The sequence below is a fragment of the Nicotiana tomentosiformis genome, chromosome 4 (genome assembly GCF_000390325.3).
Source record: "Nicotiana tomentosiformis chromosome 4, ASM39032v3, whole genome shotgun sequence".
In the NCBI taxonomy this organism is placed as follows: Eukaryota; Viridiplantae; Streptophyta; class Magnoliopsida; order Solanales; family Solanaceae; genus Nicotiana; species Nicotiana tomentosiformis.
This window is the reverse complement of record NC_090815.1, coordinates 99164850-99236938: the sequence shown is the minus strand read 5'-3', so window position 1 is coordinate 99236938 and position 72089 is coordinate 99164850. Positions and strand designations below refer to the sequence as shown.

The 72089-nt window shown below is 36.4% G+C and overlaps 3 protein-coding genes across 6 annotated transcripts; 2 read left to right on the top strand and 1 right to left on the bottom strand.

The window, feature by feature from the left end:
* The first annotated feature begins 39736 nt into the window (after positions 1 to 39736).
* Positions 39737 to 40099, top strand: LOC138910214 (uncharacterized). The gene has a single exon (XM_070201438.1). The coding sequence runs from the start codon at positions 39737 to 39739 to the stop codon at positions 40097 to 40099; it is 363 nt and encodes a 120-aa protein (XP_070057539.1).
* Positions 40100 to 43028: 2929 nt separating this feature from the next.
* On the top strand, positions 43029 to 48305 carry LOC104109933 (membrane-anchored ubiquitin-fold protein 3-like). The gene is made up of 3 exons (XM_033659636.2): positions 43029 to 43799; positions 46488 to 46658; positions 47776 to 48305. The coding sequence occupies exons 1-3, from the start codon at positions 43670 to 43672 to the stop codon at positions 47829 to 47831; spliced, it is 357 nt and encodes a 118-aa protein (XP_033515527.1). The 5' UTR covers positions 43029 to 43669; the 3' UTR covers positions 47832 to 48305.
* Positions 48306 to 48592: 287 nt separating this feature from the next.
* Positions 48593 to 61038, bottom strand: LOC104109934 (uncharacterized). Of its 4 annotated transcripts, none has more exons than XM_009619327.4 (12): positions 60904 to 61030; positions 60372 to 60429; positions 59587 to 59740; positions 58805 to 59005; positions 58450 to 58572; positions 57920 to 57957; positions 57721 to 57847; positions 51782 to 57223; positions 50690 to 50812; positions 50479 to 50577; positions 50122 to 50261; positions 48593 to 49276 (listed from the first exon to the last, which is right to left on the bottom strand). In XM_009619327.4, the coding sequence occupies exons 3-12, from the start codon at positions 59662 to 59664 to the stop codon at positions 48994 to 48996; spliced, it is 6654 nt and encodes a 2217-aa protein (XP_009617622.1). In that variant the 5' UTR covers positions 59665 to 59740; positions 60372 to 60429; positions 60904 to 61030; the 3' UTR covers positions 48593 to 48993. The 4 variants fall into 4 exon arrangements, with proteins under 4 accessions (XP_009617622.1, XP_009617624.1, XP_009617623.1 ...); XM_009619329.4 differs by lacking the exon at positions 60904 to 61030 and adding an exon at positions 59838 to 59916 and having other exon boundaries at positions 60372 to 60861; XM_009619328.4 differs by lacking the exon at positions 60372 to 60429 and having other exon boundaries at positions 60904 to 61038.
* Positions 61039 to 72089: the final 11051 nt, after the last annotated feature.

Sequence of the window (72089 nt, the reverse complement as noted above, 5' to 3'; positions counted from 1 at the left end):
CTACAACCGGCAGAAGGAAAGGTGCAGATCTCTCCGAGACAAGCTCTTATGTCCCGTCTAGGGAAGCATCAGAGGGTAACTCAGCCTCTGTTCAAGAGCAGTCGGTTGTACAGTCAAGGCCGCCAGGGTGATATCAACTCAGGGACGGGCCGTCCTCATCTCATAGCACTTTCGAGGGTTCGAAAAGTACTAGTCAGGATTCTGAGCCATCCACTGCGCCTATCCCTGAGGCACAAGATACATCAATTCAGGATATCCCCAATGATGGCAGAGGGGGAGTTACCACAGCTGCCGACCTTGAAAGGTCAAAGAAGAATGAGGACTGGGAGGATCGATTTGTCAGCTTGGCTGCCTTCACTAGCTTTCGTACATGATCGCCAGTGAGGTCACTTACTCTTGAGCGACAATTTCAGTTGAAAGATCTAGAAAAGTACAACTCAGCAGTGTTAAGATAGTTCAAGGAACGAAAGGGGTGGATATGGTTCACCTAGAGTGTGGTGGATGCCAAGGAGTACCTTGTCCATGAATTCTATGCCAATGTGGTGCATATCAAAAAGGGGATAAAGGTCAGCACACATTCAACACATACTTGGATTTTGAAGACATTTAGCTAAAGGAATATTTGGAGAAGTTGGAGATGGGAGATGCAATCCGGCATTGGTTAGCAGAGATTCTAGCAGCACCAGGGCCACCACCACCATGGATTGCCGCTGGGGTTCCTATCCATAGGAGCACGCTGAGTTTTGAGGCAAACGGGTGGCAAACCTTTGTCTGTAGCAGACTAGACCTATGCCAGAAAGAGACTTACATTCCAATTCCTCGGGCAGTCTTGGTTGCTTCTATTATGGCCGGGTACCCTATCAATGTGGGGGCTGTGATGTCGGTCAACATCTCAGTGATTGTTCAGCAGGATGACTCATCCTATCCATATCCCTAACACTATCACATAATACTTCATAGATGCAAGGGTAGAGCCGACAGATTATGACACAAAGGTGAGGCCGAAGAAGCCTTTCACTTAGTATTCACTGATGGATGCAAAGAATCCGAAGAAGAAAGTTCATCCTCCTACCACTGCCGGCCAGTCTGATGAGCCAACTATGGTATCTGCCGAGGCAGTTGTTATTCCATCCACTTCGGCTGATCCTTTATCTAGTGCCGCAGCCATACCTCCGCCATCATCCACAACCCCTTTTGCAGCTCCTGCCACAGCTTCCACTTAGGCTTTGAAGCTTGTGCCCATGCCTACTGCTCCACTTTTTGCGCTGTGAGTCTCCCAGATATTGGCGAGCCTCAACAACTGGATGCAGACATCAACTGCAAAGTTGTCTGACTTATCCAGTACTGTTGCAGCACAGTCTACTGTTCAGGCACCTCAGTTTCCCACGACAGTTGAGGAGACATTGAAGATCCTGAGAACCAGAACACCATCATGGCTACCTTGGTACAGCATATGTCATTGATCGAAGAGATGGGAAAAGAAGTAAAGAAGATGAGAAAGTCCCAGGCCAGCAAGAAGTCAATGGACAAGCTCCGGAGACAGGTGACCAAGCTTGTTGCATCAGGAGATATCCCATTTGACATGTTGATCGACCCATTCCCTTCAGGCCCAGATCCTGCAGCACCATCAGCACCAGTGGCACCATCTTGTTAGTCTAAGGAGCCAGACTTTGCTGCCGACACTACGTTAGATATTCACCAACCCAGTCACACCCAGATTTGAGAATGATGAGATTCAATTGGATGAGACTGAGGGCGGTGACATTGCTGGGAACACAGAGATGTCCAAGGAGCCATAGGGAGTTTTTTTCACTCTTTCCCCTCTTTTACTCTTATTTTGTTAAGCATTGGAGACAATGCTTATGTTTATTCGGGGGGTGGGGGGAGTTTATTGATCATATTTGGTACATTCTGAGATATTTGGCTTGTAATAACTTGATAATATTTTCTTTTTCTTTCTTATTCTGTATATATTTTCTCTTTTTCTCTCATTATGTGTATTCAGTAGTTTTTGTTTATTAGCCTCTTTATTTTTGTTCCTTTGTTAGTTCTTAATTTGAGTTAGTAGCTTCTTTGTTTGCTTTAGTAGCTTCTTTTTATATTTTAGTAGATAATAAGCCTTTGGTTTTCTTAATACCACGGTACTTTCCAAAGGTAGTTGTTGTGTGAACCGGGTGACTCGTCCCCACGATGGATAGTGTGACAACCTTCTTAAGGGAATGAGTCCGTTTTTTTTGTGTTTAGGTAATAATAGTAGTAGTAATAAATAAAATGACCTAATTAAGTCATGCTCGAAGAGTCAAACATGCTTCAATTGGTACCAACACGCTTAACTATGTGTTTATGGTTAGAAACAAGGTTTTTGAAAGAAATAGCTCTAGTTAGTGACTTTGTTACTCTTGTGTTGACTTTGGCAACCATCGAGTGGTTTAATTGAACCATAGTGATTTTTAAACTTGTATATGGTTGTTGTGAGCCCTTGACTCTGTCCTCTTTAACAATCTGGTTGCGTGAGGGGTGAGATGACTTGTTGCTAGTCCAAGTATCCATGCGAAGGGTTTAGAACTTGACCCGAATATGTTTCAAGATAAAATCCTAAGTTTTGCTTGGTTTGAAAAGTGATGGTAGTATTTCCTTGGCCCGTTTGAGTTTTCTATTGCCAACCAATGTCATTATCCCTAGTCAACCCCTTTGAGCCTCGAGCCTTTATCATTTGATGACCATGTTACAAGCTTTTACCCATTTTGTCGTGACCCTCTCTTGGCACCCGAGCTTTCCTTAACACTCTTGAGAAACAAACGGCCAAAAACGTAAGTTTGGGGGAGAGGCGGGAACTTGAGAAAGGTATCGAGGCACAAAAGGAGAAAAAAGATGATGAGAAGGAAGGGAAAGAAAAGAAAAGAAAAGAACAAAAAGAAAAAATGCAAAACAGTGAATAAGTGGAAGAGTTGAAGGGATTCAAAAGGGAGGTAATGATCCCAAACATGGAGAAATCAAAGAGGTAGAAAATGAATGTAATGATCAAGAAAGAGTGATGTTAAGTCTCTCTACTCCCCCAAGAAAAATAAAGTGCCTCAAAGAATTGGCAAAGTGTGAGCCGAGAGATGAAGAATGGAGTGCTTAGGGAAAGGTGTAACCACTCACCCATATTGTATCCAACCCTAATCCAAAAGCCTTCATTACATCCCAAAAGAAGTCCTACTTAATTTCAAGCCGAGTGAGATTACATTAATGGCGATCTACATGAGGGGCAAGCCTATGGTACTTGAAGTCGTACTTGCGACATTCTCTTGAGAGAGATGAGTGAACCTTTCATAAATCTTTGGATTGAGTGTTAAATTTCTTAAGTGATCCAGGCAAATGGAAAGTAGAGGAGAAAGAGTTTGGAGCCCCCTATGACTGCATGATAGAGCAAGAATCCTTGATAAGTAAAGTCAATTCTTGAAGCTCAAATGTCACATTAGATGGCTTACCTTTGAGTCGCTTGAATGATCCTTAACTTTTGGAGGTGAACTAATTTACTTGCTTGAGGACACGCAAAGATTTAAGTTTGATGGAGTTGATAAATGGGGTTTTTGACGGCTTATTAGCGCCTTTTAGCTTTTGTTTTAGTCTAAAAGCATTGAATTGTGGTCCCAAAACTAATAAAATTGTACAAAATTATAGGAATACTTGAAGTTGGACTCCCGAGATGAAATTCGACTCAAAAAAGGAGTAATCCAAAGCACAAGGCAATAAAGGGCATAGAAGCACAAATGTGCGGTCGGAGAAGGAATTCTGCGGCCCCATAAGAAATTGCAGACCGCAGAATTCCATCTGCGGCCACAAACCAGGAGGAAGAATTTAGCAGACATTTGCACAAAGTGCGGACCGCACATGAATTGTGCGGCCGCAAAGCTGGGCTAAGAGTTGAAGATCAGAGAGTATGCAAAAAGACCAAGTCCAGGAGCCTCCGTGAATTGCGGACCGCACAAGAATTGTGCGGACCACATAAGAGTTACCTTGCGGCCGCAGTCCAGAAAGGTACGGCTGCAGAAGAATGCCTCGCGGCCGCTGCTCAGAAAAGTGCAGCTGTAGAACTCCAGTTCCTGCCAGATGATGAAATTTGCGGACCGCACATGGAATTGTGCAATCGCAGAACCTCCCGAGGGATATTTTTGTCCGAGATTTTTAGCCTTGTATAAATAGATGAGTTTCACAAAATTAGGTCAAGTTTGAACCTCTGAAGTTGCTGTAGCCATTTTTCATTACTACTTTAGGAAGTTTTACATTGCTTTGGTGTATTTACAATAGATTTAATTATTTTAAACTTCCATTATGAGTTTAATTAGTTTTTCTTCCTTATTTTCTTTAAACCCCATTATGAGTAGCTAGACTTTTACTAGGGTTGTGACCCAACCTTAGTGTGTAAACCTTATGGGTATCTAATTTAATGCTTGTTTATGATTGGGTATTGATTATTTGGCTTAGTTCATGCTTTAATTGTAGAATTAATGGTTGCAAACATTAATTCTGCCTATTTGACTTAGTCTCTACTTGAGAAAGAGGGACCTAGTCTAGGATAACTAGGCTAACAAGGAATTGGGTCAATTGAGAGATTGATCAACCCAATTGAAGGGTTCAACTTAGAGATAGTAATAACCCGACCTGAGCTCTTATCAACTGTTTTGGGTGATATCCATTTGGTCTTGAGAAAGCCAAATTGGGCGAAACCACTCTCTGACCGAGAGGTATTGAGTGGGTAATTTAGTGTTGAGAGCTATAACACACCCTAATCGACAAAATAAGCATTAAAGTCTTTAGCCCATTAGGCAAATACCTAGGTTATGGTCACATCCCTAGGCTTTTTATCCATTTAAAAAAAAACTTAAAAATAATTATCACTAGTCTTCTTTCTTTATTTTGCAATCATTAGAGTAACATTAGAAATAGAAAACAAATCCTTATTGTGGAGGTACAATCTAGATAATCCAATTGCTCAAATTGAAATATATACCCCTAACTCCCATCTTAGCTCCATGTGGATTCGACCCCGACTCTTAGTTGGATTTCTATTATTACATACGACCGTTTCATATCTCTTTTGAGGTATGCATTGGACGTGGTCAGCAGACACTTCCAGGCCTAAGCATGCTATGCCTTATGGCTTCATGTTAACTGAGCTATTTGACAAGCTTATTATTGCCTTGCTTGAGCTTAAGTTTGGAAATCACAATTATATTTTGGATGTTGTTACCCTCAAGCAGTGTGGCTATGAGGAGATCAAGGTAGGGGACCAACAAGTTCTGCTATTCTACCTGGTAGCAGCAGAGCTCGCTAAGAGGTTGGAGTTGGTTGTTGAGGAGAATACCAAGCTTCGAGAAGACAATAATGAGTTAAGAAAAGAAACCAGGTAGCTTAGGGAAGAGCTCTGAAGGGACAGAGAATCTCACGCCCAACAAATTGCCACCCTTGTGAAAGCATTGACCCCCTCTGCCTCTCACCCATGAACCTGGTCCTTCCCTAGTGTCTTTAGATTATTTAGTTATCTTAGTGATGCTTTAGTTCTTGTTTCTTCTGTTCTAGTATGAGTAGGTTGCAGGATATTTAGTTTAATTTGCTCTAATGGTTTAGGACAAAGCCATGGGATTATTTTGGCACTACTAAATGATTTCCCTTACAATGTTTTAATACTCCGCACATGGTTAGATCATCAACTTAGTATATTTGTTTTGATAATTCTTGAGCTTGTGTTGTAGCCTAAATGACCATGAAACTTTCATTAACTGTGCTTAATATGTCTAACATCTTTTTATTATTTTTCGATGATGCCAAAAGGGGGAAGATAGAGTTAGGGGTGTTGTGTTGGTGTTGATATGTTTGTCTGTGTGATGTGCTAGTTGTACAAATATTGATCATGATATGGTGATATGAGGTGATTACCAAGTTCTAATATGCACAAAGTTTGTCATCATAAAAAGGGGAGAATTTGTTGAGTATTGAGATTTTGATGATTAACAAGGTTTGTTCAGATGAAATGTTCTAAGAACCAGGTCCTCAACGTAGCTGCTTAACTACTCTAAGAACCAACTCCTCGGGTTAAGGACCAGCTCCTCAGGGTTGATGATTGTACGTCTTTGCAAGACAGTAACTTTATCTCAAAGTTACCCAGACCCGAGTTTGTTAGAAGTAGACTGTTAAACATGATAAGGGTTGTTGCCCAAGAAGATATGCATGCATAAGTGAGAGACATGAGTCCCAAGACTTGTGGAGTCCTTTGAGCAGTAGGATTCCTATCAAACGAGAAGCTGACTATGCATAAGGGTCCTAGAAGATCTGGGAGTCCAGAGAATTTAAATACTACACTTCTGAACTGATGGGATTATCCTTTGGCACATCAATTGAAGAACTACATTTTTCTACACTCAAGTAGAGTACTAGTGTTGTGTTCTTCTTGAGTCAGTCTAGTAAATGTATTTTAGGAAATCGAGTTGTAATCAAAGTGTCATAAATAATTAGTGAGTTGGAGTGAGTGTTTGTTTTACAAGTTAGAGTAATTTGTAAATCAAATAGCTGCAGTAGGAGTACTGGAGAGTATTGAGTTACAGATTTATAATCGATATATTTGGCTCATTGTTCTAGTGAATTTAAAGTTGAAAATTCTACGTAGTAGGTTATAATTTTTGCATCTTTTGAGCCGGGTGATTTTCCACGTAAAAATTACTGTGTTTACTTTGCTGCTTTTTTTTACTTTACTCTTAAGGAATAAGGTAAAGAACCAAATTTTTTAGTAATCTATAAAGACACTCAAATTAACAAAATAAATTAATAGAAAAATCCACATTTATTTTTTTATAAATGAATTTTTATACTATCAAGTCAGCTAACTACATTAGCCAAAAGAAAAGTTGGATAGCTACAAAATAACCACCTATTATAAATACGTGGAACTAGTTATCTCAAAGACAAGGCAAATACAACCTATTACAACACATTATAAATTATTTATACACCATCAGTGTCTCTAAATTAATGAGAAATGGAAAAGGCTGAAGTCTCGATTTGAAAAACCTAAAAGCTTTTTTTGCATTCTTCTGCATGCTTTTTATCAAGTAATATCTCTTTGTAACGGGTAAAAAAGAACCATTTCATGATTTTCACTTGCGCTTTTTTGGTTTTTTTCCCTTAAGAGTACAAACGTAGCAGAATTATATAAGAAAAGAGGGGGATGGGATGAAGAAAATATCAGCATAAACAATAAAAACCGTTACAAACCAGGGCATGACGAAGCTGAATTACAAAATTTCCCCTTTGATCCCCATCCATCCCTCCGGAGTCAGAATTTTCACTAAAGAAATTTAAAATATAGAGAAAAAAACACAAAAAGGAGCCAAAGTATTCATGTAATTAACATAAAATATTTGCATATAAATATAATTTTAACCTTATATATACAATATAATTTTCCAGCAACTAGGATGAACCCCTTGCGCCCCTAGCTCTGCGGCTGCTCTTACACATTTTGTTGATTAATGAAGTTGATAACTTCAACAACTAATAAGACACAGTCTTACAGTTGACGTAGGAGGGAAAGAATCAGTTTGTTTTCGTTACATTCTTAGAAACGGATCAAAGGCAAAGATTTTACTTATCCACTTTTCATCAAATTGTTGTTTTTTCATGATCATCGCTTACATAAGATTGCAGATATATGAGATATATTCATCTTATCCAAACTAATTATCCTAAAGTTTTTCATTTTTCCTTTCTTTTACTTTTTTGGTCGAGAAAATAATTAAACGAGGAAGAAAACAAGAAACAAGTTGCTCTGTCTAATTTCGGAAGCATTCACATAAATATATGTCCAACACTCAATATGGTTGTGTATCCAACATGACTTGCACGTAATTTTTCAACAACAAAAAAAAAAAGAGTAAATGTAGTTTGAAATATTACAGTTATTCGCCACCTTAGCCTGAAAAATGCTTGACAGCTCAATCTATGGTAAATGCAAGTCCATTTATTCACGAAGTTTTAAGTGAGAAATTAAATCAGACTATTTGTCATAGTATACCGAATGCTGCTACATCCAATTAGGGCTTCTTGCTATTTACAGGTTGATGATATTAAATGTAGTTTAAAATATTTGCAGGTTCGCCAACTTACGTTTTTCCTTGTTGCTTGACAGCTCAATGATTTTAAAGAAAATAAAGATATTGTTTATCAGACTTTGGCTCTCAGTAGTTCAATAATTAAGTTAATGCAAATCCAAAATGAAAAATTTATATAACTAATTCATACTATCAATCTATGAAATGAAGTAATACGTGATCTTCTATCATTTGTTTGATGAGATTGTCACAAGTATCTAGGGCCATAAAAATATGAACTCAAACTCAATATACATTCGGTGATCCCTCTAGGATTAGCTAAAATAACATGAATCAAAGACTAATTAATAGTACTGGTGATTTAAGATGCAGGTCCAAGGTAGAGTTGGATTTTCATTAGTGTCAGATCTCGACAATTTTTTTTATTTTTTTTTGAATAGTTTCCTTATTCGACATAGACGACTTATATCGGATAAAATTGGAAAACGAAATTAGCAATGCACAAAAACTAATCAAAGGATAACTTCGATTGCTAAAAAGAAACCACTAGTAAATTATATATGATTGCCCAGTGTGTTCCTGCCGATAACAGTCGATGAAATAGATAAAAACTACTGTATATATTAACAATCGGGAATTAAATTTTAGTAAAAACAAAAAAATATTACGCATTTCTTCTTCAAAATTTTCGTCTCTAGTAGTGTTACTAGTCAAAAATATTTGGTGATTTTTATCATATGTCAAAAACTTCCGTGGACAATATTATCCAAAATTTATGCTAGCGGAAAATATAATAGTTACTTATAAAATTAGTAGAGGTACTGTCAAATTAGTCTAAAAGATTATTAAAAAAAGTAATTTAATCGGTAAATGGAAAAGAAATAGCGGGTCGGTAATTAGTGTGAATTGTAAGAAAAGGAGAATCAAAATAAGGAAGTTCCAATTACATCATATGTAATCTGGTTGACATTAATCAAAACATAGTTAAGTTGCCTAGTTCTTGGAACAGATCATTGAATATCTGAAAACAAGTCCCGAGAAAGCTGGTGTGGTGGTGCAGAATTAGTTGTACTAGTTGGTGTTGTTTGAATTCTCTTCTAAGGTAATTATTGTACTTTTTAAGGAGATGCTGTACAGCTACTCTTTACAGAGATTTGGCTATTCTCATAACTTGTCAGAACCCATGATTGGGCTCTGGTTTTTGGCATCCCAAATACTCTCTGCCTATATAGCCCTTGTCAGTTGTCAATCTATCTATATTCTGCCTCTTTCGGCACAAACTCCTATGCCCAAGCTAGGCTAGTGTTTGAACATATATTTACTTGAAAATTTTAATTGAAATATGAAATGAAAAATAGTTTTTGAAAGTTAAAATTATATTTGGACATATATTTTATTTGAAAAAAATTTAAAATTTTGTGAGTATAAAACTTCAAAAACTACTCTAGAACTGTTTTAGGGATTGGAAAATTTTGTTTTCAAAATCTGTCAAAAAATAGTTAAAATCAAATATACAGATATTTGAAAATAAAATTTAAAAACAAAATCCCAAATTTTATGCCAAATGAGAGCTAAGACTTTTTCGTCGTTGGGATAGACCCAAATGTAAACTAGCGGTTGGACAAAAAATTGGTTGAAACTTTAAAAAAAAATAAAAAAAATTTGAAGATGAGATGAAAAATAATTTTTAAAGTTAGAACATGTGTTTGAGCATGTATTATACTTGGACAAAATTTGAAGTTTTGTGAATAGATGATGTTTGGCTATAATTATATATTATTAGAGCAGTACTTACCTTACATTTATCTGTTTTAATGCTAAACTATATTATATTTGTGTTTAAGTGAGTTTATTTTATGTGCAGGTACATTGAAAATGAAATTGGAGCAAAGTAAATATTTAAAGTATATTTAATGGGCTTATAATTATCTAATGATAGAAATAATTATTGATGACAAAGAAAGAAACAAAGAAAAAGACAAAAGAAGAATTGATAAAAGAATAGAAGCTATTGCAAAGAATGGAAAAGTTAGGCAGAATGAAAAACGAAGCAAAGAAGCTGGCGACGCGAGCCAATTTCCTAGCGTTAAAGGCAGCGACGCCAGGTCTGCAGTGAGAGAGCTTCTGCGCGTTTTGCCTCGCGAGGCAGGACCCGTGGCGAGCGTGTTCCGAATTTTTAAAGGTCTATTTTGTCTCCTATTTGATTTTGGACTTGATCATTTCGTTTGAATCTTTTCCTTACACATATAAATAGTCATTAAACAACAATTTTGAGGGAGACCGGGATTGGACAGAAGATACCGACATTAGACCTAATATGGCAAGAACACACTAGGAGCAAGGCAGGGAATTCTTCTACGAGTCTTTCACTTCCTTCTTCCTATTTTCATTATTGGTTATGAATTCTAGTATTGTAATTTTGCATACTATTATGAATAGCTAATTTGTTATCTAGAGTTTTGATAGAACCTTTTGTAGAATAAATTCTTGTTATGTTTTTATATAATTGAGCCGTTGGATTTCTGTACTTGTTCAACTACGTTATTATTGTGGTTGGTTGAAGAGCTCTCAATCGATTGTGCCTATTTAGTGTGTATTACTCGGAAGAGAGTACATATTTAGGTAGTTATTGAACAACATTACTCCTAACGTATATGAGGGATCAATACAGAGGGTTTAAAGATGGGATTAGGAATAACGAAACTTTGGTGTGATCCGAGTGAGCCGTACTTAGTGCCAACTAGTGTAATTCGGAAGAATATGTCTAGTAAATTGTGATATTTACTCGGGAGAGAATTAAGACACTTAGAGCGCTCATGATCGGTAGAGAAAACTTAGGCGAAATTATAGAAGGCATAGCGGGAAGGATTCCGACAATTGGGAAAATCATAACTCTAGACCTCCTTAGTTTTGTCTCAAATTTCATCCTTGTTAGTTGATAATTTTACTGCTTTATAATAGTTGTTAGTTAATTAGTTAGAAATAAATATTACAATCTCTATAATTAGAAAATTATTTGGACTTGTGTTTCTTAGCAATATTGAACAGTTGTAGCTAAGCCTTAGTTCTCTGTGGGATTCGACTCCAGACTTGTAAACCGGATTATATTTGCAACGACCGCTTAGTCCTTTTTATAAGGCATAGTTGGGCGTGATCAAATTTTGGCGTCGTTGCCGGGGAACTAACGGTGTGTAGTTGTAGCTGTACATATTGCTAGGTTTCAAGTTTGAACTTTTCTTTTGTTTTATTTTATTTTATTTTTATTTTACTTATTGATTTGAGAAACATGATATTTTGGAATTATGAAAGTTTAGGTGTTGGTAATTTTACTTTTGATCTGTATACATATTGTGAAGAAAACTACCCATGGCAAAATTTTCAAAATATTTCTGAGAGCGAGTTATGTGCACCAACTCAATCTTATTTGTGGAATGTGTGTGATGTGTGTGGTGGTCAAAATGGTCACTTTCATGGTTGTGCTTTTATTTCCTGTCCTCCTCCAACCCCTTACTATGATGGTTTTACTTTTTCTTGTGAAGTTAATAGGAACAAAGAACCTGGGGATGCAGACCTGACGGAGATCAATGATATGTTAAAGTGCCTTCTGGAATAAAATAATGAGAAACAACTGCAGATAGAAAGGCAAGAGGCAACTATTCACAATTTGGAGGCTCAAGTGAGTCAAGTGGTTGAAGCTTTTAATGCTCAGCAAGCCAATTTTTGGGATAGTAGCCAAGAAGAGCGTGAATTTGAGGTGTTAATTTAGGAGGTTAGAGTAGAACATCAACAACCTAGCCAACTACAATTTGAGAATGTCGATGTTGAAGAAGTGAGACTAGAGTCAGCCAAGGACATTGAAGATACAAATTTAGTTGACTCTAGTATGATTGGTGTTGAGGAGGTTAAAAATCTTGAATTTCATGTATTTAAGTGCGTTGGACCTCATTCCAAATACTTCTCTACATTATGTTTAGATGGTGAAATGGATATTGATATGTATGAGCCAATGCAAGAGTCAAAGGAAGAGGTAGATGATCTCTATATTCTGAAATTATCAAGGTTGTCTAGGCAAAGTGACACTCCTTGGTTGAAAGCCAAAAAGTGCATAAAGAATTATTTAATTTTTGGATCGCAACAATTAGTATCGCCCCAAGAGCATGATCATAGAGTAAAATCAAAACTTGGGGTCCAATTCATAAGTTCAAGGTGGAGGCAAAAAGTAGTTCAAGTCGTGCCGCGACGTTAAATCAGGCGCTTGTTGGGAGGCAACCCATCTTTACTTCTTTCTTTATTTTTATTTTTATTTTTTTATCTTATTATTGTTGTAGTATTTGTTTTTATTTTGTAGGATTATAAGCATAGGAGACAAAGCCATTGGAAGAGTGCAAAAGCGAGTTAGATGGTGAGAATTAAGTGTGGGGTGCCCACATAAAGGACCATGCTTGGGGGAAGTCTGAGTATCCGTGAGCCGCTATTGCATCGGCCTTTAGCCTTTTAGGGAGTTTCTTGTCCACCCTCGTTATTGTTTTGCTTTATTTGTGCATTGAGGGACACTACACTCTTTTAAGTGTAAGGTTGCAGAATTCTCTAGATAATTATTAGTAGTATGTTAGAAAAATGTTAACTTCTTATTTTTGTTTTCGTAGTTGTGTAGTATGTTAGTAGCTCCTAAAAAAAGTAGAAAAATTGGACTTTTCCCGACGATGGATCGCCTAGACAGTTTTCTTGAAGGATTTAAGTCTAAAAAAAATAAATTCGTTGTAGGTAGTGTAATAATCCCCCGTAATTTTTCTTTGTGCCTCGATTCTTTTCCATGGGATGTAGTTTGAACCAGGTAGTAGTTTTTCCTATTATTTAATTTTATTTTTAGAGTAGAATAGGATTTAGGAAATAAAAGAAGGAAGATAAAATTGCTAGGCGCTTTTTGACTTGTTTGATAGTAACATATTTAGGTTTTGGCATGCGTAGTATTTTCCCTATGTGCTAAAAGTGCTTATGATGCCTTGGTTATTTGGATAGTATGTTTTGTGACGCCTATGTCTCACTTTCTTGACTTATGTTCACTTTGTGCTTAATGCTTAATATTTTGTGACTCCGTGAATACTTGCAATTATTTGAGAATCGAAATGGAACTGTCCTTAGTGAGTCATGTCCCATGTGAGGTGAGAAATTGTGTAGTCCATGTTTTTGTGATTGAGTCTAGAACTTGCCTGGTATGTGAGTTGAAGCGAAATTTTAGGTGATGCTCGGTTTGAGAAATGATTTTAGGCGTTCTTTGATCTTTTTGAGCTTATTATTTACCATAAATAAAATTTATCCCTAGTTATCCCTTTTGAGCCTATAGACTTTTATTTGGCACCCACATTACGAGCCTATACCCTTTTATTTTTAATTGACATTGTTTTGATCCTTTTACCTCTTAAAGCACTTTAATTGTGAAATGAGTGCTAAAAGAAGTAAGAAGGGACTAAGTGTGGGGTGGCTTTTGAGTGGAACCAATGAAAGGAAGGAAGGTGCACTTGTTTTGTAAAATAATATACCACTAGCGAAAATTGAAAAAAAATAGTTGGGAAAAAAGAGAGAAAAATCTGGAAAAAAAAAAGAAGGAAAAATAGAGATTAATAAATTGTTGTCTTATTCTTACTAGTGGGTATGAATTAAAGTAGTGCTTAAAGAAAAATGGGACATTGTTGGGAGTGATTGAAGTTGTGAAACTTAAGTGGATTGAGGAAATTGCGCTTAAATTATCATATGATGTGTTAAAATGCTTAGGAGGGTGAACCACTATTCCTAAATATATTCTACCCGTCTCTTAGCCCACATTACAACCATAAAAAAAGTCCTAATTAATTTTAGATCGAGTGAGCCTACATTAGTAGAGATTTATATTATGGGTAAGCCTATGGTACCAATTGCATGCATGAGACTTCTTTTGTGAGAGTGAGAGATTTTTTTTGATATATATGAGTCCTTGAAATATATTTAAGCATTTGATTTAAATGTATGGATTCAACTTACTCTCTTGTTCTTGTTGTGAGGGCACATGATTTCACGAGGGATATGTTACGTTATTAGACTTCTCAACAACGTTGGGTGTTCAAGTCATGAGTGCATTGTGACTTTTAAATCGGTTTTTGAGGCTAGGATTGTTACGAGCATGTTGTAGTTATTGTGAATGTTTTGAAGTATGGCATAAGAAAAGGGAAGTGTATGAGATTGCATATGCTAAAATTTAATTGTTGCTATTAACCATAGTCATGGGTATAGTGTGCTTCAAATATGTTAAGTGCTCAAAGATAGTGCAAAGTGTTGGTTGACTCGAGGACGAGCAACGTTTAAGTGTGGGGTAGTGATGTTTGGCTATAATTAAATATTTTTAGTTCATTACTTACCTTATATTTAGATGCTTTAATGCTAAACTATATTATATTTGTGTTTAATTGAGTTTATTTTATGTGTAGGTACATTGGAGATGAAATTTGAGAAAAGTAAATATTTAAGGTGTATTTCATGCACTAAAACAATGGGCTTATGATTATCTAATGATAAAATAATTATTGATGACAAAGAAAGAAACAAAGAAAAAGACAAAAAAAAAAAGAATTGATAAAAGAAGAGAAGCTAATGCAAAGAATGGAAAAGTTAGGCAGAATGAGAAACGAAGCAAAGAAGCTGGCGACGCGAGCCAATTTCCTGGCGTTAAAGGCAGCGATGCCTGGTCTGCAGCGAGAGAGCTTCTGCGCGTTTTGCCTCGCGAGGCATCGACCGTGGCGAGCGTGTTTCGAATTTTTAATGCCTATTTTGTTCCCTATTTGATTTTGGACTTGATTATTTCGTTTGGGTCTTTTTTCTACACATATAAGTAGTCATTAAACATCAATTTTGAGGGAGACCGGGATTGGACAGAAGAGACCTACATTAGACCTAAGGAGGCAAGAACACACTAGGAGCAAGGCATGGAATTCTTCTACGAGTTTTTCACTTCCTTCTTCCTATTTCCATTATTGGTTATGAATTCTAGTATTATAGTTTTGCATATTATTATGAATAGCTAATTTGTTATCTAGAGTTTTGATAGAACCTTTTGTAGGATAAATTCTTGTTATGTTTTTATATAATTGAGCCGTTGGATTTCTGTACTTGTTCAACTACGTTATTATTGTGGTTGGTTGAAAAGCTCTCAATCGATTGTGCCTATTTAGTGTGTATTACTCGGAAGAGAGTGTATATTTAGGTAGTTGTTGAACAACATCACTCCTAACGTATATGAGGGATCAATACGGAGGGTTTAAAGATGGGATTAGGAATAACGAAACCTTGGTGCGATCCGAGTGAGCCATACTTAGTGCCAGCTAGCGTAATTCGGAAGAATATATCTAGTAAATTGTGATATTTACTCGGGAGAGAATTACGACACTCAGAGCGCTCATGATCGGTAGAGAAAACTTAGGCGAAATTATAAAAGGCATAGCGGGAAGGATTCCGATAATTAGGGAAATCATAACTCTAGACCTTCTTAGTCTTGTCTCAAATTTCATCCTTGTTAGTTGATAATTTTACTGCTTTATAATAGTTGCTAGTTAATTAGTTAGAAATAAATATTATAATCTCTATAATTAAAAAAATGTTTGAACTTGTATTTCTTAGCAATATTGAACAGTTATAGCTAAGCTTTAGTTCTTTGTGGGATTCGACTCCGGACTTGTAAACCGGATTATATTTGCAATGATTGTTTAGTCCTTTTTATAAGGCATAGTTGGGCGTGATCAATAGAAAATTTCAAAAATTACTTTAGAGTTATTTTTGGAATTTGAAGATTTTGTTTTCAAAATCTACCAAAAAATGGTTAAAATCAATAAACAAACATATATTTGAAAAAAAAATTGAAAAAAAAGATCCCAAATTTTATGACCAAACGGGAGCTAAGTATTCCACTACTAAGGGGTCGTTTCGTTAGGAAACAAGATATCACATGATTAATTATCCCGTAATTAATTATATCATAATTTTATTCCAACTAAACGTAGGATAAACTTATTTAAATATAATTTTAAAATTAATTATCCATTATCCCTCGTAAACGAGCCCTAAAACACTTCCTATTACAACAAATACCAAAAGTGTTTGTCCAAATTCCTTACGTGAAAATGTATGTACTTTTAAAACATTGTAATATTATTTTAGATAAAGAAATGTATTGGATGGGCGAACAATTTTTGTCGTGGGGAAACTTCACGGCATATTACAGAAAGCACTCCATCCGTCGAATTTATATGAGATATTTTTAAATTTATTTTAAAAAATAATAAATTTTAAAAATTTAAAAATAATATAACGTTAAACTTCTCATTATATTTTATAGCCACTCAAATATATATAACTTCTTTTACGGCTGCCTAAATCCTTAAGGTTTGTATGTGCTTAAAACAGGGCCGGATGTAGCCTACCATCTACAGGATCATCTAAACTCATAACTTTTGACACAAAATATAGATATACATATAAAATCTACTAAAATATCAATAAATTTATAATTGAACTCATAATTTTAACAGCATAATGAGTTTTACTGAAAATCTTTAAAATTGAGCCCATTAAATTTAAATCTTGGATTCGACTCGGACTTGAAACTTGGATTGCGCAACATTATTTTCTTTCTTTTTCTTCCTTGTGATTTCTAAGACAAAAAGACTCCACAGCCAATCTCTGGCCGATGGGCTTTATTTCCTGGAATGGCCCAAACCCTTGTGTAAATATCAGTAAATAGACCTGGCTGCAAAAACAATGATCTTTACGCAAATAGCCGGTAAACTAAGAATATATTATAGGACAATCTACGTGGTCTACCTATTAAAAACACTAGTTAACACCATATACTTTTAAAATATTTATTTTACATTCTATACTTACTTTATAAAACATTATTTACTTCTTAAATTTTTACTATCAGTATATGCCATTAAACATTTTCCACCTTTTAAGGGACTAGATTATTTTTCACTCCAACTCAGAGGCGGACCTACGTTGTGGGTTGAGGGGTCACGGGACCCCGTTAGCCTCGGCAAAAAAACTGTATATATATGTTATATATATCTATCCATATATATGGGACCCCTTAAATATTTAAGATGTGCCGCCAAACACAAGAAGGTGGATGGAGAAATGGTTGTGTTAGGCATTTAAGTTTGCTTCTTGTCTAGATGACGTGGGTTCAAAATCCCTTTCAGCCTTTTCTCCTTTTTGTCTTAGTTCTTGGAATACAACAGTGCAACTTACAGTTAACATACCCATATTCTTGATTTCTTTAGTAAATCTTGATAATTTGAACATACCCTTTTTTTATTAAAATACTAAAAATTTAAAGCGTGAAACATGCTTAATCAAACACCTTTCCTCTCCATAGCATGAATCTCTCTTTGTCCAGTGCTTTCTGTTTCTTTAGAACTTTTTTTTATTTATACTTGAATGATAAGTCATCATAACATTAAGTTTTCAAAGAGTTGCACGCCGAATTTAATTTATCGCTAGTGATTAGCACATAGTAGTGCACCCGTTCTGTTCAAATCTTCGGTCCGCCTCTGCTCCAACTTAATAAATTCCTTAAAATACTCCATCCCACGGAATTAGGATTATACATTTTCACCAAAAAAAAATCGAACCCTAATAATTTCTCTTGTTCTAAATAAACAACCATCTCTATTCTTTTCTATGACATGGGGACGCATAAGGAAGAAGAATATTAAATGGAACATTTGTTAAACATTACCTCTTTACCGTTTATTTGTCATATGAAGTGTTTCATCTTTTTTTGTTTTTCTCTTCTATCTATGTAATCAAAAGAAAAGTTAAAATAACGTAAAAATATTTTAATTTGGGATACAGTATCTAAACTAAAAAAAAAAATTAGAATATACTAGTCCCTATTTATTTTACTCTGGAATAGTTTATGGTGGTAGTAGGACCCCTAGTATAGATGTGGTACTTATACGGTTATACCTTCTTCTTCTTTTTTCTGTAATCTAAATCGATTAATTTGAATTTGCACCGTTTAAGATCCCTCATAGAGCTCTCTACCAAAATTACGAATATAATAAGCAAGAGACTTGTCTTAATTACTTTATATATTTTTAATTGAGAAAACTATCCTCTATCGCCCCTCAAAATTTTAATAGCCCATGTTTTTTTCCACTTACATGAAATGGCCCTTCGGCCCAAATATATTACATCTAATAGCTCGAAATATTTATTTTGTATATTTTTTGTATAGTGATAGTTTATTTTGTATATTTGTTGTATAGTGACAGTCTATTTTGTATAGTGACAGTCTATTTTGTATATATTTTGTATAGTGACAGTCTATTATATATAAATTATGTAGTGACAGTCTATTTTGTATATTTTTGTATAGTGACAGACTATTTTGTATATATTTTGTATAGTGACAGTCTATTTTGTATAGTGACAGTCTATTGTATATAAATTGTATAGTGACAATCTATTTTGTATAATTCTCTTACACTTCCATGTTTGCCCATTAGGGACCCATTAAATCTCGTGAACACAAACTCCAGACAAACACGGCAGAATTCTCAACCCATGCAGCCCACAATTCAAAAAGGAATTTAAGTTCTATAAATTAATATAATTACATATAAATTTTAACCACTTCTGTCCACTTCTGTTAGTGTAAAGATTGGTGGTTAAAATCTGCCCAAGAGCAAGAATTATCCAACTACTACGAGTTAGTATATTGAAGTATACTCTCATTTCAGAAGCATCACATTCAGATAAATCCATTAAGGAATTTCGCCAAGCAACTCCGAGGCATGACAATAAGGTGGCAAGTGGACCGGGCTCGGTCCTAAGTGGGCTTCACGGGCCCGGTCCTAAGTGGGCCGGTCCTAAACGGTCCTGGGCTTCGCGGGCTTATTGCTGGAACCGGCTCGGGACCGGGACCACGAACTAACGGTCCCGAATTGAGTGGGCCGGTCCCGGGCCTAAGTAGGCCCAAACGGGCCTAAGTGGGCCCACACAGAAACTTTCTATTTTTTTTTTATTTATAGAAGTTAGAGAAAAAAAATAGTAATAAAGATATATAAGCTATATTTGATTTATATACTATATATACATCTTAAAATATATATATACTATATTATATATACATAGTATACATCTTAAAATATACTATAAGCTTATATATATACTATACTATACTATATATACATCTTAAGATATATAAGCTATATTCGATTTATATATTATATATACATACTATATATACATCTTAAAATATATATATATATATACACACACACTATACTATATATACATAGTATATAAGTCATATTCGATAGTATATATCTTAAGATATACTATATATACATCTTAAGATATATATATATATACACACACTATACTATATATACATCTTAAGATATATATATACACACACTATACTATATATACATACTATATAAGTCATATTCGATAGTATACATCTTAAGATATATATAATATATATAGTAAGATGTATATATATTATAGTATAGTATAGTATATACTATATATACAACTTAAGATATATAAGCTATATTCGATATACTCGATATACACACATATATATATAAGCTTATATATATACTATACTATACTATATATACATCTTAAGATATATAAGCTATATTCGATTTATATACTATATATACATCTTAAGATATATATATATATATATATATATATATATATATATATATACACACTATACTATATATACATAGTATATAAGTCATATTCGATAGTATACATCTTAAGATATATATAATATATATAGTAAGATGTATATATATTATAGTATAGTATAGTATATACTATATATACAACTTAAGATATATAAGCTATATTCGATATACTCGATATACATACATACATATATATATATATATATATACTATACTATACTATACTATACTATATTATACTATATGTATAGCTTAAGATATATAAATAGACAAAAATATTGTAAAGAGATATTCAAATCAATGCGTTATATTTTTATTATAGCATTAAAAATCATGGCAATATCTTTCTTAGTCTTCCTCCCCCCTATGGAATGAGCACAACAAGATGCTAATACCACCATTGAGAAGAAAAAGAAACTAATCAAGATGTGCCAAAATACAAGTTACATATTAATTTACATGGTATCTCTTACAAATTTCATAAATCTTTCAAGGTCCGGAGGAATTTCCGTTGGTGGTGGCGGAAATGAAGCTTGGTCATCACCGCTTCCAGGCGAAGCATCATCCTCCGCAAGTTCAGCTAGCATTTCTTCGTAAGCTTCGTCTACCTCTGGTTACAAACTAACACTCACCAAAACAATAGGTAGCTATCAACCTAAGACTAATAAACGAAAAACATTTCTAGAAGCAAATTAAATCTGCCACAAAACTAGAAAACGGACATCCACAGACGAATTTCATCGAACAATTCAGATGTAATGACAAACTTCAAAAACGCTGCTTTAGAGTATAATCGCCGATGGAAAAGGAAGTTAGGGTTTTTAGGAGGTGGTGGTTGTGGTGTTGGGTGGGGATGAACGGATGGTGTGATTTGAATTCTGAAAGCGACGGAGGAACGACAGAGAGAGCGGAGGAGGATGCCATAGAGAGGGGGAAGAGTGGCAGTGGTCTTGGGCTAGCCTTTTAATTAGTTTTGGGCTATAAAATGCATACTATAATTTATGGCTAGCGGCTGATATTAGTTTCTAACGAATGGCCATAAATGAAGTTTGCTCTTTTTTAGTGGGCATTTGTGCTAGATGCTTTTGATGGAATCACTCTTATGTCGTCTATATTCAAAAGCAAATAGTAATAACAATATATGTTAAAAGTATCAAACTTGAATGGCGTCGTCTATATACAACAAACAAGTGAAGATTATCTTTATCAACTGGGAGAGTATTTCTCCTTATTCTATCAAATTACATGCTAATTACTTCATTATGCTGTTGAGAATACCCTTTAATCACTTTAATTTGCTTACTTTTTGTTAGCCACAACTCACAAGGCTATATGACTTGCAAAAATATAAAGGAATTCAATTGCTAATGACAGCTCATTACTTTAATTGCTTCTTATGCTCAACCTAAACAACTAATCAATCATTCTTGGCGATACCTCTCATCATTGGACAGTTTGGCAAGTGTCATTTTCCACAAAAGATTAATAACTCCAAAAAGTGGAGAAATATAATCATAAGGTTTAATTTTCTGTTTTTTAACCTTTGAAAATGAAAATCGATCGTAAGCTATTGATTTCTGAATATGACTATAATTATATGTTAAATAATGAGACGGGCGGCGATAAGTTTTGTGGCCTAAGGCCAAACTTTACTAGGGGGCTTAACTTTTTTTTTTTTAAAAACTATTTATTTATTTGAAGTCTATTTTTCTAGCGTTTCTTAGATACAAAATTATTAATAATTTTTTTATAATCAATAACTCCAAATAAGTCTTTCTTAATTAACAATATAGCTAATCCATTTAATCTTTATTGAGACATTATTTATCTTAGGTGTGATTTTATCAGTTTTAATTTTTTTTTTAAAAAATCCGCTGAAACGACGGAAACAAGAGTTATTACCATTATTCCATAAGTAATATTAGCATTGAAAAAAGAATCAATTTTTTTACTTGACCGAGTGTATCAATTAAACTGTTATATTCTAATTATACTATTTTTCTTAATATTTTTAATTCCGAAAATAAATTTAAACTATCAATATCGAATTGATTATTATGCTTTAAGGAACATTCAAGATTAAGGCAATATTTTTTCAAATTTTCATCATCTAGTGATCTTAATTTTTACCGCTAAATAGAAAACCAAACATATTTTCATATGTTTCGAATTGTTCAAATCTATTTTGAAGTGAAAAAAATAGCCTTGTCTACTATGTAAAAAGTAATCAATTTCAAAGGACTCTTCGATAGATTTTAAGATTTTATTATCAACATTCTCATCAAATTGTTACTTCCTATATATCATACGTTTCTTACGAAATTCGGGTTCGATATTCATTTCAAGTGCAATTTTCTTGGCAGAAATCATAACAGTTGCCAATCCTTCTTCTCTATACTTGTTAAAGAAAGAAATCAAACTTTTTCACTTCACAGAATATTTTTTAAACTTAAACATAGCCTATTAGGTGTAACATAAAGTGGCCCCCCATAAATGTGGGGCTTAAAGTGTCACGACCACATTTCTCCTATAGGCCGTGATGGCGTCCAACGCTACCGCTAGGCAAGCCAACAATGAACTAACTACATGATTGTTTCTTTTAATATTATTAAAATAGCTGATTTTTAATTAGCGCATAAATAGGAAGTAAAAATTTAATAAGATGTGAGATAAATAATTTTAAGAGCAGATGAGATAAGTAAGTAACACAAAAAACATCATGTGCCTACTAGCATAATTTTCAAGACCTGATGTCACAAGTGTATGGGCTACTAGTAGAATATACAAAAATACTACACTACTGTCTGAAGTGAAATAGACAGAAAGTAAAAACAAAAGGAAGACTTCGGGTGCTGCAGAACGGGCTCGAAAGGCAGCTCACCGCTAAGTCTCGAAGAAATCAAGGATGTGCGCCGGACTGATAGCCAGATGCACCTGCCTCATATCCTGCACGATTAGTGCAGAAGTGTAGCGTGAGTACATAAACAACATGTACCAAGTAAGTATCTAGTTTAACCTCGAAGAAGTAGTGACGAGGGGTCGGCTTCGACACTTACTATGGGCTAACAATAATTACCGAAATTATAATTAAGCATAGATTATAGAAATACAACTGAGAGCTCAACAACAAGAAATAAATAAACAATTCCTTCACTAATAGTAAATCCCAAATTAAATTTCATCATTTAACAAATTAATCTCTCAATCCAATGAAACAATATCAATTACAATTGGGCTCCTAGAATTATTACGTACGAATTATGCCGAGGTCGTACGGCCCGATCCTACATACAAATATATATAAACTATGCATTGCCGAGGGTTGAACGGCACGAACCATAGATGCATCTATTCTACTACTGAGGCGTTCGGCCCGCTCCACAAGAAGATAAAATACTTTATAAACAATCGATTCAAAGATTATTAAGAGGCTAATATTCAAAGAAAATACCAATTCTCATTAACAGTCAAGTAACCCGTCCAAAACTTAAGTAAATGCAATTCGGCCTTTTTCAATTCCTTTATCAAGTTCCAATATGGTTTAGGCACTTAAATTACAAGTAGGGTGCAAACATCGCAAGTATAACTTGATTTGGGTCCTAAACTACCCGGACATAAGCATAATTAGTAGCTACGTACGGACTCTCGTCACCTCGTGCGTATATAGACCCCACAAATAGAAGCACATTTTAATTCAATTCACCTATGGGGTTAATTTTCTCTTACAATGTTAGAAAAGAGACTTATCTCGTCTCAAAGCTAACTTTCTGGTCCACAATTGCGCTTTAGACCCTAAACTCGGTGCCAAACGACTCGAAACTAGTCAAATGTTATATAAAATAGTCAATACATGTTCAGAAGTTCATATTCTAACTATTAAAGTGATTACCCAATCCCAATTGAAGAATTGCTAAAATTTATCCCCGGGCACACGTGCCCGGATTCCGAAATTTTTTGAAGAAAGTTGTTACTCATCACCTCATGAACTCAAATATATGATTTTCACTAAATTCCATAACCATTTTCGTGGTTAAATCCCATATTTATCAAAAATCTAAATTTTTCATCTAAATCCCATATTTTAAATCGGTTTTTGAGGCTAGGATTGTTACAAGTTAAATCTACCCATAATCTATGTATTTAACTCACATTGTGTAGAAATTACTTACCTCAAAGTGTTAGGTGAAAACCCCTCTCTAAGAGCTCCGAAACTCGTCCAAGGAATGCAATAAATGAGCTCAAAATACCTAGGTCCCGACTTAAATGAAGTGTTCTGCCTTCTGCGATTTTCGCATTTGCGGCCCCGCTTCTGCGGCACCAAGTCCGCTTCTGCGGAACTCCACAGGACCAGTGCTGGCCGCATCTGCGGACGTGTTTCCGCTTTTGCGGTCTCTCTTCTGCGGCTTCTCTTCGCAGAAGCGAGGTCCTTTTTCTGAAGTTCCTTTTAGATTACTGCCAATAGAGTAGAGTAAGCGGCACTAAAAAACAAGCGCTTATGTGCAAACCCCTTTGCTTCTGCGGACCATGGCCACACGCTCCAAGCCGCTTCTGTGAACAAAATCCCGCATCTGCGGGCTCGCAGGTGCGGGCACACCAGAACTGGTGCACCAGCAGCCCTCTTGAGTTTTAACTCAATTCGCGCACCGTCCGAATGGCCTCTGGGGCCCCCGAGGCCCTGCCCAAACAAACTAACAAGTTTGAAATCATAAAACGGACTCGCTCGCACCCTCGGGATGCGTAAAATAATATCAAAACTAAGAATCACACCCCAAACCGAATTGAATCAAAATATGAACTTCAAGTTCTTCTAACTAACTCCAAATGCGTTGAAACATGCTTAGACTACTCAGAACGACACCAAATTTTGCGGGCAAGTCTTAAATCACCATACGGAACTATTTCTAGTCCCGAAATCCCAATTTGACCTCGATAATACCAAAATCTACTCCAAACCAAATTTAAAGAACTTTAAAACCTTCAAAGAGCCATCTTTCATTATTAGGCGCTGAAACGCTCCTGGGTCATCCAAAACCCGATTCGAACATACGCCCAAGTCTGAAATCATCAGACGAACCTATTGGAACCGTCAAATGCTGATTTCGTGATCGTTTACTCAAAACGTTGACCGAAGTCAAACTTAGCCTTTTTGGCCAACTTTAAGGAACCAAGTGTTCCGATTTCAACCCGAACCCTTCCAAATCCTGAACTAACCATCCCTGCAAGTCATAAAATAGTAAAAGTATATACGGGGAGTCTTATTTAGGGGAACGGGGTTCTAGAAAGTAAAATGACTGGTCGGGTCGTTACATAAAATAGTTGCTTTACTTGCTTTATGGAAGGCCCCTATCATGACAATATATTCTCAACATGACAAGACAATAAATAACAGAAAAATTCCGGATATATATTATGAGAATTTGTCACACTTCAATCTTTATATATATATATATACACAATTTTCTTCTGGAGTGCATACGGATATTTGACTTCTTAATTTACATTAAAAACAAAAAGTTCCCTATAAAATTGACTGCGGGCCTAAGCTAGGATGGTTGATTTATACAATGCGATACTTCTCTCTACAATTGGGTTAGGAGAAAGTTCAAGGTTTGGTTGCCAACTCACACCAATCTCCCTTACAAAGTTTATAATAACGTTTTAATATTCACATATCTGTCATTCTTAAATTAAATTAAGGCCCATAAATATAGAACAAATAGCTGTAGAATCAATGCCTTCTCCATTTTTATATTTACAAACTGGCCTATCATGTCCTTCAAATAAAGTCGTTGAAATAAAACAAAGAAAGAAATTCTTACATATCAAAAGTATAAATAAGATAAAATAACAAGTGCTAGTGGTAGGGAATCAATGCAACATGCATATATATATATATATATATATATATATATATACATATAATACAAGATTTGGTCACTAGTGAATTGGTCTAATGTCACCATCACACAGCAAGATGGTGTTAATCAATTTAAAAAGTTCAAGTTAGAAGAAAAAGGCCATCAATATCAAACGACAAAATAAAAATAGACAAAAGAGAAAACAAAAACAGTTCAATCTGAGAGATAAGATATGTTGCACGAGGTATAAAATGATTTAGAAAAAACTTCAAACCTTTGAATTTTATTTTAAATTAACATAATTGCGGTAACTTTTACAGGTAGTTGTAGTGAATAAAATAAAACCACAAGGAAAAATTGTGGATAAAGAAAAGAATGAATTTCAGTCCCAAAAATATTTTTTAATCATTTTAAGACAACTATCAAGTTGTGTATTCTAAAGAGTAAAAGTTTTTATTACGAATGTCGTAACTGTTTCTTGATAAACTATTACCGGATGTATTCACAAAGTAAGGAAAATAAATTGATCTAATATATTATTATTCCACTATGTTAAAAAGTATTGTGTAAAATTGTACATTAGTCCCAAAAGAATTAACTAATTGTTAGACTTCAATCAATTTGAATGTGTTAATGAGACGTAGTTTAAGTGATAAAAATTGACGAACCTAATTATATATGTGTATGGGCCAAAAGTTATCTTTGATATGACTAAAGCGTATCAGCATTATGAGGGCATTCATGGGCTGCCATGTGTCACCGGCATGATTGCGACAAATGCCTGCCCAAGGTCGAAGTGATCCCTTAAGAGATGAAGAGCGGAGTCGATGAGTCATTGAAGATCAAGGTCGAGGAGTCATCGAAGATCAAGGTCGAGGTCGAGCATTCATCGTAGACAGAGTAATAGCAGCTAGTTTTAGGATAAGACACTAAAGAGAATATTCTAGTAGATATTCTCTGGACCTGTACTATTAGGGTTTTTAGGTGTATGTTCCCTATAAATAGAAAGAGACACAATTACAGGGCACATACGATATTCACTTATAAAAAACACACATCGACTTTCTCTATAGAATCTGGCATTATTGCAAACATACAATATATACCTTTTTCTTAAGATTCTTGCCTAACTTTTCCACTCGATCCAAGAACAATCTGAACATTCGATGGCTCATCAATCATTCATCATTGTTAGAAAGAATATCCACAGATCTCACCCTTTTCGGGTGACTCAAATATTCTTATTTATATTAAATGTTATTCATAGCTATTTATTATTATTTAATGTTATCCACTTCTTTTTGGGTCATTGAATATTGCTAGTGTTGTCAACATTTATTGCAATTTGGATAATATATGTATCACCTCACTACAAAATCAATTAATATATCTTTTGGACATTAATATTGGTTAAGATTGACTCTATTTTATTAAATCTTATTGTCTAAACCCATATCTAAATTTTGGGTCAAACAGTTTGGCGTCGTCTGTGGGGACTTCTTAGCTAATCTTTTCGTCTCCATTAGATCTACAACTCACGTGATTTTGCTAACCTAACAAACCACAAAGTTTTTCTCCTTCTCTGCACGTATAGAAATTCACATGGCAGGTAACCAAGGAGACAGAACTAAGGTGACGGGTGACATTCCCGGCAACCTCATGAACTCTATCAACGAGAGCTACGAGACGTTGGGCGATGATGTGACACTCACTGCCTCCCCCAGGCGCGAGAGGTCGCCTCCCCCCATTGTAGCACAACGAAACCAAATGGAAAATGGGCCTCCACGTCCACTCGAAAAGGGATACCACTTGCCATGAAAAAGATTCTCGAAGCGTGGTTGACCGATTGATTAGTAAGCATGCTCAATAAACAAGCTCCATGCACGACTATAGAAACTGCGATAGCCCACACAGTATAGCGAGGAGACGAACAGGGCGATCAACCAAACCCTCCAACGCCAGGTATAACTCACAATGTTACTAACAGTGCAGGTGACAAGAGAAGGGATGCTACCTGCCATGAAAAAGATCTTTGAAGCATGGTGGACCGATACATTAGTAAGCGTGCTTAAAAATAAAGTTCTATGCATGACCATAGAAATCGCGAGAGCCCACACGATACAGTAAGGAGACGAACAGGGCGATCAGCCAGACCCTCCAATGCTAGGTATAACTCATAACGTTACTAACAGTGCATGTGACAGGAGAAGGAACGCCACCTGCCATGAAAAAGCTCCTCGAAGCGTGGTTGACCGATACATTAGTAAGAGTGCTCAACAAACAAGCTTCATGCACGACTATAGAAACCGCGAGAGCCCACATGGTACAATGAGGAGACGAACAGGGCGATCAACCAGACCCTCTAACGCCATGTATTACTCACAATGTTACTAACAGTGCAGGTGACAGGAGAAGAGATGCCATCTTCCATGAAAAAGCTCCTCGAAGCGTGGTTGACCAATATATTAGTAAGCGTGCTCAACAAACAAGCTCTATGCACGACCAGAGAAACCGCAAGAGCCCACACGGTACAGTGAGGAGATGAACAGGGCGATCAGCCAGACCTTCCAACGCCAAGTATAACTCACAATGTTACTAACAGTGCATGTGATAGGAGAAGGGACTCCACCTGCCATGAAAAAGCTCCTCAAAGTGTGGTTGACCGATACATTAGTAAGCAGGCTCAACAAACAAGCTCTATGCACAACCATAGAAATCGCGAGAGCCCACATGGTACAACAAGGAGACAAATAGGTCGATCAACTAGACCCTCCAACGCCATGTATAACTCAAAATATTACTAACAATGCATGTGATAGGAGAAGGGGCGCCACCTACCATGAAAAAGCTCATTGAAGAGTGATTGGCTGATACATTAGTAAGCGTGCTCAACAAACAAGCTCCATGCACGACCATAGAAACCGCGAGAGCCCGCACGGTACAGCGAGAAGATGAATAGGGCGATCAACCAGACCCTTCAACGCCAGGTATAACTCACAATGTTACTACCAGTGCAGGTGACAACGTCCTCGCTGCTGTTCTGAATAGAATGGAAGAAATGGAGAATGAGAACAAAACGCTCAGAGACCAAATGAAAGAACACCAAGAATGAGTCAACAAGATACCAGGCACCCCTAAGTTATTGCCGAAGAGGGACACCGGCAAGTTCGTAGAGAAGCCGTATAATGAGGAATTAGCCCCACTAGCCATATCGAAGACCTTCAAAATGCCACTATATCTCAGGATATAGGATGGAACAACCGACCCCGAAGATCACGTGACTCATTACGTCACCGACGTGAAGGGAAACGACCTCACCAAGGAACAAATGTCCTCTATTTTTCTAAAAACATTCGGCGAAACCCTCACATGAGGGGCATTAACCTGGTATTCACAGCTATCAGATCACTCCATAGAAACCTTCGAGGAAATGGCCAGCAAGTTCGTGACGGCACATGTCGAGGCTAAGAAAGTCGAAACAAGAGTAAACGATATCTTCGCCATTAAGCAATACCTAGGAGAGGGACTAAGGGACTTCCTCGCCCGATTCAACAGGGTAAGGATGACCTTACTAAATATATCCGAAGGGATGGCAGTCGCAACAGAATAGGTTGAGCAGAGAGGGTTCAAGAGCAACCAAAAAGCTACTGAGCCAGTTGATGAAGTACCTTCCAACACTTGGGACGAAATCTATAGTGCCTATTGTGCCAAGGTTCGGGCAGATGATGACGACCTCAATGGGCCAACTCGACGGCTAATCTCGACACAAGCGAGCCCAGGAAAGAATGAAGAGCTAACATGAGGAGGGATCACCCAATCTCAAAGCTAAACAGGGAATGACATCACCCTTACATCAGGGCCCCTACCCCTCTTCCCTTCCGCAATAATGATGGCCCATCTAGGCCGAGGATGGGGACTCACAGGAATGAGAGAGTTATGCCCCCTTGTTATTTGCTCACAATTTTTGTTTTTCGCCTATAGAAATAGTCTACGCCCTGGAGAAACTCACAATAAAGATGAAGTGGTCTCCAAAGATGAGATCCGACCCAAGTACCAGAAAATCAGACGCCCTCTGCAAATTCGACCAGAAACGCGGGCACAAAACAGAAGATTGCATCGTCCTAAGACAAGAGGTAGTGAACATGTTGCATCAAGGGCACCTCAAGGAGCTGTTGAGCGATAAGGGAAGGCACACCTTCTACAAGGGTCGAGAACGTCAAGGCCCGCCAAATTTTCCCTCACTGGCCCGCACCATTAACATGATTATTAGCGGCAACGATGATGCCTCTATCAACGGCATCAAGTTCACCTCCACTCACAAGCTCAAAATATCAATCACCCATAAACGGTATAACAGACTCGAAGAAAGTATCATCCTCGACGAGTCAGATGCCGACAGTTTGACCCTCACAACAATGCTCTTGTCATTACTTTACGAATTTCAGATACTGATGTTAAACATATCATAGTAGATGATATGAGCGAAGCGTGCATTATCCATCCCCGAGTCCTCGCCTAGATGAGACTCGAGGACAAGATAGTGCCATAATGTATCACATTAACCGGTTTTAACAATGCAGTTGAATAGACTTCGGGTTAAATTACACTCCTCGTCCTAGCCGGTGGCATAACTCTTTAGGCAACATTCCATATCGTACATACTCATATTTTGATAATTTCGGTGAAATATTTGGGTTTTACTGGTATACCTGAAAAGCATGCCTATTTTTCATAACTGTGAACGAGCTGAGCATCATATCTTTGAGTATTACTTGTATTGTTTTCATTACATTGTTACGAGTTGTTCTTGGCTGTTGGTGTTGGACTATGACCGTTGTCCAAGCTCGTCACTACTTTCAACCTAAGGTTATGCTTATTAATTGAGTACATGGGTCGGTTGTATTCATACTACACTTCTACACCCTGCGTGCAGATTTTGGAGCTGGTATTGATGCTAATGGCGGGAGCTGGTATTGATACTAATGGCGGGAGCTAGTTTTGAAGATGTACTTGCATTCCGGTTATGGCTGCCTCTTGTTCATGGTAGCTTTAGATTTATAAAAATCTTTTTATGTACATTTCAAATGGATGATGTATTTATTTCGTAGCAGTTTTGTAAATTCTAAATCTTAGAAGCTCATGATTTGTATTACCAATCCTTGGGATTTTTGTATAAAAGTTCAGTTATATTATCATTATTTCTCTCAGTAGATCTCATCTAAAATAGGATTATTGTTAAACCTAGCTGGTTGGGTTAGGTGTCATCACAAGTAGTTGGATTCTGGGTCGTGACATGCTATAATTAGATACTCATGGAAGAAGAGGAGCAGGAGAAAACCACGTTCATTACCCACCAAGGAATATATTGTTATAGGATCATGCCATTAGGGTTGAAAAACACAGGAGCCGCCTATTAGAGATTGGTCACAAGAATGTTCAAAGACCAACTCGGCAAAACCATGGCGGTATATATTGAGGACATGCTGGTCAAATCCGCGAGGGCGGAAGACTATATCGACCACTTGAGGGAAGCTTTCGACATACTAAGACGGTACGAGATGAAACTTAACCCAGAGAAATGCGCAAGTGGCATAGCCTCGGGAAATATTTTGAGTTTCTTAGTAACACAACGAGGGATCAAAGTCAAACCAGACCAAATAAAGGCTATCGGCGGGATACCTTAACAACTGACTACTAAGAAGCAGGTCCAAAGGTTGACTGGCATACTCAAAAGGATAACGGCCTCGAGTGGACGCCCGATTACGTACAAGCTCTGAGAAAACTAAAGGCGTATCTATCATCTCCGCCTCTCATCTCGAAGCCTGAACCTTGGGAGAACCCCCTCGTCTACTCGTCGTCTTCGAAGTAGCAGTAAGGGCAGTCATGGTTCAAGAAATTAAAGGTACATAATCTCTTATATATTACATTATTAAAACACTCGTCGATGTCGGGACGAGGTACCCACACCTCAAGAAACTGGCCCTGGCACTCGTCATAGCTTCGCGAAAGCTTAGACCCAATTTCCAATGCCACCCTATCTCGGTCGTCACAATTTTTCCTTTAAAAAGCATTTTACATAGACCCGAGCTATCAGGGAGGCTGACCAAGTAGTCCATTAAGCTAAGCGAGCACGGCATCACATATCAGCCTCGAACAATGATAAAGTCGCAAGTGCTCGCCGACTTCATTGCGGACTTCAGCGCAAAGATAATGCTTGAGGTCGAGACGGAAGCCGCTCAAGCTTCTCTCCAAACACAAGACCTATGGGTCCTATACACCGATGGCACATCCAATCCTTCTGGATTTGGACTGGGACTCATACTCGAGGTCCCTACCGGCGAAGTAATTCGCCAGTCCATAAGATGCCCGGATATGACTAACAACAAGGCCGAGTATGAGGCCTTAATTGCAGGGTTGAGGCTATCACTCAAATATGGGGCGAAGAGGTTGACAATCCGTTGTGATTCATAGCTCGTAGTCAACCAAGTCATATGGACTTTCCAAATCAAAGAACAAAGGTTGCAAAAATATCAAACCAAGATTTGTAAGTTACTGCCCAATTTCGATGAATGTCAGCTGGACCACATCCCGCGCGCCCAGAATGTCTAAGCGTACGGCCTCGCCAAATTGTCCGCAACCATCAAAAATACAATCGGGGATAAAAGTGTAGTCCACCTCCTCAACTCGTCGTTTGACCAAATCGAGGTAAGATCTGTAAGTTTAACTTGGGACTGGCGCAATTGTATTATTACCTACTTGTAGGACGACACACTCCCAAGCAACAAAAAGGAAGCTAAAAAGTAAGAATGCAAGCCGCCAAATACAACCTTCTTCACAATGACTTGTACAAGAGAACGTATGGCGGCCCTCTGCGAAGTGTTTGGGTCCAAACCAAACCCAACACATTCTCAAAGAAGTCCATGAAGGCCACTGCGACGCACATTCTGGTGATTGAGCACTCGTTAGGTGCCTCATACGGGCAGGATACTACTGGCCCACCATGAAAAAAGATGCCTCATAATTTGTGAATAAATGCAAACAGTGTCAGAAATACGCACCAATAATTCACCAAGCAGGCGAACATGTTCATTCAGTCACCTCCCCGTAGCTGTTTATCAAATGGGGAATGGACATTGTGGGCCCTCTCCCTGCAGGATAAGGTAATGTACGATTTCTTTTAATTTTAACTGACTATTTCTCTAATTGGTTGGAAGCATGAGAATTCGCCCAAATACGTGAATAAGAGGTAATCGCCTTCATATGGAAAAACATCATTTGACGATTCGGCCTACCCAAGGAGATTAGTTGCGATAATGGACCCTAGTTCATGAGAAAGAAAACCGTTGAATTCTTTGAGAAATGGCACATTAAGAGGATACTTTCTACCCCTTATCAACCAGTGGGCAACGGGCAGGCAGAATCCTCCAACAAGTCCATATTAAACATCATGAAGAAAAAACTTGAAAAACGTCAAGGGACCGTGGCCGGAAATACTCTCAAAAGCATTATGGGCGTACAGAACCACCCCGAAGATGAGCATAGAAGAGACACCCTATTTTGTGGTCTACGAAATAGAAACAGTTATGCCGGTTGAGGTCAGAGAGCCCAGCCTAAGGTTATCCCATAAAAGGGGCACCAGCAATGACGAGAGTAGAAGGCAAGATCGACGAATGAAGAGACATGGAGTACATAAGAATGGTCGCCCAAAAGCAGCATGCGAAACGTTACTACAACAAAAAGGAAAAAGTTCGACCGCTCAAAGTCGGGGACTACGTACTCAAAGCCAAAACCCAAGCATGCAGAGATCCACGAAAAGACAAACTGGGAACAAACTGGGACGGCCCGTACAAAATTATAGGCAAAGCAAACAAGGGTTCATTCCAACTAGAGACAATGGAAGGAAAACAATTACCAAACAATTGGAATATTAGCCACCTCAAGTACTTCAACTTCGAAAAGGAGAAGCGCCCCCCAAGTCATACTCTTTTTCCCTCACTTAAGTTTTGTCATATTAGGGTTTTCTCAAGGAGGTTTTTAATGAGGCGACAAAAGGGACACTTCGAGTCGAAGTATGCAAAGAACAAACTGATTTCTCTTTCATTGCCCGACTCCTAAAGACTCTCCGAGTCGAACAATGAAGGGAATATATATATCAGGACTGGGAATGGAAGGCCAGCAAATGCCCAAAGTTTGTAACTTTCTCTAATAATGTAATCAGAGCAACTACGTAAAAGTAATAGAAACTTACGTTTATCAAAACCGCCTTAACAAAAGGTTAAGTTTGACATAGCTCGTACAAACACCTATCGGTCTTCGGCCATAATTTAACGAAAGGTTAAGTTCGACCTAGCTCAAACAAATACCTACCGGCCCCTAACCGCGATTTGACAAAAGATTAAGTTTGACCTAGCTTGAACTAACACCTATCAGCCCTCGGCCATAACTTAACAAAAGGTTAATTTTGACTAAGCTCGAACAACACCTATCGGCTCTTGGCCACAAGTTGACAAAAAGTTAAGTTCGGCCCAGCTTGAACAAACACCAAACGACCCTCGGCCACAACTTGACAAAAGGATAAGTTTAACCCAATTCGAACAAATGCCTATTAGCCCTCGGTCACAACTTAACAAAAGGATAAGTTTGATCCAGCTCGAGCAAACACCTACCGGCCCTCGGCCACGATATGACAAAAGGTTAAGTTCGACCCAACTCGAACTAACACCTATCAGCCCTCGATCACAACTTAACAAAAAGTTGTTTGACTAAGCTCGAACAACACCTATCGGCCCTCGGCCACAAGTTGGAAAAAGGTTAAGTTCGACCCAACTCGAACAAACACCTAACGGCCCTCGACCACAACTTGACAAAAGGATAAGTTCGACCCTATTCTAACAAACGCCTACAGGCCCTCAGACACAACTTAACAAAAGGTTAAGTTTGACTAAGCTCGAACAACACCTATCAGCCCTCAATCATATGTTGACAAAAGGTTAAGTTCGACCCAGCTCGAACAAACACCTAATAGCCCTCGGCCACAACTTGACAAAAGGATATGTTCGACCCAGTTCAAACAAACACCGACCGAACCTCGACCACAACTTAACGAAAGATAAAATTCGACCAAGTTCAAACAACACCTATCGGCCAAATCTAATCAAAGAGACATACTCGACCTATGTAAGCAAAGGGTTTATATGACCCATAGTTATTCGACTCCAAAACTGTGACCAGCTAGAAGACAACAATAAAAAGTACAGAAAGTGAAACGAGCAAACAACAGAATAAAAAATATACAAGTTCAAAAACAAAAGCACAGGAAGAAGGTACAAGGAACAACTTTAATACTTCATATGTAAATAATGAGTTCTTTACAAAGGCTCTTGAAGACGCCACAAAAATATACAAGGAAGTTAAAAAGAAAAACTACTGGTCCTCACCATCACGACCTTCAGCGTTCTCGCCAGCTCGATCTCCAATGGCGACACCACCCTGACCACCAATACCCTCATTGTCTCGGCCCCAGCATCCTCTCTATCCTCGCACTAAGGGTAAATGAAACCATACCAAGCATCTTCCTCAAGCCGATCTATGCCGTCTTCCCCATCCTCCTCATCAGGTCGAGGCATAGGAGGGTGCAGCCACAAGCGAGCTGAGCTTCGCGAGCCTTAATCCGAGCATCCTCAAGGGCTGCCTCATAAATAGAGCCCGCTACATACAAGTCCCGAAACACATTTAGTCGGGCCTTAGCGTGGATCCACTCTTCGTACAACGCCTGAGGGACGTTAGAAAAATGAGAAACATTAAAAGAATAAGATCGCACAAGCAGTTGGGCCCTTTCGGCCTCTATAGCGTCAAGTCGGTCATGAAGCTTGGAGTTTTCCATGTCCAGCTCCCCGATCCTCTCCTCGAGACGATCCTCCTTTGCCCTCGCCATCGATTGATCATTTTCCCGCTCAGCTTAGAGAGTCTTATTCTTCAACTCGAGGATGTCTGCCTTCCTCCGAGCGTCTAACCGAGAGGACTCCGCCTTCTTGAGCTCCTCTTAGGCCTCTACGCCCCTACTAAGCTCGAGCTCCTCTTCTTTTCTCCTCATTGTCCCCTCGAGGATGTTGCACTTCTCTACGGCCTGCATCAGCTCTTCATCCCTCTTCTTCAAGTCATCCCTTAGGGCCCGCACGTCGCCGCCCTCACAAAGCCGACTTCGAAGATCCGAGTATTTACCGCGATACTCAGTATATTTTCCTTTCAACTTCACAAAGATCTCTTTGCACCTTTTCTCTCTCCGGGCGCTCTCAATTTCCAGAATAACCGTTTGCAAATCAAAGGAAAAAGCTCAGAACTTGGAACAAGCTAAAGCATTAGAAAAGGGTCGTACAACAGTACTTACCCTGAGAACAAAGCTGGCAATGCTCCTAGACAGAGAACTATCATCTATCTCCTTGAGGGTCTTACCCTCGACGTCGGAACAGAGAGGACCGAGGGCAGGGACTACCTCATCGGTGTTTACCATTGGGATCGTCATTGTCCCGAACCTCCCTCCAATCTCACCTCGAGCTGGGTGAGCCCCTCATCGATCATTCTCAAGTCATCCAAATCAACATCGGAGCCCAACTCATCACCATCCTAGGCAACGGTCTTCCCCCTATCACCAGTAGGCGAAGAGACATCTATGGCCGCTCGAGAGGTCGAAGCCTCTTCTTTCCACGGTAGTGCGTGACCTCCATCATCAAACATCCCATCCTCGATCGTTTCCCCCTCGGGATGCTCCAGCATACCCGCATCCACCTCTTCCCATTATGGGGCCTCGGAACCCACCCCAATATTTTCTCCAACATGGATTACGGATGTCTCTCGGAGAGTGAATCCTCCTTCCTCAGAATCGATGACTAATGGCACTTCTCCCCCAGCATCTATAACTCTACTATTAGGAGGCCGTAGACCCCCATTATCGGGGATGACATCATCATCCTCTTCAATCAACAAGAAGTGTTGAGGAACAAAAGTAGCAGTGCAGACAACGGCATGCTCTTGGATCGCAGTGGCCAAGGCGGGGATAGGTGCGGGGGATACAATAGTCGCAATAGGGGTAGAAGCCAAAGGCATAGCAGCCCTCCTCCGAAAAGATGGCATGGGTGCCCGGATCCTCCAAGAAGACCCCCTACCTGGGAAAGAAAAGGATGGAAATTAGTAAAACGAGCCGACATACGTCAAAAAGTACAACCACGGGCAGAGAAAATAAGTTGCTTGTTGAAGGAAGAGCTGGCCTAAACTTCTTTAAAAAGATTGGCCAGTCGCAGATCCCTATAGCATGAGGGAGAACCTGCTCGACCTAATCGGAAATGCACACGACTAGGGAAGGAGGCTGGTTATTAGCTGCAAGAAAGAGAAAATCATTTAACTAACTCAAAGTAATCAAAGGAAAAAAGAGAAAAACAGGACACTTACGTGTATAGTTCCAAGCCTTAGGGAAGTCGTCGACGTTATCCACAATGTCCTCAGTTCTGACATAAAAGAAGTCAAGCAAGAAATGGCGACTGGCCTTATCGTCCATCTTCACCACCAAGCACTTGCCTCCAAAGTGGCGAAGGCTTAACATCGTTCCATTATAGAAGCTAGTGGTGAACAGGCGCACCAAATATTGCAGCGTCACTTCGACCCCGGATAACTCGGCAAATTTGGCCAATATTCTGATAACTTTGTAGACGTACAGTGCAAGCTGAGCAGGGCAAACGTCATAGTGGTGACAAAATTCTTCCACCAACGGAAGAGAGGGAATGTTTAACCGATGCAGAAGGGGAAGGCATATAAAGCTCACTACCCAGGACGATGAACCTGCACCACGAACCCTTCAGCTGGGATCAGTTAGACGTGGTTGGGAAGACCAAACTTGGATTTGAATCCAGCAAACTCTTTGGATGCCATCGTCGATAGAAAATTCTCGGGTACCACATCCGCTGATCGGGCGAGATTAGACCTGGCATCGGGGTTGCAGCAGAGTATCTTCTCCACCGACGGGAAAGCTTCATCCTCAGCAATGGTGGAAACACTCTCCTCAAGAGTAGGGAACACAACTGCCAAGGGAGCAACGCGACTCCCTTCACCAGCATCTGAGGATAAGTTCGACATACTTTAAGATAATGAAGTAGAATGCAAGAAAGGGAGATTGTGATATGATGTAGGGCAATGGAATAGAGAAAGAATATTTAGAGAAGAAGACCGATATCTCAAAACTTTAGGAGCGCAAAATTTCAAATCCAGGTTTAACAACCCTTATTTATAAAAAAATAAGGCACCAAAACCTGAAACGTTTTGCCTTAATAGGCACCAAACCCAAAACGGCTCATCATAATTGGCACCGGAATCGAAAAGGCAGATCCAATCAATGGTCACACGTAAATCGAAGCAATACGTCAGAAACAGACATCATCATGACGCATGCCGTCATGACATCACCCCTTCTCTTGGACAATATGGCTCCAACAAATCACCCAAAAAAATTAAGGGACTTGAAATACGCGGCCCACTAAGAGCCATATCGCATGCTCGCCACGACGACTACGACCCATATAGTCTACTGGATAAGATCGACCATGAATGACATTATTCGCTCATTGAACTCGCATGTGAGGATGACCTCAACAAGCGGAGGTACTAACTGTATGGGCCAAAAATTATTTTTGATATGATTAAAGCTTATCAGCATTAAAAGGGCCTTCATGGGCTGCCATGTGTCACCGGTATGACTGCGACAAAGGCCTGCCCAAGGTGGAAGTGATCCCTTAAGATATGAAGGGAGGAGTCGATGAGTCATTGAAGATCAAGGTCGAGGAGTCATCGAAGATCAAGATCGAGGTCGAGCATTCATCTTAGATAGAGTAATAACGGGTAGTTTTAGGATAAGACACTAAAGAGAATATTCTAGTGGATATTCTCTGAACTTGTACTATTAGGGTTTTTAGGTATATGTTCCCTATAAATAGAAAGAGACATGATTATAGGGGGCATGAGATATTCACTTGTAAAAAATATACATTGACTTTCTCTATAGAATCTGGCTTTATTGCAAACATACAATATATATCTTTTTCTTAAGATTCTTGCCTAACTTTTCCACTCGATCCAAGAACAGTCTGAACATTCGAAGGCTCGTCAATCATTCATCATTGTCAGAAAGAATATCCATATATCTCAACCATTTTCGGGTGACTCACATGTTCTTATTTACTTAAATAACACATTCATTGCTAGTTATTGTTATTTAATACTATCCACTTCTTGTTGGGTCATTGAATATTACTAGTGTTGTCAACATTTATTACGATTTGGATAATATACGTATCATCTTACCACAAAATCAGTTAATATATCTTTTGGACATTAATATTGGATAAGAATGATTTTATTTTATTAAATCTAATTGTCTAAACCCAGAACTAAATTTTGGGTCAAACAATATGAATATAGATTCTCATTATTGAGCCGCTAAAAATATAATAATACCTCAAAGTTGCAAAATCAATGGAAATTTTGATCAGTTTAAAGAATTAGTAGATTAAAGAGCTCAAGTTTTTCTTGTATAATATATTTAATTCTCCAAAAATATTATATTTGCAAATAACTATTGTTGCCTAGATAACTTAAGTTTTGAACAAATACCAAATACTTAAAAATATAATTACTATAAGGGCATCTTCAACCCTCCCCCATTTCTCCATAATGGGGGCAATTTTTGCCATAATGGGGCTCCAATGCTCCCCTATTTTTGCCCTTAAAATGGGGGATGAATAGTGTTACTCCAGATATGGAGTGACACTATTCATCTCCTCCACTACTATTCATCATTATTTTATTATTTAACTCATTTAATTTATCTCTTTATATATACCTAATTATGTTTATGTAATATCATTATAATATTAATTTTACATCTTAACTTTGGCGTATAATTTTGATAAATTAATTTTCGTGCATTTATTATTTTTATGTAAAATTGTAAGTTAATTTTATTATAAGTTATAATTGTACAAAAAATATATAATCATCTCAAAAAATGAATGGTGCAAATATAAAATCATGTCGAAAAGATGTTAAACGTGCATTCAGAGTTTTGCAAGCTCGTTTCGCAATTGTTGCAGGACCATCACGTTTTTGGAGAAAAGAAGTGTTACATGATATAATAACTACATGTATTATACTGCACAACATGATAATAGAGGATGAACGTGATCTTAATGCACCAATTCATGATGATTGGGAATGTCCACCTCCAACGGTAGAAATGATAGTAGATAAAAATCATCGATTTGAGCAATTTTTAGCTCGACACAAAAAAATGAAGGACAAAGATGCTCATTTTGCACTTCGTAATGCATTAATAGATCATTTATGGGAGTATACTAGAGGTGGAAGTTGAATATTTATGTAATATTTAATATGAATTTTACCATAATGTAATATGTATTTAATTATCTTTCATCTCAATGATTTCACTTTTATTTAAATTATCCATTAATATATAGAATCTATAATATTTGCTTATAAATTATATTATTTAAAAATTTATGGTATAAAATAATTTTATATTAAATTATATGTGATGAATATGTAAAAAAGAAAAAAAGATAGAATTTCTTTAATAGAAATAAGAAAATAAAATTTAAATAAAAGATAATAATATAATATTGAAGAGAGAGAAGAATATAAAATGAAATATTCTTTTTTGTAGTGAAAAATGGAGTAATGGTTGGAGTAACTTTACTCCATTTTGGAGGAGAAAATGGAGGTAAGGGTTGGAGATAGCCTAAGGGGTTGTTTGGTTGCAAGTCAAAGGTACACTCTCGGATGGCTAGACTTGCTCAAACCCCATGCGCGTTAATTACCTACCTGAATTTAACTAATAAACACTAATACAGTATATTGTATTAATTCCAACAAGTTGTATTACTTGATAGTGTAAAAGTTTTTTATACTGTCGATATAAATAAGTTAAATCCTACTAAATTATATCATCTGGCAAAAATGATGAGATAAACCACTTTTAAATATTTAGCACTACACCAACAAAAGTTGTAATAGAGCGGTAAACATTTTTTCATTATTAATCAGAGATTTCGAGTTCGAGCACAGCGGAGTCACCTTATATTAAGGATACACTTAGATAGGTAATTTTTTTTAATACGTATATATAGACTATATGTTGACTCCCCTTGATTTTTTCATATATTTACCTTATATATTTTGACATTTCTTAATGAAAATCCTAACTCCACTATTAAATTTGAGCCCTAAATATATAATCGCCTTTGATAAATATCACATTATCCCCAAATGCAAAATTTTCCGGCAAGTCCAAATTTAAGCTGACCTCAATACTGAAACCCAAAAAAATATTTATTGCTACAAACTTCAAAGGCTGCGGGCAAAAGTGGGACAACGTTGGAGGCAACTTGTTCAAGATACTACGAACTAGTTGTCTAAGTACTATATTTACCAAACTTTCTATTGAGTTGTTGAATCTAATTCGGAAGCTGTCAAATGCCGCCCAAGTATAATAGTATACATTATCAGTTTCATTTGAATATTCCTGACTAGTTAGTTTTACTTGTATTTCTAGTTAACTCCTCAATCTTTTGCGATGAGGAAACAATGCCCTTTTACTTTTAAAACAGTAGAAAACTCGAGAAATTTTTAAAGTTTAGGAATATCTTATAAGTAAGTCCATATCATTTGTAAACAATTTAGCATTTCATTTTGTTATCTTTTATTTGTCAAAATGAGTTTGAGACTACTTACTACATTGCAAAAATTGATTACTCCGCATTGGATTCTATTGCTTTGTTATGATTAAAAAGTGCAATAGTTTTTCATATTTTTTTAAATTAAAATTGGATTCACATCTACTAATTTTATCAACTTTTTATACGTAATCTTTAATACCGAGTCACATCCCACGTTTGAATTGACTTCATTTAGGCAATTTGTGAACTAATGGATCATTTCTAGGAGAAGTTTTGGAGATTTTTTTACCTAATTCAGATACCAAAAGAAATAGAAGTAATTCAATCCTGGATATTTTTTAAAAAAATAGACAAGCAATAAATATGAACCATAACCGGGTAAGGTGAGTGAGTATTTTTGTGATTTCTAATAGTATAATCGATAATTTAATGAGGCTACCATATCATCTATAATGACATATATTTGATCCATGTAAATGGAGAAGGATAGTGAGTAACGGGTTTACCAATTGTTTGTGTTAGTCTCAATGGTGGATTACAAGAATATTAATAACTTAGTATAGAAATATTAATGATGTGAAAGGTTTTTTTATTTGTTATTAATACTTGTTCTACTATTTTGCTCAAGTCCGACTGAGAAAGAATTAGGAGTACAATAAATTAAAAAGATACATTGATATCGGGCAAAACTATGTTTAATGTTCCACTCTTCACCATTGATAAGCAACTAAAATGATAAAAAGAAAGGTATTTCCATTTTGACTTGCTATTTTATATAAAACGAAAAAAGATATTTGAGATATTCGGTTACCTTAAATATATCGTCAGCTGGCTTTACTTAGGGGCTGTTTGGCCATACAAAAGTTTTCACCTTTTTTTTTGAAAAAATAATTTACTTTTTTCGAAATCAACATTTGTCCATAAAATTTTTAATTTTCACTTGAAAATGAATTTCGAAATTTTTCAAAAATTTGAAAAACTCCAAAAGGATGTTTCTCAAAATTTTCACTTCAAATCACTCATAAAAATTCAAAAATAACCCAAAAATATATTCATGTTCCAACACAACTCTAACTTTTAAATACCATTTTTACTTGAAAATTATTCACCTTTTTTCCCGGAATTTTACAATTCTTATGTCCAAACGCTCACTTAATGATAATATCAAGCAGTGGCAAAACCACATGGTCATAAGGGTGGTCAATTGACCACCCGTCGTCGAAACATTACACTGTGTACATAGGTAAAATATTACGTTTTAGAGGTATATAACACATATTGAACACCCTTTGTAGGAAAAATATTTCGCTTCTTTTAAATTTGAATACCCTTGAGGAAATTCCTAACTTTGCCACTGGTATCAAGTTAAATTGCAATGCTCCAACTATAATTCAAAAACTCTCTTTTTTCTTGTAATTTTAGTGGTAAAATAAATATTGACATTGTTAACAAAATTTATTTATTCTTAACTCTTAAATGTTACTAAATATTAGGAGCATCATATTTCCTACTCAAAATGCTTTTCTTTTTCCTTAAGAAATGTAAGAAATATTTGGAGACAGGGTTGGTAATGCAAAATCCAAAACCCAAAGGATCTGGTGGTAATTAACCAATTTCTGGGATGCGTCGGCTTGTAAGTCAGTTTTACTGCATGCCGAAAAGGGAACCGACGAAGTAAGAAGTGTCGCTTTCCAAATCATTAGATTTTTCCCTGTTAAATACTCTTACATTGTAAACTTTCCAATTTGATTCTTTTTCATTTTCTCTCTTTCTTTCAACATCAAGCAATTTATAGCACCAAAGAAACAAACAAGTTTCTCACTCTTTCAGCTGACGCCTTAGTTTAGATTCATTCATCTTCTTTTTCACTCTATTCTTCATTTTCCTCATATTCATTTCTTAAAACTTTTTCCAAGACTTCCCATAAAATCTGATCCATTTCTGAAATCAATCACTTTGTTTTCCACTTTTTTTCCTTCTGAATTTGAAGTTGCAATCTTTTTAGTGAATTTCTATTTGGGTTTTTCTAGATTTTGAAAAATAGGGGGTGAATCAAAAAGTTTATTTTTGATATTTTCTTGGATTTGGGTCTGGTTGTGAGAAGTTTGAAGTGGGTCTTTTATTAATCTAAGCATTTGATTTGTTGGATTTTCTTGGAATTTTTTACCCCATGATTGTCCTTTGAAGTGGGAATTGATTTGTGTGGTGGATTATATTTGATAATTGTGAGAGATTGATTTAGAGAGATGGCTGCAAAAGAGTTGATAGAGATCAAATTCAGGCTTGCTGATGGCAGTGATATTGGACCCAATAAGTATATGCCCAACACCAGAGTTGATACTCTTAAAGAAAAGATTATTGCTCAGTGGCCCAAAGGTTTGTAAATTTTCTCTATCTTTACTTATTATGTTAATTTAGAGCAGTTTGATCCAATTTAAGAATAGTACTTTTTAAAAAAAATTAAATCCAGTCTTTTTCTTTAAGTGCATAATTTGTTTGCTTGTTGGATATTTTGGTGTTTGTGTTAGCAATTTGAAATTTAGTGCTTCCATTTAAGAGTGAACATATTTTGTTCTATTGACAATAAGCAGTTTCCTGTCCTTGTATTTTCTTGCTATTATTCTATCTTGGACCAAGGGGGAAGGTAGTGTATGAACTTAAATGAGTACTTTGTGATTTTTTTGAAATGGTTTCAGCTGATTGTTGTATTGACTGGAGTTTCTGCCTTATGAAACTGACCATTTAAGGAAAGTTAAACACCTTGTATTTTCGATCATAAGTGAAAGATTCTAAACAAGGGATATATGGAATGGGACCATGGATTTTCTTTCGACTTACCATTTCAATAATTTGATGCCAGTTTGCTAAGAGAATGAATATACCTGATTACTCTTTATGTTCCATCTTTTCATCCTTTGTGCCACCACGATCCGCTTATTGAATTTAAGCTCGGAAAGTCAATGTTTCGTGGACAAATAATACGCCAGTATAGACCTGCTGCATATCGATTAACGAAAAAGTAACACACGTATACGACCTCTATCCTTATATTGATCTTGAATATATATAGCAGAGGCAATTGTCCTATGGTGGTTATATGGATCATCAGTTTATTGAGTTTTTGATAATCTTACATACTTCTGCCCCTTAGTTGCGTATTCTTGACTACTATTGGTTGATTACATCTCCTGATTGTTTTGAGATATCCCTTCATTCCATGTGCCATTTTTTTGTGAATATTCTTAACCTGTTGAATTCATTTATAATTAATTCTGGTGTCTGCCTTAATGCTTGATATTTGTCATATCTGTTACATAAGAATGTGAAGTTTAATCAATGGCAACTATATTTGAATAATTGAAAGGAAATCTCTTTTAATTCACAACATTGATAAATAAGCTTACAATACATTAGGATTCTTACTTGTGGACTTCACCACCTCTTTTGCAAGAGCAGTTAGCTTCATTTTAGCAAATGTAACCCTCCGCTCATCAGACAAGTCATACCAGTCAAAATAGTCCTCCATAGCTGATAGCCAATCGGCAAATATAGTTGGATTGAGCTTTCCATCAAAATCTGGTAAGTCCATTTTGACCTTCTTTCTGATGTTCCCCATAGTACCTTGATTTTCATTGAGGGGTCCGTTTAGTAAAGGTCGACTTGATGGTGGTTGAGGCATCTGCAGAGGCCTTTTTGCCACAACTCTTTTTTCAGTTGGGTTAGTTGGTTGGTCAAGCTGTTGAACATCTTCTGCGGCCTCTGGTCTTTCATGTGAAACAATTTGGACAGATTCCTTTTTTCCATTCACTGATAAATCAGTTGGTGGCTTCGAGTTCTGCAACTCAAGCGCTCTCACACGAGTTTTTAGATTCTGAACTTGTTCAGCTAACTGCAGTAGCAACTCATCCCTTTGACTATCAGTTAGCTTCCCGAGTGAAGGTTTTCCCACATCATTTGACATGATGCTGACCCCTCAAATACCAAACAAAGAGAGTAGGTTCTTTTGTCCTGGATATGAACTGACAACGAGAGGGATGATAATATTGGCAAAAGTATATGCAGGGGAATTGAGGTTTTCCAGCTTAGAAGCTGAGAAAAAATGCAGAGATGAATGAGGTCAAGAAGAGAGAGAGAGAGAGAGATTTTAAATATATTTCTGAAATATTATGTTTTCTGCAACTTGAGGGTTAACATGCATTTTATAAGAACAATTACTTGGGCATCAAGCAAGGATGTGAGCAGGGAAGCAATTGTTTGTCAAACTTGCTTCCTCAGACTCCATAGACTTGCTGTCCAAGTTTTGACTATTGAAGCATTTAAAATACAAACACATAATACTGAAATACATAGAAGACACTATAGAACTCTTACGGGATATACTTATGAGTAGGAGTAAGGGAAAAAGATCCAACCACACCTCTCTCACTGCGCGGCTTTCTGCGTCTCACTGGTGAACCTTGGAGCATATGCAGCAGATTCCCCAGAAGCGTACCCACTTTAAGTACATATATGCAAACATACCTGCTAAGAAAATGAACTTAAACAACTTCAAGGTCTTAACCTTTCCTGTGACAATATTAGCTCTAGAATTTGGATCCTCCTTGTCATTTCCAGATCATCTTTATTAGTATTTGCATAACCTGTTTGCCAATAATTGCAAATTGATGAAAGTGGAGGGATACCTTCTGTCATCCCACTTCTTTTGCTTTAAATCCAAATAAAAAGTGTTTTATTTTTGTTAGTTAAACTAATGAAAAGACTGCGAATCTCCAACGACAATAAGGTGGGATGTTACCATTTGTTCATCTGTTACTGTTATGCATTAATTTTAAGACCTGTCTTAAAAAGCTACAAAAGGAGCGCATAATATGATGGGGGGGTGTTTTTTCCTTCTCCCTTTTGGTTTTTCCATGGCAACATATTCCGTGCTTTTTGATCAGTGGCTTGAATGTTTTATTTTAGAAGAAACTTAAATCTGGCAATCACGAATGTGCTGCTCTTAATTTAACTACTCGTTTAGTCAGCTAGGATCCTCTTTGCTAACAGAAGATCTCAATTTGGCAGATAAAGATTATGGGCCAAAGACAATAAATGATGTGAAGCTTATTAATGCTGGAAGGATACTTGAGAATAATAAAACACTTGGTGAATCCAGACTTCCAGTTGCTGAAGTACCAGGAGGTGTCATAACTATGCATGTTGTTGTACGCCCTCCTATGAATGACAAAAGCAGTGGTAAGTTACACTTTTTGTTATTCTCGGTACTCAGATCATGGTGACTGTGTATCAGATAGATGCTTTAATTATATCATGTACTCGTTTTTGAAGTACATGAATATAGTAGGACGGCCGTCAGTAATCGCCTGTAGCTCATGTCCCATTGAGGATACTCATAATAAGAGCATCAACTAGTATAACTGCTCAGATTGTCTTATCCTTTCTTGACATTCCTTTGTGAAAATCTTTAGCTATAACAGCTTAATTACATTGTCCTTTTTTTTCACATTCCTTCATCCAAGTCTATTTTTGTTTCACTTGCGATAGAAGATATAAAATCATGATGCGCAAAGCAAATCCTATCTGAAAGTATCAAAAAGCTATTGACTAACAGTATTGCTATATTTTATTTACATCGTCTAGAAGATAATACTCCCTCCCTCGTAATGTACTTGGTCCGTTTCCCTTGTCCGTCCCAAAAGATGACACCTTCTGATTTAGAACTGGTTAATTTAACACTCATTTTTCTGTTGACATAACTTGTTGTAAGTTCTGTTGGATACAGTAACAATTTTTTAGCTTGTCTACGTGCTAAAAAATTAGTACAGAGAGTAAGTATTAGGTGATAAATTCTTTTAGCTTGTCTACGTGCTGAGGATGACAAATTCTTTTGCTTGCCTACATCACACCCCTTGGGGTGCGGCCCTTCCCTGAACCCTGTGGGATGCTTCGGGCTGCCCTTTACGTGCTGAGGATGACAGCTCCAATTTGACTTCTCAACCGGATTCACTTACTCCCTTCGGTTGTTGGGGGGGGGGGGGGGGGTGGTCTTTTCTTTTGTACTGCTTATGATTGTCATTGTGCTGTTCAATAAGTGTTCAGACTTCAGCGAAACCAGTTAACTAAATTGTCAATACAGTTAGGGATCATTCCTGTGCGCAACCTGCATGAAGCTTTTTGGAAAAGTACTTGAGAGCTTCTTGACTTGCATAGATTTGTCTGCCTGGTTTTGCATTTCACATGTTTAGGAGAAAAATATATTCATTGTCTATGATCCATTTGTTTGAGCCTTCTTATGATTCCTTTTTTCCCACACTGAAGCATACTGAATAAATTGTTTATGCATTTGTCACAGATAAACTGCAGGACGATTCCCTGAAGAAAGGCAGCTGTGGATGCACAATATTGTGATCCATCTGACCAGATAATAAGAATTACGCCATGTTTAGTAAGATCCCATAGCTCATGGATTTTTCAGTAGCGGAACTTTTGGATGCTTTAAGAAGTAATCTTGAACGTTAGTGGAATCCAAGATGTGAAATGACGAAATTTGAAGTTCAAATATCATTGAAGCTCTTTGCTTTTACCTTTTTTCCTTCTCTTTTCATTGTTTTACCTTTAGATTTCAGCTTGGTAATCTAGAAGGCAAAAAGGGATTGGTGCCATTGCTGTGTAGGAACTTCTGTGGAAAGGATGTAAAAGTTTTACTTTCTTTTCCAGGTGGGGGTATTGGTATTGGGGGCAAACTAGTTACAAGCACAAACGAACCAAAAGAGCTGTTAAAAATCATAGATGGTTTGATTTCATTTGATTCCAAATTCAGGCATTTGTACCTTGTTACGCTATTTCTTCTGTTATTGAAGCTCCATTGTCTATGGCATCAAATCGACTATGCCAATATATTGCTTGGAAAAATATGGAAAATGAAGATTCATAGAGTTAACCACAACTTGTTTGGAATTGACGTAGTTATTTCCACGTACGATATGATTAGTTATTGTTATTTCTACATAGGATACGGTCGTTACCTTATCACTGATCATTACGCCACCCTTGGGTGTTAAAACTTAAATCCAAACTGGTCTTATTTCCGTCTGCTCTAGTAACAAGATGTAAGTCAAATTCCAGCTTACATTACAATGTGTAAGCTGTATCACAGGGAGTTGCCTACATTGGAAGGGAAATCTTCACAATTATAGACAAAGCAGCTCAGTATGACAGATTTTGATGCCTCTTACACGGCTTAAAGTAGGAGCAGCGGTGTTAATTACAGGATAATCTAATTTCTATACATAATATTACAGCCAAATACAGGTAAAAATGGGAAGAAGGGGAAATGAGGCTAAATTTATGGGATATCTAGATCTACACTTAACTTAAAAGGGTGACAAAATTTGACAGCCACATTTTCGCATTTACATAGAAGCAAGGCAGCTTGCAGGATTGGTTCCTCAATATTTGGAGCTTACCTTGGCAAGCCAGTCCATAAAACTGAACCAACTTATAGCGCTAACATGAGACGTGTTGGCATCTACTCACAGAGAGCTTATCAAGAAATGGATTCAAAGAGTGGTTATGATGGACTGTCTACTATGGACGATGAGGAACGATTTAGCTGCACGAGCTTCGTCTTAGATGCTCTGACATTCTTGAGTGTCATCTTCAGTTTTTGTCTCTCGCCTTCAACCTCTGCAAACTGGAGGCTTAGCTGGGAGTACCGATCGTGCATCTCCCTAAGTTCATTCTCCATAGCTACATGCTTTTCTTTGATTTCCAACATTTCCTTGATCAACTCATTAATATCTCTGAAGCTTTTGAAGATTGCTTCGTCATCACTATGTTGTTTCAGAAACGAACTGAAGCATAGATAAACACCAAACTGTCACTTCTTTGTAATTTATTCTAACGATGAAGTATCATCACATTTTCATTGTGACAACAATAACGGCAAAACACTTCTAAAGAGTTACATCTCTAGTAAGCTTTCAAGTTTAACACATAAACGGATGATTTGGTAGCTTTGGATGCTGCTCATTGTCATGCAAGCAGATCAAAGAAAATAGTTATTATTAGTGTCTTGGTAGATAAACCTAGGAAATGCTTCAAGGAATTGTTGTAGAACATGATTTACAGATTTTATTATGTGCACAGTTCAATATATGGATTATTGGAACTTCATCAGTAATTCTCAGTACTATTTAGAAGCTATGGAAGGAGTGTTCAGAAAGCCATTTTGAGATCATCGCCCGTCAATCAGCTACATGAAAAATATTATTCTTTCCTAAAGAATAGAGAATAAAGTAGCAAGTATGAGGAAAACACAATCTGATGTTAGCATAGAATTGCAGCAATGGATCTATCATAAACAGTAATCACAATTGTTAGCACTGGAAGAATCAGTTTAGCAACATGCAAAATCAAAAAGGTTAAAGTTGTCTCCCTGTGCTCTATAGGTCACGCATTCGAGCCGTGGAAGCATCCACTAATGCTTGCATTAGGGTAGGTTGTCTACATCACACCCCGTTGGGTGCGGCCCTCCCCCGGCCCTGCCCAAAATTAAGCAAGGGGCAACGTGGCAGTTGTTTTGTTCAATCACAAATGGAAAAATGTACTAAAAAAATTGAGTAAAAGAAAATGGCAGAATGAAGTATCTGCTAGGGGTAATTAAGCAGGCAATGATGAAGTAATTGCAACATCCTACCTCTGGAACATACTAGACTTATTTTTTGCCTTCAATGCTTCAGCAAGCTCAATTTCCAGTGCAAGTACCCTCTCTAGTGCATTACCAGTGCTAGCTATATCCTTGAATGTTGGGAACATGCTTCGGAGCTCTTCATTTGCCTTCCATATTAAGAATCACGACAAACAGTGATCAGAGGCACAATGAAATATTCAACTGTAATATATACAAGTTAACCTTTTTTGTTTGAGCCGTAAAAGAGGTCATTTTCATTGAAATCAGCACTAAGAAGGTGCTGTAATATTTACATCTAAAAGGCAAAAAGCAAAAGGTGTAGTTCCTTCTTAACTATAATATATACAAGTCACTTCAGTATACCTTGTGTAATTGCACGAGTTCGCTCTGAAAAACTTCAAAACCTGGATCAGAATGTTGGTCCTCAGGAATGAGAGAGTTTTCACGTTTCATCCTTTCCAACTGCAGCGCAAGTAAAAGAAAAAAAAATTGCTATTGGCACCACCAGATATAATTTGTAATTTGATTGTTGCCATCCAAGTTGGATCAATAAATTTGTAAGTTCAAAGAATACCTCTTCGTGTAAATGTTCCATGCTAGACCTCAAATTCCTGCTTCCAAACAGTTCATCGCTGAAATCTATATGCCTTCCATTGCTTGGGGGTGAGTAACCTTCAAAAGGTGTTGAAGCAGCAACCTGTTAAAAGATGAAAAGAAAACAAGTACTTCAAAAACCAAAGGATTCTATGGGATGAAATGCAAGAGCAGGGATTTACAGAATCAGATTGATTTAACCACTGAAGTCATCCAGCCAGGAAAGTGTAGATTCACTAGATTAAAACTAGAAATCCAATAGGTATATAACTTGTCGGCCCACCAACATATACACCTAAACTCAAATATTAAACTATCAGGTCTTTCATCTTTCTTTCCTTATTTAAATTTGTCTACAATTTTTACATGCCTTGGATAGATGGGCTATGTGACTTCCATCCATGTGGAAGAAAAGTGTAATGCACAGAATGGAAAGGAATCTCTTTATTTTATGTACTGCTTCCTTTGTTTCTATATTTAAATTGCAAGTTTTAACTAAAGCTATAACTCTTCCTATTCCTTCCATGTACCCTAGGTCCTAGCTAGCATTGATCATGTCTTAATACCTTTTATTCCTTGACAAGTTGGTTATGCTTTTATGCCATGCAAAATCCTAGATGGTTTTCCAGCAAAGTTGAGGATAAGTCTCACAGGCTTGGATAGCTATTGAAGACTATAAAAATTTATAAAATCAGGGATGCTAGCTTGCAAATGCAAAGGAAACGATGGGCTGTTTCTTCCTGTTCTTTGTTTCGTACATAGATAAAATGTAAATGAAATAATAACATTTGAAAACTAACACTGGCTTTTTATAGACTCACACACACGACAAGGTGGGTTGGTGGATTTATTTACTATATACTTGGCGGGTGTAGATAGCATAGGTATGTTTATTACCACATTTGTTGAGTGAACCCTGTAGACTGCTTTATGTAGCCCAAAAGAGCGTATTTAAATAAGGTTTTCAGGAAAACACTCCACATCAACTACATACTTACCTTCTCTCAAAAGGGGGAAAAAAGCATTCTGCATTAACTACCACATTAGTTCTAGTTCTTGTTAGAGTGCTTACCGGAGTGAGTAGAAGTTTCACTGGTGAAGTTGATTCTTCACTTCTACCATCCATAAATGAGGTTGTTTTCTTGACATTCTGGGCATCAGATGAATCTTGTTCAGGTATGGCATCCGGATGAGGATTTACATTTGACTCGTCAGGGTCAACCTCAACTTTGTCCATCTGGCCATTTTCTCTCTTAGATACAATAGAAGATGTGACATTCTCCAGCTGCTCCCTAGTCAAAGTAAGTTCAGCTGCAATTCTGAAGTTCTCTCTCACACGTTCTTGCAAAGATATTTCAAGTTTGTCTTTTTCTTCCTTGCAACACTCTAGACTTAGCAAAGCACACTCCAATTCTGCCTTTATTCTGTCATGATCTTTGATTATTTCACGCTTGTCAGAAAGCACAGACTGTAATTCGGATTCCAACGCCAAGATTTTGAGAGCTAGGTCTTCGTTCTTCTTCAAGTGCAAAGCTTCAGATCGCTTCCTGCTTTCAATTTCATCTAATGCATCCTGTAACTTCAAAAGCATATCTTCTCCATGCTTTTTGGAGATGGAAACTTGTTGCCTCAACTCTTGGAATTTTGACTCATATTGCTCTTTAATAAAAACAATTCGCAAGGATTCTTGCACAGCAACTGGTGGTCCTTCAGATTCTCTTTTCTCGCGAGCCCGGAGACATTCTGCATCAGCCTTATCCTTAAGCTCCTTCAAATGGATGGATAAATTTTTGAATTCTTCCGTCTTCAGGGCCTGCTCAGAGAGCTTGTGACTTAGCTCTTTACACTTGTGGGTAAGCTCATTACACTGTAACTGTAAGGTGACCATTTCATCTCTGTTGTTCTCCTGTAAAATCGTGTAGGGGTGCAGTTCATCTAATTTGCCTTGGAGCACAATCACCTTGATCTCCAGTTCCTCCTTGGAGAGTAACAAGTGATTAATTTCTTCTTCGGCATTTGCCAGCATGTACTTCAACTTCTCCACTTCTCGAGCATGATAATTATTAGTCTCGAGGAGAGAATCCTCCAACATTGCCATCTGCTTCTTGTATTCCTCAAGTTTCACTGTGCTAACGTTCTTGGCATCTGAAAGAACATTACTTTGAGCAATAGAAGCTTCAAAATCAGATCTAACAGCACAAAGAATTCTTAGCAACTCCTTGTTCTCTTGAATTGAACAAGCCTCACTTGCAAGGCATTGATTCAACTTGGTCTGTAAATCATGGCATTTCTTCTGAAGCTCGGCAATGGACCCATCTGACGATTTAAGCTGCTGCACAAGCTCCAGATCCAGTGTTTCACAGTGGCTCATGGCAACTGTGAACTTAACATCAGAAACTATGGCATACTCTTGTATTTCTAGCATATGCCTTTTAAGATCAGAAACATTGGAAAGCTCTTCCTGAAGCTTTTCCATTTGCCAATTACGCTGCTGCAAAAGATGGTCAAGTTTAGATTTCTCCACTCTTAACTCTGATGCAAGCTGCCTGAAATGCACCAGCTCAGCATTTTGCTTTCCCAAATCCAACAACCTGTCATTTTTCTCGTTCAGTTGAGAGGTAAGATCTCGCACTGAGCCCTCTAAACCAGAAACACACGACAAATCTTCCTGAAGCTGTGACACATGCTCATTATGCTGCTGCACAAGTTGGTCTAGTCTACATTTCTCCACTTCTAAGTCTGCTGCAAGCTGCCTGAAATGCACCAGCTCAGCATTTTGCTTTTCCAAATCCAGTAACCTATCATTCTTCTCGTTCAATTGAGAAGTAAGATCTCGCACTGAGCCCTCTAAACCGGAAAAACAGGACAAATCTTCATGAAGCTTTGCCACATGCTCATCACGCTGCTGCACAAGTTGGTCAAGTCTACATTTCTCCACTTCTAAATCTGCTGCCAGCTGCCTGAGATTCACCAGTTCAGCAATTTGCTTTTCCAAATCCACCAACCTGTCATTCTTCCCATTCAGTTGAGAAGTAAGATCTTGAACTGAGCTCTCTAAACCAGAAACACAGGACAACTCTTCCTGAAGCTTTGCCACCAGCTCATCACGCTGCTGCACAAGTTGGTCAAGTCTACACTTGTCCAATTCTAAATCTGCTGCCAGCTGCCTGAGATTCACCAGTTCAGCATTTTCCCTTTCCAAATCCAGTAACCTGTCATTCTTCTCATTCAGTTGAGAAGTAGGTTCTTGAACAGACCCCTCTAAACCAGAAACAAAGGACAACTCTTCCTGAAGCTTTGCCACATGCTCATCACGCTGCTGCAAAAGCTGATCAAGTCTAGATTTTTCCACTTCTAAATCTGATGCCAGCTGCCGGAAATGCACCAGCTCAGCATTTTGCTTTTCCAAATCCAGTAACCTGTCATCCTTCTCATTCAATTGAGAGGCAAGATCTCTCACAGAGCACTCTAGACCAGACACACAGGACAACTCTTCCTGAAGCTTTGCTGCATGCTCATCATGCTGCTGCAAAAGATGGCTAAGTCTAGATTTCTCAACCTCTAACTCTGATGCCAGTTGCCTGAACTTCACCAGTTCAGCAATTTGCTTTTCCAAATCCAGTAACCTGCCATCCTTCTCGTTCAACAGCAAACTAAGATTTTGTACTGAACCCTCTAGTTTATCCTTAAAACCTCTCTCGAGTTGCAATTCATTTTGCAGACTTCTCAAATTGTCTTTCAGATGACTAACTTCTGAAGTAAGCTTGGCAAATTCCTCAGCCTTGTCGTGTAGAGAAGTCATGAGATCCTCCTTCTCTTGTTTTAGTTCACAAATGGTTACCTCATTTTGCTGAAGCTCGTCAGCTACAGAGTCTAAGCCCAAGATCTCTTGAGCAATATGCCCGTTCTTCGATACCACATTTTGTAACTCGACCTCAAAGGCAGCAAGATCAACCAGAAGCTCTCTGTTCTGTTGCACATAATTTTCTTCAACTTCAGAGGTAAGGTGAAGTTTATTCGTCACAGATTCAAGTTCAACCTGAAGTTTCTCCACAAGGGCAGTTGACACATCAAAATTAGCTACAATCCTCTGTATATCATTTTTAAACTTTTGCCTCATGGCAATTATTTCTGATCTACTAGCAGACAAGGATACCTCAACAACTAATTTTTCACTTTCTATATTTTGCTTCTCCTGCATAAGATGAAGAATCTTGCTACACGCACTATGCTGAACCTCTTCCAGTTGCATGGTGAGACCTCTTATATCCCTGAACTCCAACTCACGGCAAGAGGAATTGCATGGAAGAGATAGTTCCTTCTCATAAGATACCAACATACCAGCCAACTTACCCTGCACAAAGCTAATATCTTCGTGAAGATTTTCATTTGAGGAAGCCAAGTCCTCTGATTTGGCTCTGACGGTTAGCAAATCATCCTTCAGAAGTGAAATCTCATCTTGAAGCCTACTGCTTTTCAACGATTCCTGTTTTAATGAAGCGGAGAGTGCTTTATTTTCTTCCACGCAAGCTTCATATCTATTCTGAGTTGCTATGTGTTGCACCATGATTGCTTCCCGTTCGATGACCTTCTCAGTGAGGAGACAGTTTACCTTTGAAAGATCCATGAGTTCAGCTTCCAAAGATTGATTCTGCAGAGAAAGATCGCTACATTTGAGGAAGCAACTTGCTTTCTCCTCATGCAAACTGTGGACATCTTCCAAAGTAGCCTGTAATCTTACCACCAACTGCTCCTTGCAGAGATTCAAAGCCTCCAACTGCTGAGCAAGTTCACCCATATCTTTCTTCATCATTCCAGCATTAGCATTTGCTTCAATCACAGTTTCAAGTAAAACCCTTGAGAATACATCCAAGTGCAAGTTAACTGAATGCATTTCACCAAGTTCTTCTTCAACCTTCTTGTAAAGCTCCTCCTGTAAGCAGAGTGATCTTTTCAAGTCATCGGTAAGGACATCTCCACTGAGTGTTAGTTTCCTTGCAATTACATGTTGATCCTGAATTGGCAACTGCTCCGTATTATCATATTCTTCTAAATTCTGAACAATATTTGAATATCCAAGGAATTGTTGTTGCGAAGGTTCTGGAATTGCTTGCTTGATGAGGTTCTCATTAGTCTCAAACATGGACACCACCTGTGAGGAAAGAAGCTCCAAATCCTTTTGCAGCTTATCTACTGCAATAGAATAATTCAAGCGGGCTCTTTTCAGAGCTGCTTCTGAAGTAGAAGCTCTTCTCTCGAGCTCCTTATTAAGTGTATCCAAATCACGTCTCTCATCAGCAAGCAGTAAAATACGTTGACTCATATCTTGTCGCATTAATTCCATTTCAGCTTTGCTACTCGAGATGGTATAAAGGCATGTCGAATGCTCATTCCTTAGACCCTGCAACTCTGCCAGCATTTGCTTCTGATTTTCCTCGAGTTCTTGAACAAGAGCTTCGTAGTAACACTCCATCTGATCCATTTTTCTCAGCAGATTTTCCCTTTCAACCTTTGCGTCATCCAATTCTCTTACCAGATCAAAAATTTTGGCTTTCATTGCATCAATAGCAACTGTGGAATCACTTCCTTGAGTAACCAGTGGGGGTATGCCAATATGATGAAGCAAATTTTCTGGTGTACAAAGATCCAATTCCAACCCAAGCCCTGACAAAGGCTGTTCAATATTGGGTAAATCTCTAGCTGTAGTCTCCTTTATATCCACTGATGTTACTTTATTTAGCAATAACATCTCATCTCTTGCTCCTTGTTTAACCTCCTGTAGAATTTGAAGCAACGCCTCCAATTCCGAATGAAGAAACCTGTAGTCTCTTTCATAGAATCCAAGACAAACTTTATTTTGAAGTTCTTTGATTCTATCTTCAACCACTGAAATTCCTTTCATCCATCTTAGCTGTATATCTTGAACTAAGCCAGAATCAGCAACACCACTTTCACCACCACGATTTTGACAGCTTGATTTCAAAGCTCTTAGTCTTTCAATACAATCTTTGAAATTTAAACATTCTGATTTAAGGACAGAAACCTCTTTTGCCAACTCCACACTAGAGGATATTTCAGCAGTAAGTAGCTGAGAAAACTTTTCTGTTTCAGAACCCAAATCATTAGCTTGACTTTGAAGAGTGCTTACCTCAAGTTTAAGCTCAAAAACTGATGATTCTGCCAATTCCAGGCTTGCTCTAAGTCTATTATTCTCCTCATAAGCAATTGCCAGTTCATTATCCATTGAGCAGTCTGACACCCATCCATGAACCGAACTACTACTCTGGGCCGTTGCTTGATTATCAGATTTATTACCTTTCACCGACAGCTGGCCTTGACTATCAGTTTCATGTGCACTTGATGAATCATGCTTTTCGGCATATAGACTCTCGGAGGTATTGGAAGAGCCATCAAATCCAGCTGTCAAGTCAGTACATTCCTCGTTTAGTTCCACTTCCTCCTCAACAGAAGAGAGTTCTTTAGCCTCTGGTCTGAATCTGACCCTTGAACTAACCTACGCCAGAGCAAATGGAACCAAAATCAAGATATGAAAAAAAAGCAGATCAAGAAATTTGCAAACCGAACGAAGAGAAAACCAAGGAAATCAAGTAATTTGAATGACCACAAATTTTGGTCTATTTTTCTTCAACATTTGTTCAAAATCGCAAAATTGGCAAGGTCATCTAATAGGTTTAATGAAGCTGGTAGTAGTAATCAGTAATGCGTAATCCATATTTAGGAATTCAGCACCCTTGTACAGTAATTCGTGGCAACGATCTAGGGCAAGCAAACAAGGAAGAACATATAGGAAGTCACAGAAGCTGATTTGACCAACTGCAGTGCATTAGGAATTAACATTTTGGTGATTCAGAAACCTTAATAACATTTATATCATCAAAAACTCAAATCATATTTTCACGTTGGGCTGATGGTAGTTACCTATTTTAAAACTAGAATTGAGACTCTAGATCATTAAATGAAGTACAAAGGGAGAATTAAATGTAATCAGACCTTATCAATGTGATCATGGCCAGTCTCTCCGGAAAATAGGACTTTCCCAGTACCAGAGTCATCATGCTTGTTATCATATCCTGACTGCAAACCTCTCTCCCTAAGTTCCCTTTGCTGCTCAAATTCTCTGCAAGCAAATGCACCTTCTGTCACTTGCTCATAAGAAAAATCATATGGCTTAGATGTTAAGATGTGCTACCTGAATCCTGTTTTAGAGGTTAGCAACTGAACTGTGACCTGGAGATATAACATGCAATTAAACAACAAATTAAACAGAAGTGACAAAAACAGATAACAAAATACATATAAATGAGTAACTATAAATTCAGAACTGACATTGACAGAGAAAAGTAAACATTAAATAGAATTGTGAAGGGCAAGGATTGACTGGTAGCTCAGATATCATACATTCGTGCTGATATAATATTATCCTAATCCTAGAAAATATTATATAACTGCAGCTGCATGAGCGACCTTGGTTTTGTCTAAGAGTAGTTCTGGAATTCGAGAAGATGGGAAACGGTGAAAACAAAAAAGGATGTCACTGCAACTACACAAAATTAAGAGTAATTATTAATTCAGGTATTAAACATGCCAATTGTGAATAACTTTCTTACATCAGCCAAGAACAATTTGTTGTAGCACATCATTATGACTTAAAACACAGCATTTAAACATATGTTGAAGGTGGTCAAGTAGAAGTGCCAGGAATAGCAATATTTGCCTCACATGTAATATTGTTCCCGCATTGCATCCTTGAAGAGGCAAAGCAACAGCAGAAGGCTTTGATGCTTCAGCATAATCAGCAAGATTAATTGTTGCCTCGCCCAGGATACTAGACCGTGAAGAACCCTGAGAGTATTATCAGATTCAATGAGAAAACAATTAAAAGCATCAAAGAGGAAAATTAATCCACTCAGATAGTACAAAAAGACAAGTTTAAATTTCTTTAAATTAGCTGTCGGAAAAGTTAACCAGGAATTCAAGTATAAGCTATCTAGAAACTCTATTTTTTTCCTCATTTTTGTTGATAAAGTAAAGCAATGTAGAAGGCTAGAAGCTAACAAAAAAAACAAAATTCTACCATGGCAACCACAAGTTTGTACAGCTTCTCATCAAATTGTTTGCTTTTGACATCTTGAAGAAGCCTTGTCGTTTCATAAATTGGATCACCCCATTTGCATGTTCCATTTCTTACAGCGGCTTTGGTCGTCTTTGCAATTGTTTTTCCGGAGTCAGCAGAGATAAAAGATATGAATAACTTGTCCCATCCAGATTGTGGTATCTGTAACACCAAAAAGGCGAGTTTTAGTCAATGCTTCTCCATGGTAATGTATACTGGAGATTGGCTACTTCTGGTTTTAACCAAATCCATCATCAAAAGTACAACAAAGCACAGTGAACTTTGCATCAACTAATTGGTTTTCCACAAATGGTTACAATTTTCTTTATACGTGTTAAACAAAAAATATTTTTCTAGTATATGCTTTTGTACCGTCAACTGGGTAACTAATACTTCACTGAAAAGGTAATGATTGGGAGGACTTTGAAAATTCTGCATTAGCACAAGATTAGGCCAAAGTTATACATAGTATAGAATACCAGAGCAATCATGTTATTGTTGCTATAATCCTAAGAAATTGGCAAAAGCCAAGGAGTTACATGTTGCATGATATATCTCTATCTTGTATTTAGGCATTATTGACCTTTGATTTCATATTGTCTTTAGCAAGCATTTAACCGCCTGAAGGACTAAAAGCAAATCACTTCTCAGCTACTGAAACAATGATCGCATTCTATACAAAGGTGCATCTGGCCACGAGAAATTACTAAGTTTTGAAAAGAAAAAAAAGTGTTCAATCTTACGTGAGTAGCATTAAATTGAAGCCGAAAGACCACTTTCACTTTATTCTTTTCAAGCTTCCACTTAGTGCTCCTCGACATTGTTGCATATCCAATCTAGCATCAGCTACAAACCATGATTTCCCCTCAGATCCAGGCAATATCAATCTCAGTTTCACTGAACAATTCATGAGAAGAAGTAGGGATGTCAGAAACGAAAACAAAATCAATAATTCACCGAAAGAAGATAAAAGAATTATTCATAATCCAATTACCCCGTGAAATGGCTTCTGAACATATGATAGTCCTGATTATAAACTAAATATTACAGTCTAGCTTCTACTCCCATAATTTCTATTGGAATCCAGAAGCCATGACATTTGAAAAACTCAACATAAGTTCTCACATTAAACCAAGCTACCTACTTAAAGCCACAAATTACACATTCATACTACAAAGTACAAACAAGTAAAGCATATTAAAGGCAACTAAGTCAAAAGCATGTGAACATTTCCCGTTATCGCACAGTTCAGGCATGGCCTACGGGGAGGTAAAATTTTAGGCAGGGAAGAAGCTAGAGTTAAAATTTAGACTGAGAATGCGCTAATCATCTTAATTATAACAGGTTTATAATATAATTAACTATAAGACACTAGCATTGATCCAAACAGGCAGTCAATTAAAAACTAAAGAAGTCTCAACTTAAGAAGAAATTCCAAAAAAATAAAAAACCGGATCTTGAAATTTGCAAGTGGAATGCATAAAGGCCAAGTACAGTAAGCTCAAGATTGAGCTAAACCCAAAAATACCTATTCCAGTTTTGCAGAGTGACTTAAAGATCCAGCAAGATTCTTCTGATCCACACCCCTAAATTCAAACAATGTGAATTCAAAAACCTAACTTTAAACCCCACAAAATGCAACCAAGATATTCCTGGACCCAGGAACAAAAAAAACCTTAAAAATTCCCAAAGTAAAAAAGATGAGATCTTTTTCAACAAGAAAAGCAAGAATGAGAAATGGGAATCTATTAGGAAACCTATATTTACAGTATACCCCCAAAAGTTCAAGAAAACAGTAAAGTATTAATACTACACAACTGTTGTTGTTTTTTTCCTCAAATAGTGAGAAAAAGAATTTTATTTTTGTTAGTAGATTTCACTGCAGAAACAAACACTTCACAGTTACAGCAGAGAAACCACACGTCACTTCATGAACAGTAATATTTCAATATTCAAAAGCTCAAACATCACATTCAACAAAATAAAAAAATAAAAAAAGAATCTTGAAAAAACAATGGTGTTAGATAAGTGTCAAAAGGAGCTAAAGAATTGTGCGTTACCTAATTTTAAGATCTGGGGGAGCTTAAAATGCAAGGAAAAAAGCACCTTGAGAATCTTTAGAAAGAAGAGAAGGAGGTGGCAGAAAAGACATTGGCTGTTGCGTAAAATAGCAGTAAAATATAGGGGTTAAAATTTGAAATATAATGAAAATGAGGGGGTTTAAGATTAAAGAAAGAGATATCCCGCCAAAGTCTGTAATTTTCAGTAATTAATTTTGGATTTATTTATCTAATTATAGAGTATTCAGAGGGTACTCTCTTTATTATCTTAATATGAAAAACTAAGGTATGTTAAAGTACTAATTTACCCTTCGTTGACCTTTCCGTCAGCACCATCTCTCTGGCACTTTTTTTCTTTTTCTTTTTCTTTTCCTTTTTCTTTTCTTTTTCAGTCTGGCACTAATTGGAGTAGACAGAGAAAAAAAACAAAAAAGAAAGAGACTTCAACATTGACCGGTCATCATCATGTATTTTTATTCACTTTCCATTTATATATTTTAAAATCAGCCTAAGCTAGACTATAATAATTGTATGTGCAATTCAAATTCAAATTAAAAGGAAAGAAATTTTTGTTAAGTTCTCTTAAACTAGCTTAGATTATTTGTGATGAATCTTTTCCATTAAATTAAAACTCATTGAAATTGAGAATTAACAGATTAAAAATTGTTTTCAAGTTTTAGTAAATGAAAAAACGGGTAAGCTATATCTGGCTTACAAATACTATATGGTTATTTTTATCCAATTTCACAGCAACGTGATTTAGTTATTGTAATTTCATTTATAGAAATTAACAAATGTAGTGATGTATTTACTACTTTTATCTACATTCCCTTTGAAAAAATGTCTTTATTTTCATGATCTTATTCTTAAGAGTTGGTTTCATAGATCATATTCCTGTAATGCAAACTCGATTTTGAAGCGTCTTCGCATAGTAAAATATCTAGCAATAATAGGATAGCCAAAACTATCTCGCCTTCCCCTTCCCCTCCCCTTCCCCCCCCCCCCCCAAACCGTATTTTCCTCAATTATGAAACTTGTATTTTTTATTTAATTCTTTGCAATCATATTTTTGTGAATAAATGAGCCTAATAACGTTTCTTTTTGAGATAGTGGTGAACGGTTCAACTCGGATATTTTTAAGGGTGAATTTAGGATTTTTATTTGATGAGTTTAACATTTAGGTTCTTGCAAATTAAAGTCATTACATTTTTAAAATTGTGGGTTCAGAATCTAATATTTATCAAAATTATCATGATTTAAATATATATTTATATACTCTGTGTCGAAAACTCTGGATTTGGATAAACCCAATACTTATCTTCTACATCTATCACAGACTCTTTTACTTAGTATTTATTATCTCTTATCAACACATATATCTGGGTTGTCCGCTAAAATTTAGACGGATAGGAAAAAATCACTTGAGATCTCATTGTTCTCCTCCCACTTTATTGATGATCAAGTCACACCGAGAAGCTAATTAATAACTTAGGTGATGATGTTCAAACTATATGCTTTCAAAGTTGGAGTTGATTAACAATAGATATAATGCATTTTGCTATTGGAAATACCGAAATTGGAGATTTTTTTTTTTTTTTTTAAATTATGAAGTACAATTGGCACTATTAAAAGTTTTTGACATTATAGTAAAAAATCTCAAGAGCAGCTCCAGTGCTTTAAAATAAAATTGGTGGTAAGAGAAAGAAGCATAGTTAAAAACTCAATAGAGATCTATGTAATTACAACCTACTCATACGTACTTACCCTCACCCACTTCACCAGCTAGCAGGAGTGTAATAATCATTATTCTAACCAGAAATTTGTTAAGAAATTATTATAAAGTTTTGAAAGTGTTAGCTTAAATGTATTGCACCTTTTGTTAGTGATCCACGTTGGTTGCAGGCATGATTTGTAGTTTTTTATATATATAATTTTGTAGAAGATCCTATCCGTTTCTTTTTCCTTTCTTTTTTTTTCGTTTGGTAAATAGGGGAGTTGAGGACGAAAAGATATGACAAATTTGGGAAGTGAGAAAGTCTAAACTTACAACTGTGTCGGTCCTGCCAATTAAATTTTATCTCTCAATATATGGAGTTAATAAATTATTTTAATACTTCCATGTAGATTAAACTATTTTTTCTCGCACAATAACTCACACGACACTATTTATAATTTTAACCCGCGTTAGTTCTTGTGATTAGTTTCTTACAAAATAAGACTATGTAATGAGTTTGTTTTCATAGTCCGAAACTTTCTTCTACGTAATTATATGGAAGCTTAAATCGTCAGTTGTTATAGGTCAACTTAACCTAATAAAAAATATTTTTTACAATTGTGGATGCACAAACAATATTGGTCTCGTTTTCTTTTATAGTTGAAGAAATTAAAAATGAAGAGTAGAACTTAGAAAAATGGTCCATAGAAACAGTCGTGGGCACCTCCATTCAACATACTTGAGTGGAAAACAATGTATAACTGCACATGGGGGGAAGAAGTGACAAGATATTCCAGATTGCTCTCATAGCCATAGTGACTCATGCTCTTCAATTATAACTTTACATGTTTTTCTCTCAACACAATCACGTGAACCCCAACTTGCCTTTTGGTGTGAGAGGGTTAATTAGCACAACAATATATTATATATAGGGGCCTTACCTTAAAGGGCACACCTTTACCACACTGAGGACCACGTACACCATTCTTTTAGAAATAGCAACACTACTTTAGTTTATCAAATTGTCAAGAATGTGGTTTAATACATATGTGCCTGTTTGGGTATGCTACCCAAAGTTCAGATTTGATAGGATCGGACTTTTAAATTGAGTTTACTTGAAAGGGTACTTGGAGTTGTTTTATGGATATTCATGATACTTGTGTTAATTAGCTTGGATATACATAATTTTTTATGTATTATAGTACTATATTAATTTGAATAAAACGTAAAACGTTGACATGCATGCAAGTTTTCTCTAAAAATATACTTACAGAGTAAATGAATTTACTACATTATAAATTAGCAAAACCCTGATTAGCATGAAACTTATATCAAAGACTAAATTTAAACTACATTGAACTAGATCGACATCAATTTCAAACTGGATCACAAACACACTAAAATTAGATCCAGTATAGATTTCAAAGTTCTCACACTAAAACTAGATCCAATATACACTTGAAATGCATGATAAATGTGACAATTCATAAATAGTATACTGCACTTTATACAAAGTGACAACGGTAAAAAGAAATAAGAGCGGAGAATGGAGCAACGGCAGTTATCCTAACTAGGGTACGGACTGCATAATATAAATGTCGCGCTGTTGGCAAAAAGGATTTCTATTCGATTCTTAAGGGTTACGTACTATATGTATATATAACAATGTACAACACATACAAAACAAATTAAAACTTGCTTCACGTCATAAGGGCACCCAGCATACTAGATGCTAAGTAATTATGCTTTATCGCGAATGATTGATTGTTTTGTTTTCTACTCCATCTATTCTAATTTATGTAACAAAGTAACATTCATTTTTATTGTGCTTCAAAAAAAAATGACAGTTTTTTATATTTGAAAACAATTCAACTTAAACTTCACATTAAAAAGTCTTATTATACTCTTAATGAAAAGCTTTTATAGTCACACAATTACATAATTATTTATGGCTTATTTTAGACCATAATATCACGTCCTTAATCTTGAACTAAGCACACGGCCGGCGCTTGACAACTTGTTCACGATTATGCTATGCCAAATCAGCCTAAAATACTACACTCAAGATCGCTAAGGTAATGTTAGATAAGAAAGACTAGAGGAATTTGCCAAATGAAACTTTTTATTGTAAAGAACTTGATTGTATTGTTTGGGGAGTTATAAATGAATAGTTTTATATACTAGTCTCTTAGGGGCTAGTGAATAAATAATAATTATTACACAACATCTTATTATTTACAAGTAACCCTTCCCTAGAATTTTCTACCACTACAAGAAAAATGGCCTTTTAAGGAAGGGAAATTTGGTCCCTAAAAGCCTAAATCCTGTTTTTTGAAAAGCATAATCCAAAAACTTTTGCACTCCGATTAAGTAGGCTTCATCGAGCCGATTATCAACAAGTTGCATCCATTGCTTACTAGGTGCCATAACCTTGGAAAGTAAATCAAAATTACATTAAAAAAAGATAAAAGATAAGAAAAATACTACGATGCACACAACTGGTTCAACTCTAAGGTCGCACTTTCTAGTGGACTGGGCTCCTCTATTTTCAGTTAATACATTGTAATATATAATCAGATGGCACTAATCTAGATAAAAGATTATAAATTAACTTGTAATTAAGGATGTTGGTTCCTAAAACATTCAAACATGGTTCTTTCTAGCATGCTCCGAGATCGAAGTAAGTACTTACACCAAAGAAAAGTGTAAAATGTATACTTTACGACACAACATCATCCAAAATAGTTTCGCACGACTAAAAGACTGCTTCTTGCTAGTTAGTGTGAGCTCATGAATTTCCCTAAGTTCTTAACATGTATCATGATTCATGTTCCCTGGTATTTCTTTTTTCTTATGGACAAACACTCATATACTATTGCTTGGTTATATGAACGAAAAATATATGTGAATACACTATTAGTTGTATGTTTGACATTACTTGGCGCTCATAAACTAACTTCTCCTAATAGTTCTGGATGATGAAGAAAGAACGGAGAAAAATGAAAACTTTTTTCATATGTAAAATGCATACACCAATATATCCATCTCACAACACAACAACAAGAAATTGCAATCTTCCCAAATGCTATTATTGTTTAGATATGCTAAAACACAATTGCTAGTAGAGACGAGAAGGGCTATGAGGTATAAATGGATTTAGTTGAAATATTTTCAGATGTAAAATCAAAACTGCAATAGGAGTAATAACGCTAGTCCCTGTTTTGGCTCGCAAAATTCCTCACTGAATACATAAAACTAATATGTCATCCATGAAATAATTAGCTTTTTCCAAACTGGTATGCGCTATGTATAAAATAAAATTCTTCAGACAATATGCTACAAACTTGAATACACTTCAAAAAATTAAAATATCAAATTAATAATCCCACCCCAATAATCTTTCCACTGATTATATAAACGAAAAACTACAAGATTATGAAATCCTATCAATTTTTTAATGTTAGAGAAGGAGAAGAAGACGAAGGAGAAGAAGAAGAACTCGAATAAAGCTGCAATAAGCGGAATCAGAACACTTAGAGAAGAAAAAGAGCAACTTGAAAGAGGAGGCATACCTTGAATTCTCAAACGAGCGAGATGGAAACTAGGGCAGAGTTGAATTCGCACACGACCAGATTCGCAATCTGTGTTTTCTCAAAACACGGATAAACGAGATGGGCTCTGAATTAACTAGGCGAAGATTAGGGCAGAGCTGATGCGGTTTTGAGAATACAGAGAGTTTGTTTAATTTACTTTTTAGAGCCTTTTACTTTTTAGTTTTGGCGCCTGATTTTTAGAAAATAATAGTTTTTTAATATTTTGGTATTAGATTTGGCGCCCCTCAATTATAATTTGGGACTAGCTACTATATTTTAAGGGACCAGATTTAATACCTTCGCAATAAAATAGAGCATTAAGGACCACAATATAATCTCCTCCCAATACATATATTATTAGCGACGGGATTATTAACTCGTCCCTAAAAGTTAGTCGTAAATAAGGCTTTTTCTTGTAGTGTACACAGTTAGAATCTTCTAAGGACTTTCCTAGCACTTCCATAGGGTTCTAAGGTCTTCCATGAGAAATTTTCATATTTCTCTAGAACCTTCCTACATGTGCTAGTCTATTTCATATGTAAGCTTTTCATATAGCAAAAATATTTGCCAAGTGGCACCTACGTGGCATGATGATGTGGTGAGCCATGACAATAAGTTTCAAAAGTCTTTCTTTCTTTCTTAGCTCCCGTTTGAACATAGATTTTAGCTACTTTTTTCAAAAACAAATTGAAAATATTGTTTGTCCATGGAATTTGATCAGCTTTTGAAAAAAATTTGAAGAATAATTTACAAGTTTCAAAAACTGATTTGGGTCAGTTTTGGGTGGAAAACTTTCACAAATTTTCAACAATAACAATAACAATCCAGTATAATCCCACAAGTAGAGTCTCGGGAAGGTAGTGTGTACGCAGACTTTACCTTTATCCTGGGAGGTAGAGATGCTATTTCCGACACATTGACAAAATTTCAACATATTTTCAACTAAAATGTATGTCCAAACACAACTTCAACTTGCAAAAACTATTTTTCAACATAACTTTAAAAAAAACTCTATTTTCAAGTTTCAATCAAATCTATGTCAAAATGCTAGTTTAAGCTTCTTATCAACTCAAACTTTGCCCAATAAGTAGAACGAAAAAAGTATAATTTAACTCGAATAGTTTGACGTGTGCGCTAGGCATCTTTGTAGTCCCATGTTGTAGGTGTGCTACAACGGAGCAATAGCGTGACTTTCTTCCGCACCCAAAAATAACTTCTCACAAAACATGTTTTATCTTCGTCAACAACCATTTCTTTCTTGATTGTTTCCACTTCTGTCACCTTCATTTTCTCCTTGTGGAGCTTCCGCATTACATGAATTTCAGCAATATAGGGTCCAACTTGTGCCATGTCTCTTCTTCTTCAAGAATTAAGTAAAGAAAATAAGCAGCTCTTCTTTAGTTTATCAAATTGTCAAATATATGCAATTGCTCTTTTTAATTATGGTATTTATAGTTTCTTGGCTGCTTGGGGAGCAAGGGAGCATGGAGTATATATGTCTTCATCACTGGGACGTTAGAGTTAGGAGAAGAATGGAAAGTCAAGTCAAGTCTGACCAATTGGAGTTAAGAGAATAGGACTTGGAGACCAAGTAGTTTCCAGTATTTGACCATGTCTACATCTCTTTTTTTGTTGTTCTTTTATTGGGTATAGCATATTATTTGAGAAAGTTCATATATTATCTTTTTGGAGATCAAAGGCTTATTTTTCCTTTAACTGAAAAGGTTTTAATACATTTCAAAAACAAATTATATGTAGCTAAGACCGTTTTACTTTCTTTAATATTATTTGGTTTTCTAAACTAGCTTTCCTTAGCATAGAGTTAAAATATGGTAATTGTCAGCCAGCTCGAGTGGGGTAATGTTTTCAATAAGAATTTTTTTCACTTTTAGCTCGCGCCAGAAACTATTTACATTCGGTAGCCTAAATATTTGTATAATTTTTGTATATAACATACATAATTAGTGTGTGTGTATATACATAAAATATACAAAAAAATAAATATTTTTTGGCTATTATTTTGAGAGCGGTTATACAATGTCATTTTCCCTTTCAATAATGTCCAAATTTGGGCCTAAAGTGCCAAAAATGGGTCCTGTCTTCTGAGGACTTTGACTGAGAAGGCCCATAGGAAACAGTTATCAACAAATGTTGCCAAGAAGAACTAACTGTTGCAAATCTAACGGATTATATTCTTTGATTTACTTAATTCTCAATAATAATAGGGACTATAATTAGAGAGGTTTACTATACTCAAAATCATTTGGTGACCATATGTATAAGTTGGGTTCTTTGTAAATAGTAACTGATGAATGGAATGGGAAGGACATGCACCAAATGTAACACAATTATATAGGTAATTGGGTACGTTGTGGACTGGGTTTGTGCATTTGAGTGAAGGATTCCATGCATTTTTTTTTGTGCAGTACTCGACTCTTATATTTTGTAGATTTGGGACATTAAAATTCATTTCATGGGTCGTTGCCTTGGTTACTAATTTAATATACTTAGGCGAATCTTTGTCACATAACGTGTATTTTCTTCCACGTTCTTAACCGTGGCATAATATGTAAGACATTCAAATTCTTTCAAAGAATTGCAACATTTCAAGGGTCAAACACAACAATTTGAAAAAGTACAATTATAATACTCCCCCGTCTCAAATTATTTGTTGCATTTTTTTTATACACCCCTTAATAAAATATTAACTAATTTTTTTTTGATTATTTTATCCTTATTTATGCCTTAAGATATAATCCATCTTCGTTGAGTATTAACTCAATTTATGTTTTTGTAGTCTTCAAAAGACAATTAATACTAAGGATTTGAGTGTTTGTGGTCTTCAAGAACCATCAATACTAAGGTTTAAATGAAAAATAATAATTAATTTTACCTTGAACTTCTAAAATGACAACTAATTTGAGATAACTATTTTTAGAGATCACGACAAATAATTTAAGGCAAAGAGAGTAGATACTAGATACTATATTCTGTAAAATATTATAATTTGTTTATAGTGCCCCTCAAAAGTTATAACCTACATCTACATAATTAGAATTTGAATCCATCTCAGGAAAATGATGGACTCTTTGAGAAAATATTTTTTAATTTTCTCATGTTTGGTTGGTTTAAATATTTTGAAAAATATTTTCTTTATGAACTCATTTTCCTCCAATTGGAGGAAAATATTTTCTTTATCAAGAGAAGGGAAAATAATTTCCAAAACTCCTTCTCAACCTTCCCCACCCTATTCCCCAACCCTCACCAACCCACTCCACACCCCCACACTCACCCACCTAACCCCACCCCACCCCCTCTCTTAGAAAAGGCTTCTTTTTTTTCGTCACCACCCACCCTACTACTCCCCCGTCCCCGCATTTTTTTTTACTTTTTTATTTATAATTTTAAATTTCTGTTTTTTCGTTTTTCTGCACCACCCACCCCACCAAACCCCACTCCCACTGCCCCACCCCGCACAATTTTTTTTTTTAACTTTTTATTTTGTAATTTCAAATTTATGTTTTTTTGTTTTGTAATTTCAAATTTATGTTTTTTCGTTTTTCTGTACCCCTTCCTCCCCCCTCCCCCCGAAAAAAAATATTTTTTATATATTTTCAGTTTACATGTTCAAAATTTTACAAGTTCCAAAATTATGAGTTCGGAGGTTTATGTGTTTGGAAGTTTACGCGTACCAAACACCGAAAATGAATAAGATTACTACTTGTTTTCTTGGAAAATATTTTTCACGGAAAATATTTTCCGTTATACCAAGCACATCCTTTGTCTGCAACTTATTAATGAAGGATTCAATGCTTAATATGTGGTGGGCGTATGAGTTTGGGAAGTTAAGGAGAATATTGTAGAAATGGCATGGGATAACCACTTTTTAACATGGTATTTTATTTTTATCTAGTATTTTTAATGCTGAGCAAAAATAATCACTACTCTATTAAAATTAATATGAAAAGACGTTTTTTCCCTTTCTTTATGAGTGCTGTGTAAATATTAAGGACATGATATCCTTAATATTTACACTGCACACATGAAGTTAAGGACGCCATGTCCTTAACATTTACACTGCACATATGAAGTTAAGGACATGATGTACTAAAGTTTAACAACGGAAGGTGCAAATAAATGATACTTTGTCCTTAATATTTACATAATATTCATGAAGTTAAGGACACCATGTCCTTAATATTTACACAACACTCATAAAGTTAAGGACATTATGTCCTTAACATTTACACTGCACGCATGAAGTTAAGGACATCATGTCCTTAGTATTTACACTGCACATATGAAGTTAAGGACACGAGGTCCTAAAGTTTAACAACAGAAGGTGCAAATATAAGTTATGGACATTATATCCTTAACATTTACACTGCACACATGAAGTTAAGGACGCCATGTCCTTAATATTTACACTACACATATGAAGTTAAAGACATGATGTCTTAAAGTTTAACAACGAAAGGTGCAAATACATGTCACTTTGTCCTTATTATTTACACAACATTCATAAAGTTAAGGACACCATGTCCTTAATATTTACACAACACCCATGTCTAGCACAAGGGTATTTTCTTTCGGGCGGGTAAATATTTATTAAGCACTGGCTAAAGAGTAAATACATTTTAAATAGTGGCTAAAGAGTAAAGACATCTCTAATTAGTGGCTAACTGTGCACTTCTCCCGAGAATATTCAGTTGTGCTGGGACCAACACGTTGTCTTGGGCACCAAGTTCATTCTTGGACTTTGACGGATCTTTGCGATATATCCTAACCGTGACATTATTTCAGGGGCAGATGTAGATTAGTGGAGCCGGGTTTACCAAAACCCAATATTTCATAAATTTATGCAGAAAAGTTTAAAGATCCGATAGGTTCAATTGTAAAAACCTTAAAGGTTGAACACATAGGGGTCATTTGGTACGCTGAGTAAATTATCCTAAGATTATAGTCTTGGAGCTTATAATCCCTAGACTAATTTATCCCACATTGGAGGTAGGATAAAATAATATCAAGTTTGATGGGATAAGGTATGATAAGATGGTATATATATCAAGGATTAAGTTTGGGACTAAGTTTATATAGTATAAATTTGATACCACACTTTATCCCGCCTTATCCCGTATACCAAACGACCCTATAGAGTTTAAATCTTGGATACGCAGCTCGCAGGCATCATATAAGACATCTAATGTCTCCATAAATAAGCTACTGGATATAAGGCGTTGCTCAAATCTATTTATATATAATAGGAGATGCAAAGAAATGTTATGATGATAAGTGGCATAACATTAAATTGACACATGTAAATTTTTTAGACAATTCTCCAACTTTCTTGGAGTTCAAATTTATTTAAAAAAATGTAAAGGACATGTTTTGTTTTTCAAATTTAAAAAAAAAACTGATTTTACATGGCACGTGTTTTTTTTTCTTTTCAAATTTCAGAAATTTTAAATTTAAGAAAAAAAAATTGATTTTACATGACACAAATATAGTACACGTTTTCTCTCTTTCTCTCTAAAAAAGAAAATTGATTTTAGATTATTATTTATTAATTGCAAAAAAAAAAAACTGATTTACATGACACATATTTTAGATTCCACTTTCCCTAAATTTTCTCAGAAAAACCTAAAATTGTCTCTCAACGATTGAAATTAACGACATCCACTTTCATTATACTTGGTAACCATATGCAAATACTCAAAAATCAAGAGAGTTTGGCATAAAAAATTGATACCCATCAACTTCGATTTTGGCCATGATACCAACCGAGGTTGGTCGTGATTACACCCTTTATGGCTAAACATCGTTTTGGATTTTGGTTGTAACATTGCTTCTGCAAAATATGGTTATTCACAATGACTTCA

Coding starts and splice junctions, on each gene's coding strand:
- LOC104109934 (XM_009619328.4), bottom strand. CDS start 59,664: ATGTCGAGGAGCACTAAGTGGAAGCTTGAAAAGAATAAAGTGAAAGTG. Junction 57,848..57,919: donor ACCTCTAAAACAGGATTCAG/GTAGCACATCTT, acceptor ATTTGCTTGCAG/AGAATTTGAGCAGCAAAGGG. Junction 50,813..51,781: donor TGAAACTTCTACTCACTCCG/GTAAGCACTCTA, acceptor ATCTTTTAACAG/GTTGCTGCTTCAACACCTTT.
- LOC104109933 (XM_033659636.2), top strand. CDS start 43,670: ATGGCTGCAAAAGAGTTGATAGAGATCAAATTCAGGCTTGCTGATGGC. Junction 43,800..46,487: donor TATTGCTCAGTGGCCCAAAG/GTTTGTAAATTT, acceptor TCAATTTGGCAG/ATAAAGATTATGGGCCAAAG. Junction 46,659..47,775: donor TATGAATGACAAAAGCAGTG/GTAAGTTACACT, acceptor CATTTGTCACAG/ATAAACTGCAGGACGATTCC.
- LOC138910214 (XM_070201438.1), top strand. CDS start 39,737: ATGAATGGTGCAAATATAAAATCATGTCGAAAAGATGTTAAACGTGCA.